Below are 72,089 nucleotides of genomic sequence, written 5' to 3'. Positions count from 1 at the left end.
TAGTGCCAGTGAGGAGGAGTAGCTGTTGAATCATGTCCTCAGCTGCCATGGTCATCAAGCTCATTGACAGAGATAAATGTTAGTTGGCAGCACTACTGGATCCATATTTTAAGTGAAAATTGAAGTCTTGCTTCTACAAAGTGCTGACCAGGCTATCTGGAAGGATGAACAATTAAGTGCAGGATCCGTCCTCCCTTACCTGTTTGATGGGTTGTCTGCAAGTTGGTATTTCACATACCAGGGGAAAGAGCCATCCAACACAGCTTAGAAAATCTTCTGAGTGGAAAAAATTAAAAGCAGTAATGGTTGAATGCTTAGTAAGAAACAGGCTGCCTAGGGCAAAGTTGTCTGGGGCTACCGCATGGCATGAGACACAGACTGGGCAAAACACAGCATCACTCCAACAGGAATCTAATCCAGTTGCCTGACGTGAAAGTCTGATGCTGTCTGGTATAGCCTAAGATGCCCTGCTTGGTCTATCACTGCTGGCCAAGATGAGTGCGCTTTTCTTGCACATCCAATGAGACATCTCTCAGCCCTGTGCTAATATCTTAGTGTACCACCTGGCACATGTGCTGGGAAATGAGTTGATTTCCTAATCCAATGGATGCCTAAATGTCACCTTCTCGATTTAACTGTCTTGCACAGAGGAGAGGAGAGGAGAGGAGAGGAGAGGAGAGGAGAGGAGAGGAGAGGAGAGGAGAGGAGAGGAGAGGAGAGGAGAGGAGAGGAGAGGAGAGGAGAGGAGAGGAGAGGAGAGGAGAGGAGAGGAGAGATCACCTCACTTGACCTGCTTGCCATGCTTCTTTTGTTGTGGCCCAGGATATGGCTAACTGTCTGGGATGCATGCACACATTACTGGCTCGTGCTGAAAGTAATCCCAAGTGCTTCTCCACAGGGATGCTCTCAGTTCTTTTGTCCCCATGAATGACAGCTGTTCATAGAGTCCCATCGTGGCTGAGGCCAGCAAGGACCTCTGGCTCCAACTGGTCCCACCCTGTTCCAGCAGTGGCACCCAGAGCAGTGCTCAGCACCACATCCACTCAGCTTTTGGTGGTCTCCAAGGAGGAGATCCCACAACCTCTCTGGGTATCTGTGCCAGTGCTCCATTACCTGCAGAACACAGAAGTGCCTCCTGATGTTCAGAGGGAACCTCATCTGTTCCAATTTATGTCTATTACCTTTTCTGGTGACACTGGACACCACTGCACAGAGCCAGGCACTGTGCTCTCTGCGCCTTTCCCTCAGGTATTTATAGACCTGGGTCTTTCCCATTCTTATTCTTAAAATTCATCTAGGCTGTGTTCCTATATTTTTTATCCTAAACCCATAATTTTCCATGAGATGTTGGCTGTGTTTCATGTGTGCCATGTGAAATTACCTATACAAACAGTAATGCTAGTATCAAATGATTTGGAAATGCTAAATGTATTCTGCTGCTAAATGTCACCTACAGGAGAGACCAGGAAAAATTTCCTGTGATGAATTCAAGAAAGAATCCTGACTGAAACATTGCATTGGATCTGAAGGAGGTGGACATATAGGGCTAATAGAGTTATGATTCTCTTATATTTCCCGAAGCTGGTGTCCCTTTATGCTGCTTGCTAGGTGATACTTCGGTATTATGTATTGTTTTCAGCTATATTCAATTTATTCCCACACGACCAGTGTCTGATAACAACAAAAATGTGTGCTCTTAACAGCTTAAACATTATGGTATCTTCAGTTGTTGTCTGGTACTTGCAGTGTGCTCTGTTGCATTACATGAAAAATAGAGTCTGTCTCTTCTGTGATTAGATAGAGAGGAAAGATGTGTGCTGTATTTTGTCAGAATTTACAACAGCTGATAGGGGTAAATGAATAAAGTGTTCCAAGTCAGTGTGTTTACCTTTTTCCTCCCTTTGCTGACTGTTGAGATCGCTTCATATTCTTTCTTTCATTTTATATAACAGACTTGGTGAAAAGCACATTTTTCATACTATTAATCATCATATTTAGCAAATGGTGGAACTTATGACAGTGAATCCAAATCTTGCAGTAAATGGCTGCTTTCTGAGATGGCTGGAAGGGGGACATTTTTCTTGCACTCTTTGAAATGAGTCATTTAAGTAAAAGAGCTACAACAAATGACTAGTGTTGACCCTAAAAATCCTACAAAGTCATCATTGTTAGAGGAGTGTTTACTTTGCTGCTTTATTTATCTGTATGAAAATGGAGAATTTCTGTAGTGGAATAAATATAAAGCCAAAAAGCAAAAGTAAAGATTTTTCTTCTCAGAGGTTTATCCCTTAATGAACATGTTGGTTTCCTATATCCAAGAAGACTTTGAAGATCTTTCACATGAAAACTGCCATAGAAAAGCACCACAGGAAGAATGGAGTGAAAGGTTCCTGGTATCTATTACGAGCTCTATCAGACACCAACCCAATGGAAGGATGACATGGCCTACATATCCAGAGGAGTCTGGTCGTTTTGGGTGAGCCCAATTTTCAAAGCAGTTTAGTATACAAAAATGTAACAGCTCCCCTAGAACCATTCCTGACACCAAGTCCTCTGTCTTATTTTGGACGTGACACATATTTTGGTGATCCTGAAAAACAGAGACTTTTTTGGAAATGTAAGACCTTAGGTGACGTTCAATATCATAGAATCATAGAATCCCAGAACGGCCTGGGTTGCAAAGGCCCACAGCGCTCATCCAGTCCCAACCCCCTGCTGTGTGCAGGTCGCCAACCAGCAGCCCAGGCTGCCCAGAGCCACATCCAGCCTGGCCTTGAATGCCTGCAGGGATGGGGCATCCACAGCCTCCTTGGGCCAACAGAGAAACAATTCTCTTCATGCAAGGCAAAGAAAAATGAAACAAAGTTTTCTATAAAAGAGTCATAATCTATCTCCCACGTCCAATTAAGATGTTAGTCTACCTCTAGTCTGACATTTGTCTGTTCAAACTCAACATCGCTAAAACAACTTTTGCAATCACCACCCCTTCCCTGTATTTGTATTCTCTCTTTCCCAGTCGTTCTGAAAAATAGCAGCACCATCATCCTTGTCAATCAAACTTATCATTTGTTCATGATATTCTCTCAGGCTTTTCTTTCCATCACATTGGGCTCTTTCTAAATCTCGCAGACATTTCCTGAAATAGAAGTACTTCTGCTCGTCCAGCCAGCCAGATGAATTGCATCCAGGCTCTGACATCTGATGTCTCAAGAGTCAGTAGCATTATTTTCTTAATGTTTCTCCAGAATTTGGGTGAAAATGTAATTTTCCTAACATTGTTTTGAGCATATAGCTTATTTCTACTTCTTTAAATATGCCGTGTCTTTGATCTTGCACCAAATATAAGAAAGTTCTTTTCTTCCTCATGGTGTTGCTTAGCTCCCTATATCTTAACTCATTCCCTCTCACTAAACAACGAAAGATCTGTTTTCCTTCCTCTGCTTCAAACAACGTCTACTATAGCATTGTATTTTCCCCTTGATTAAACCCAAATGGTTGGAGAAAGCTCCACATAAACAACCTTCAGTTTAACATGGATCTGGATATGCATAAACATCCAGAAAACCAATCTGATGCAAGTCAGTGAGTTTACTGACCACTACTGGGAAGGCTGTGACACATCAGTAGCAGAGATGAACGATCTGGCACACGCTGCAGTGACTGAAAACAAAGACCTGTTTAACAGATGTTCTTGGATGGAAATATTTTTTTATCTTCTTTATGGCACTGAATTCAGTAGAGTGATCCAATCTCCATCTATTTACATTAAGAGGAAAAGTAAAATGGACAAGGGTAGTGGGCATTCGAGCTGTAGGTCTGCTATGCAACAAAAAGCATTGCTCAGTAATGTTCATCTGGCTGAGCATGGTAACAAGCTTTGGGAAGGTTAAGCTGATCCCTTAATATGACTTACAACATAATGCTGTAGAGACTATCTGCTGGTAAGCATAGAATCTAAAATAAAATACCCAAGCAGCAATGTCTGCCAGTGGTTTGCAAGGTCATGTTTTCTGCCTGGCTCCTATTATTTCTTGACTCTTTTTTTTAACTCTGATATCTATAAAACTTGGTGGCATTCAGATCAGTTGTGTTCTGCAAACCTCTGCCTATTATATCAGGGTTTTTATGAGTGTCTTATTCACTTCTCTATTAGAAATTACCTGTCTCGGGATTTTTGGAAAGGAATTGCTTTTTCCTTAATGTTGGTATAGTAGCTGCAGGAACTATAGCAAGATTTAAAAAAATCATAGTTAGTGTATTTAAATCCAATTACTTGAACTGTTTCTGGAAGTGAACACCTTTTTAAGAAATGCTTTTAAACATCTAGCTCAATTCCAGCCAAGTGTCACAGCAATCCTGTGCAAGCAGTTCCCATCTTTATTGAAGATAATGACCTTCAAACAAAGGAAAATCTGAGAACATTTGGAGTCATCTTTCTCTGCAAGACTTCAGGGCGCAAATTTTAAATGGGATCGGTGTTTACTCTCGTCTTTACTGAACTGATCATTTGCTTTAATCCAGCTTGGTTACTCTACAAAATGACACTAATGTCTCCTAATAACAGCTGGCACAGAATGCTCTGCTGCTTGGCCATGTTTGCATGAATTTTACATAAATGAATAAGTAACCTAACGTTGGCTGTCTGTGCAATATTTATCATTACGTGCTGAATTGTGACTTCATGGTTTAAAAGGACATAGCATACCAGCAATGAGAATTTTCACAGGTTGCTCTAGCAAATGTCAGGGTTTTTTTGGCTTTAGCTTCAGCTGCAGCTAGTGGCAAGCTTTATTAGCTGTAATTCGATTGTCAGTAATAGAGCTGTGGTGGAAAAAAACATCTGCAGCCTCACTGCTCCTCCAAGTCATCATAGAATCCCAGAACGGCCTGGGTTGCAAAGGCCCACAGCGCTCATCCAGTCCCAACCCCTTGCTGTGTGCAGGTCGCCAACCAGCAGCCCAGGTTGCCCAGAGCCACATCCAGCCTGGCCTTGAATGCCTGCAGGGATGGGGCATCCACAGCCTCCTTGGGCAACCTGTTCCAGTGCGAACAGTCGTATCATTGTGCATGCCCCAGCTGGATGGGCAATCCTCTGGAGCTCTCCCAGAACAGAGGTGCAAGGATGCACTGGTGTTCATGGGACTTCTGTCACATCTGCAGTTTTCTGTGGATGTTTCACATCCTGTACATCTGTAAAGGAGTTAAAGCCTGATGTGTTAACTGCTGAGTTGAGTCCCAGGGACGTGTGTATACATCTGTAATTTGAAGACATTTAGGTGAGATGTTACCATGCAGTGACTGGCAGACAGAAAGAAAGGCATTCCCTGAAAATGAATCAGTCCTTCTTAAGACACAGGGACTAAAATTAAATGATGTATGTACATGCCCTGAAGGCTTTTGTGTCCAGTTGACCAGAAGCTGTGGTATAACAGATAGGCAGTGAAGTCCTTCTTATTCTTGTCCCTCAACAGGACCGAGTGGGGCTAAAAAACGAGATGGAGGAGATGCAGATATCCATTACATGATGGCCAGTACCAGACTGAACGACCTGTTGCCTCTATATAGGAACTCTCAGCAGAGTTGAGAGGCTGGATGTGGTTCTGGGCAGCCTGGGCTGCTGGCTGGTGGCCCTGCACACATCAGGGGGTTGGGACTGGATGAGCACTGTGGGCCTTTGCAACTCAGGCCATTCTATGGTTCTGCAATTCTATAAAAAGCCTGCATCTCCACCCAAAGTACCTAGCTAGAGTTAGGAAGTGTCAGGTTATGATGGATCCATAGCCACAAGCTGTCCCTCAGCACACCTTCTGCACGGCACAGAGTGATGCATGATCCCCATCTTCAGATAGAAAAAAGTTCCTCTTTTCTTTTACCTTTCTCATCACCTTTTTCCCAGTACCCTGTACAACACAACACTACTTCATCTGCATTCAACTTTATTTCTCAGGCTTAAAATGGCTTAATTAGTGGCATTGATTTGAAGTGAGAATCATGGTGGTGAAGGGATTGTACTTAATAATTTTTCAAGACTTTTTGCTAATTAAACTGTGAGTTGCCAAACACTGGGAGGACAGTTGTGGATCTCTAGGCAAAGCACGATGAATATCGTGTTGGAGCATTTCCCAGGTTCCATTCCACCTCAAGTTATTTCTATCATTACCTCAGGCAGTTAATAAAACAAGCTGCTTTAATACATCCTTATGTGAGCAGCGTCTTGTGATGCACGAGGGCAGTTTCTTTAACCTGCATCCACTGTGCGCTCTGGCTGGAAGCTGGTGGCACTCATCCCCAGCTCCTCCCAGCTGCCACTGGGATCTCATCCCATTGAACACAGCTCCTCTTCTCCAGAAGGACTGTAATGACTCGTTCAGATTTCAGTCGACGCTTCCCTCAAATCAATGGACTTCACAGCGTTGCTTCTTAGCAGTGAACAAAATGGTCACAATATTTAGCATGTGAACAATTAGGTTTCCAGTTTCAGATCACACAGGAGATGTGTGTGGGGAAGGAATTAAACTTGTCACTATTCTTGGAGAGAAGAGAGGATGCTGAAGAGGGCTGATTCATCAGCATGCTCTCTCTGATTTTCCTTGCATGCAAAACATTCTGTTCTGCATTGCTTTCTTTAGCTGAGATCGCATTCAACATGCAGAACGGATGTTTGATTACACAGTTCATCACACCCCTGAGTTTAAATCAGGAGTAACACTCCCCAGTGCTTACCACAGCCTCTGTGCTGCATGTTAAGCCTGCTGAAGCTCCTCCCCAGTGACGTGAAGGAAATCCACATAGCATCAGCAGTCAAGGTGGCAGGTCTGGTGGTGCCAAAGCTCCATGGTACTGCACAGCTTGTTCCCCAAAATGCCTGCCTGAGTACTAAATCAGATCTTGCTATACTTCTAGATAAATGCAAAGAGCATCATCACTTTTCTGCTGACTTACCTGTGGACTTGCCATGTGCTCTGTTGCTGTAGGGCAGCCCTTTGTGTTGGGGTATGGTTTGCACGGGGTCTGTAGCACGCATTGCTGTGTGCAGCTACTCTTTTCCATAGGGAATGAATTGTAGTTATGATTTTTCCCTCTAGGTAACACAGAAAACAACCTTTCTGAGGTACTCTGACTTGCTTGCACACGAAGCAGTATCTCAGTCCCTGTATTTTTCTCACTGTTCCTTCTAGCAGCAGCAATCCTGTTGCACCTGGATGTTCCACACAATGCAGAGTTCTTAGAGAAATGGCGAGCACAAGTTATGAGATTCAGCCGCTGGGGAAGTCGCCTAATCAGCATACAAGGTCACATTCAAAAGCTCCAAAGTCACTTCCCAATTAGAGCAGTGTATCAGGCAGAAGGCTAAGTGTCGCCGACTCCCTCACCAGTGATCTGTCCTGTCAGGGATGCAGTTACAGTTCCTCTGCAGGTTTCTGAAGATACGTTTTTCTACTGTGCATTTTTTCTTATCTTAAGTCAGTAAAACAAATCTCAAAGAAGTTTTGTAAAAGTACCATGCAGTGGACACAAACTCAGGGGTGGTGGTTTTTTTCCCACTGTTCACATTATTAATTGAAATTGCAAAGATAATTGGCTGCATTCTGTTTCCAATTACCTCTATTTCTACTCCGCTGATATCATTAGGGATTGCGTAGGTGCTGCAGAACAGAATTACCTTCACGTCTCTTTAAACAGTAGGCACCTTTGTGTGGTGAGCAGGTTATTTGGTAGGAAAGGCTTCTGGATGGCAGGGATCAACAGGCTTTGAAGGCAGCTGGATCTGACATGACTGAATCTTGGACCGAATCTGAGCACTGTTGAGAGGTGTTTGATACAAGGATGATGGATTGCACTGGGAGCAGGGAAGTGTCCTCCAGTGCTGAACTGACTTTCTTCTCCTTATTTCCACAGTGAAGAGGGCTTTCTTTCAGCTGCCTATAAAGAGTGATGTGGCAGGGCATTTGATTGACTAGTGGAGATTTTCAAGCTGGATCTTTTATAACATGCTTTTGGGCTGTGCAGCCACCCATCCTGTGCAGTTGTGTGCTGGTTGTTTGCTGTTCTGGCTCCTGATGTCATTCATTGGCACCATAGAACCAGATGACATTTTTCAGAAAGGCTCCAGAAGTATTTGAAGGTTTGGAGGCTCCCACTGTTTTCCTAGACTCTTCATATTTGTAGACTGTTGGGTTTTCTTGCTGCAGTCACTACTCCATTATGTAATCAATTTTATTGCAGAATTCATTTGCACAGATATTCTTTTACATTATTCAATAATTAATTCCCTGTAAGCAGACTTGTGGTTTTTTGCATATTTCCCGCATTATTCCCAAACTGACTTTCCCTCATTAAAGTAATGGCAAGCACTCACTCCCTTTGCAGTCCTTCTCAGCCCCCCAGCAGACTCCAATGAGGACTCATGACAGAGTAAAGATGGTTTTCATTCCTTGTATCACTGACAAAAGCAGCCGGTTTCAGGACCAAAAAAAAAAAAAAAAAAAAAAAAGGAGATGGAAGAAACAGGGGATGTGACCACTCAGAGGGCTTCTTTGGAGGCTGTTGGTAGAACAAGGTCTTTTATTTCTACTCATTCTGAAAGATCTCCCGATAAATACAAGTTTGGCAAGCTCACTTCTCCTGGGAGCTTCAGCACACAACCTTTGTTGTGTTTTTTTTTTTGTGGATCAAAAAATTCAAGTCTTTTGCCTCGTTGTGCATTTGCTTTGAATTTTGATATTCACAAACCTCACACTTTTTTCACAGGTTGGTTTATCTGTTAATTAGTTTCTCATGATTTTCTGCACTGTTACATTGTTTATTACTTGGTTTTATCTCATTTTTAGTGCTTGGTCAAGAAAATGAATACTAGAGTAACTGTTTTTCTTTGATATTTTATACTACTATTACCTGTTCATATGGAAATGTGAGTTTTTTGATTTCTTTTCTTTTCTTTTTTTTTTTTTTTTGTAAAATCTTGGCTTTAAAAAGTTGAATGACGTCCTATACTTTTTGTCTTGGACAGAAGTTATGCCAACCTAATGTAGAGATGGATCCTCTGCATGGTATTTTAGATAATTTCTCAAGTGAATTTGCATGGTTACAGGTTTGTGGATTTGCTTTTGCAAGTACTTTCTATTTTCTGTTCAAGAATATTTCTCCAAGACAGTTTCTGCTACAAAGCTTGTTTGACCCAATATTCACCTGAAAGAGTTGGGGAAAAAATAAAACCAAAAAATTTTGAGCAGCATTACCAGTTGACTCTTCATTCCATCCAGTGGCCACAGGCCAAACATTCCTGATGACTTTTACTCTGAGTGCAAGGCTTGGTTTTCAGGCACATTTCAGAAGTAGAAGATGCTGTGTTCAAATCAACAGCTTCAAGGGGATTTGTGCTCCAGGGGGAAGCATGATTAAAAGTTGATGCCTGGATTTGCTGAGATTATTGAGACTTTTTGTGTCAGACTGGAATTCACATCTTAATATGTCAGGGCCCATCTACCTTAAATAGTCCATCATACTCCAAATATTAGATTCCAAGATTTTCATCTGAAATATGCTCAGTAACCACCATCAGAAAAGTAATACACTCTTTAGGGATTAATCCAAATATCACTGCAGTTGCTAGGAGCTTTACTTTAAATAGGTTGGATCGGAGATACACCCAATTAATATGCTTTTAATCTGTCTGTTTTGTAGCAGATTTCATGGCCTTTTGCAAGCTGGTATGAATTCATTCAACTCAAAACATTCAAAAGCTAGAAGTTATTAATAATGGCAGCATGACACTGACTTTGAAATACAACATCACATTTCTCAGTACAGCATTAGAAGTGGTGTCCCACTGATGGTGACTATGCAGCTTCTTGTCAGCTTGGAGCACAAAGTCAGCTCACATGTTCATGCAGAAGATGCTGGAGCTTTGTTCTCCATCATCACTGACCTCAGAAACAGAAGGAATGCAGCCACATCAACCTCAATCATGCAAACACCATCCTTTGAAAGACTCTGGAAGGACATCATTAATGGACAAAGGAAGAGCCACTGATGTCATCTATTTGGACTTCAGTAAGGCCTTTGACACAGTACCCCACAATATCCTTCTCTCCAATTTGGAAAGACATGGATTTGATGGGAGGGCTGTTCAATGGACAAAGAATTGGCTGCAGGATGGAGTCCAGAGAGTGGTGGTCAGTGGCTCCATGTCTGGAGGGAGGTCGGTGAGGGTGGTGTCCCACAGGGGTCGGTGCTGGGACTGATACTCTTTATTATCTTCATCAATGACATTTGAGCTGGAATCTATCCTCTCAGACCTTGAATCTACCCTCTTTGATCTTGAAATAGCTTTGAGCTTAGTAAAATAAGGGGAAATGTTTTCAAGCTTAAAGAGGGTACGTTTAGCTTTGATACAAGGAAAAATCTCTTACGATCAGGCTGGTGAGGCACTGGAACACATTCCCTAGTGTGGTTGATGCCCCGTCCCTGAAGTCTTTCAAGGTCAGGCTGGATCAGCCCCTGGGCAACCTGATCTATCTGTGGTGCCTGTTCATTGCAGGGGAGTTTTATGATTCCATGATTTTATGACAGCCTTGTGTCGGTCCCAGAGCACAAGTGATCTGATCTCTGGCCCAACAGGAGGCAAAAAAATGTGATTGTTGAAGTTATTTATGCAGGCATGGCACGTGCAAGATCAACATATTAGGTGGACTTGGGATGCTTAGACAGTTTGCCCTTGATTATCCTTCATTACAACAAGATTTAATATGAACTTTATTTGAATGCATTAGCATATATATATTACCATTATTCCTTAATATTTTATCATGACAACACATTAAGATAGCTACAAATGGTGACTGAGCCCCTGCTTGATGACATTTACATGTATAATACGCTTGTATAGGACTCAAGTTTCCTTCATCTTTGCCAGCACAAGGTGCTGTTAATAACATTAAAAGAACAAAAAATCGATCAAAGACAGAGTTGTAGTGGCTCATGAGTCTATGGAAACAGAAACGATATTTACAGTTCATGAAAGTTTAAAAAGAAGAAAAAGGAGAAAGCAATTTAGGTTTGACATTTCTCAATGAAGTAACGATTCCCAATTTGAAAATGTAATGAGTTACATGACATTTTGCTTTCAATTTTCATCCTACTTTAAGGATAAAAACCTTCTGGAAAACATTTTATAGATGTGGAAATTTCACTATTTCCCTCCAGACGAAACCTCAAGATTTCATTTGAGTTGCAGACTCGACAAATGCTATGTTTAAATGTCTGCAAAGACAGTGTCCTCCATCCAATATTCCTTCCTTCTCCTTCAAGGGAAAATGTTCTCACTCGGCTAAGGGTTTTGTCCCAGGCTTAGTAAATAGTTGCACCAGATCTCCAGTTCCCTCTCACTTCTTCCTCCTTGCTCCTACAAAGGCCTGTTGTCTACGTTCCATGGTCTCAACCCAAATATCTATTGAAGGTATCTACCATGAGCTTACCCCATTCTGTGTGCCAGTAATGAGGTTAATTTCTATCATTAAAGCCTAACCTTGGCATGGTTTCATCCTAATCGTGAAGGTTAAAGATGAGAAAATTGTGTTCTTCTGGTGTTTCAGAGAGAACTTTCAATGAAGTTTGAAACTACAGAACAACTGCAAGTGAGAAGCTCATAGACTGTCAAGCTTTATTCTGAGACGTCCAGAGTTTTTATGCTTGGTCCTCTTCATCAGCAGAGCTATTATATTCCACTGCTGCTGTCTGTGAGCTCTATAGTTTCATTTTTTAGGATTCATTTTTTAGAATGAATCTGTAGAGATCACTGTCTTTGCATCAAGATTCCACCAATAGAGGAAAGTGCAATTATCCACAGAACCTTTGGAGCCATGTAAGTTTTTCAAGAGAACACAATTTTCCGTAAAGAATTGGTTTCCTTACTGAAATAGATTCCTGTGACACTCTTATTAACACTGATTGCATTTGATTATATGTTGATTTTAACAAAAGATCGCATTTCAGAGGAAAAAATATTACCAGTGAAAAAAAAATGTTAACCAGCTTTGGCAGTAGGCAGAGAAATCTATTTTCTTGTAGCTTCTGGCTGCCTTTCAGGCTATATTGTGCATTCTTCCTACCACTTGAACACAGTAAATTTTAGAAAAGTACCTGTGTTCTACAAAAATATCAAAGCACAGAGCACATAAAAGAAATAACATAAAATGATTTGAAAGAAATAAAATAAAAATTACCTCTCACTTAAATAGTTTTTTATTTTAATAGCAGATTATAAAGCTAATTTTTAAAAGTGCAAGGAAAAGAAAAAAGCCTTTCAACCTCTCTCTGCCTGTCCCCAACTTCTTTCAATCACTGATGTTCTCTTCCCTCAGTTTTATTTCTCTCGTGCATCTGCCTGCTATAGTGAGGAGCACAACAAGACAGATGTAATTTGTTACAGCTATGCTCTCTATTAACGTACTGTAACGTGCCATGCTTTGCATCTTTTGGTTAAAATACCCACATATTTTTGCATTTGATGATTTTTGACATCTGTTGATCTGTCAGAGTTGGTGTTATAGTATGGTATGACAATTATAGTTTGGCAAGGCAGTCTGTCAGACTGTCATACCAACAAAGATTTAGAAGAAAGCAGAGATTGGTGGCCTACAGCTAAATTGCCTTCTCCCCATCCTGCTCCACCAGCTCTGCTTTAAATTACGTATTCGGCTTTCTATTTTAATGCACATAATATTTAATGTCACTGGAAAGTTTAAGAGGAAGAAAAGGGAACGTGTTTCAACACTGCATGGCTGCCAAATTTTTTGGCAGGTAAGAGTGAAGATTTCAGAACATCCTTTTGAAGACAGAAGCTTACCAATAGATAAATAAATAAATACTCAGATTGCCTCAGCGTATTGCAAAGTGACATAACTTTCAGAAGGAAGGACCTGACTCCATTGAAATCCCTGGCAAAATCATCTCAACTTGCTTCAATGAGGAAAAGGCTTTTTTTTTTTTTTTTTTTTTTTTGGTAAGCTCTCTGATCCTGGAGGATTTTGGCTGATGGTAGCAGTTGCAGATGTTAATCTGGACAAAGAGCAATCAATTAAAGTTGAGGGATTGCATAATGTTCTGCAGCCCACTGGAAAACAAGCAAACAAAACAAGACAAAAAAACAGCTTTGCCTGAAAAAGTTCAAATAGCAAGTCATGCAGGGTAAGCCGTGCAGATGATTAGCCTCACCCAACCTTTGCTCTTTCAAAACTCGGCCTCTTCTTTGAACTTATCATACGTCCTGGGAGTCAGCTCCAGCTTCAAACATTTCCGTGGTGACATCCATGTAAAGGTGAATCCATGAAGGTGTTTGGATTACCTTTATGCTCAGTGGGAATCCAGCCAGTGCTGCCAAGCAACCTGCAAAGCAGTTCAGCTCATGCTGCACTAAATGCCACAGTGACATTCCATCACTGGGAGGAAAGTGGTACCCGTGGGGGGAAAGGTTTCCCACCGACCTTGAAACAAAGCAGACCACAAACCCTCAGGGACCATTTTTGTATGGACTGACCACAAGGCAGCCCAGAAGGTCAATCGAGATAGAACTCTGGTTTCTTGTGCAAAATAAAAATACCTTGAGACAGGAAGGCACTTGCAAAAATTTGTCACAGTCAATGAAATTAATCCCTAATTACCACCAATGTGCTATTTTATTCCAGTAGCTCCTTGGCAGACAGAGGGATGTGCTGGGGTGATTGCTCAAGGCAAACTTTCAGGCTGGTATAAAAGACATCACTGGCACTGAAACACTGAGATTAATAAAGTGCTTGAGATTTTTGGATTAGATACATGTGAATGTGTGCACCAGCCTTGAGCACACGATCTGGTAGCATTGTACCTTCTCCAAAGAAGCATGGTCTTTCTCATGTTTGCTACAATTTCGTTTTTGAGCATTTTTCTCCCTTGGCACAGGACTTTATTTGAACATCTGACATCCAACTAAGAGTGACTCCCCAGTGTTCTTGAGAAGAGAAGATGGCTGAAAATAGAAGAAGTACTGTCTTAAAAAACAGGAAAGCTACTAAAAATAGGGCACTGACTCTGGAAAGAAGGAACACTCTTATGATTAATAGCTGTGGAAAGGTGTTTCCATGAGTCTAACATTCACAAACTCTTCCAATGCCAAACTTAGCGAATGACACTTATTCTGTGTAGGAATGTTATATTCTATCAACTGAAGGTAAGGCAAGCCATGGAAATTAGAAAATTCTTATCTTGCTATTGGAAGACAGGATGACTTTCACATCTGTTATGAAAGCTATGCGTTGGGGTTGTGTTGAGAACTGTGCGCATTGGTCACAGTTAGATGGTACCACATAGGACTCGGTGGCAAACTGACAATTTCTGAAGCTGCAGACAGGCAGTTTTGAGGGGCATAAACAGGGCATTGAAAACTACAGAATGATGGACACAAGCAAGGCAACATTGCCATCTTAGCAAGTAGGAAAGAGCATGAAACTCCAAAAAGAACAGATAGTAAATCTGTCAAACTAACACCCATAGCCTCTTTACCATGGTTGCATGTCACACATTTAAAATGCTGTTCCTCAGCAGGAAAAGAAGCCTTCTTAATGAAACAAAAAAAATATTGTCTCTACTTCTAACAAAAATCAATATCCTATTGGTAGAATTTATATTCCCTGGCTGAAGGCTCATAGCTGGCCTCTATGCATGGATTATGAAGGGTAATGGAAGCAGGAAACTTGGGTTGCAGGTAAAGCATAAATAAAAATGTCAAAACTCAAGTAGGAACAGCTTTTCAAAGCTTGATGTAGAATTACAATGGAGGTAGGAGCCATTGTCTAGGAGCATCTCATGAAATTGAACTAGATGGTCGATACGCTCCTGTAGACCCTTAGCATGGGAAAAATTTTCTTAGTTCTCTAGTCACTGTGCTAAGTCTCTGAATTTTATTAGTTGAAAAAGTCTGTGGGGAGTAGTTTTCATGGATTTTGTTTTATTACAGCGCGAGAAATCATTAGTTAGGCTAATATAAGAAGGATAGATCTTATGGGATAGAGGAGTATCAGTTCCCTAAAAAAATACATCTTCGGGATATTGAGAATTTGTCTCTGCAGTTTCTTTCGGGAAGCAGATATTTCTTCATGCATTAGCAAACTGGAAACACTGGCTTTTCACAGGATGCATGTCTTAATGTGTGCATACAAAGGGTTTTGTTTGCTTGGCACTGGAAACACTACAAAAGCCTATGGCAGGGTGAAAATAATTTTCAAATTGCACTGGGTTAGTTTGGCCAGTAACTGTGTCTGGCCAATCTCAGAATCCTTTATCTTCACATAGAAGTAAATGGATGCAAATTAACTCTGAGTTTTGATTACATCCTATTTAAAATTTAATTACTGGACATATGCTTAGAATAAGAATGCCCCCTAAGATGAATGATATTAGCTGAGTGCTCCCCTCCTTTGTTACCCAGCACAATATAAGTATTATTAGCATTCACTGAGATGTTTGATTCTACAGTGGAAGCTTGTCCCAAGCTGTTCATGCGCAGAGATGCAGTATAGCAGGCCCTTCTGTTGTGCAAGGAAGGAAATAGTTTTCCTGTCTACCCAGTTCCCAGGAGCTTCCCCACTGGCACCCATCCCTCATTACCAGGCACCTGACTGGTGTATCCCACGTACCTTGGTGCAGTTCCATCAGCTGTGTGTTCCGGGACTCGCCCTGCCTTGCTTTCTGCCTTGAGCACTGTAGGGCTGAAAATAAACACCGAACTGTAAATTCAACACCAAAATTTGCTTAAGAGATAATGTCAGTGCTGTGCAGTGTTGTGACAGGATAATAGTCTCCTGACACAATAAAGCTGCCAAAAAGAAGCCAAGTCGTTTATAGATAATAAACGTCAAGACAGAGGTAGATGCTTATTTTCAGAGCATCACAAGCCTATTACACTGTCAGACCCTCCCGTTTCAATTTCTTTATTTCCATTATGCTAAATGAATAAGGGACAGAAAGGAATGAAATATCCTGCAGGCCAATCACAGGCCAGTTCAGCCTGACAGCTGCAGCAAGGCATTACCCCATGTCAACACACATCTCTGCTGGGGAGCTGCACTGCTCTAAACTGCAGGCAAGAGCTTCAGATGAACAGAAATTCTTTTGTCTCTTCCACGAGGTGTTTAACTGCCAAGAAAAATGTTCTCGGTGCAGTTACACCTTCGGCATTTCAGAGAAGAGGAACACACGTGGAGCAACCGAGGAGCCAATGGTTCTCATCACACTATCTGTGAGCTTAGAAGAGGTGAGCATTAAATAGAAGTTTGGAAGTGTTAGATGAGGGCCATGGCCAGTCTGACTTACGGATTTGCATAGGCTCAATGGCCAGGAGCTTCTGGATAGCAGTCATTTTCTTTTATATCTGTACTGCTGGTAGAGATGGTTTTAGTAAATCCAACATCATCTCAACAGGAACAAAAGGGAAGGGAAGAAGGAGCTGTCTGTGTTTATTTGCTGTTACACATTACAAATAAAATTTGGAGCAGCTGCAGTGGGCAAGATACCATAAGCAGGACATGCCAGCACAGGTTTTGAGAATGCATCCAAAGGAAAGCAAGTAGGAGTATATGAAATGGGGCAAAAAGTGTATTTTCAAAGCAAAATACACTGAGGAGAGACCAGTATATAAGAAGAAAGCTGTGGTGATATTTGGACTGACAAATCTCATCTATTTCATGTGCAACTTTCCATTCACCTATTAAGTGAAGTGAAAAGGCCTCCAGAATAAGCAGCTTGACAAAGGAAACTCTTGGCAGATTTCCTATGCAGAGAACACCAAGGGCATGGCATTAACCTTCAGACTTCCTGCTGGTTCATTCCTCTGCCTTTGCTGGTTTTCCTGAGGCTGCTTCTCCTTCCCCCTCAGGAGAATGGCATTGCATTATTATTACTTTTTATTACATTCTCTTTATTTCTGAAAGACAAACGCCCAGGATAACCCTCCATAGAGGAGTGCTCATCTGGAGACGAGCCCTACTCTTCTTTGGACAGCAGCCTAGGCTCCAGCTGGTGCAGGAATGCCTGAATATCTGATGGCCACTGTGTGAAAAAATTTTCTTCCAGGGAGAAGACTGATGCAGTCACAAGGAATAAGTGCCAGCCATGATGAGGCCATTTCAGGATTTCATGATAAATAAGTGCAATCCTTTGTGTTTGTAATCTGTCCATAGCTCCGTGTTGATAGTACAAATGAGAGATAAACTAACTGAAATATTCCTCAATTTCTACCCAAAGGGAAACTTTTGTGCTCTTCCTGACAGAGTACTTAATCCCCATTGCAACAGGTGATTTATTCAGAAAACCGTTTGGATGAATGATGGTAGCTGAAACGCTGAGACCCCTACAGTCTCTAAAAGTAAGTTCATTTTGCCACCCAGCCACATGAAGGTTAGGCGTATGGTCTGAACTTACTATCCAGGAGACAGCAGTAGTCACAAGAGACAGACAATCACTTCTAAAGGCATTTTCATCCCATGCTAAGAAGAAGATCTAGTGTAAGTCTAAGATGAACCACCTGGTGAAGATTTTGCTTTGTTGATTATTGAACACTCACCTAACCACATGGGACTGGGCACACTGTACAGATGAGTTGCATCCCATCCCATGCATGAGCTTCATGACTACTGATTGCATAATAATTCAGCACTGCAATACAAAACACATTGTGTACATTGAAAAAAGAGGTAAAACTAATAGCGAATAAAATGCTAAAAATCAATTATACAATATAAGATTATGGATTTTTCTATTACGCTTTTGCTTCAGCAATACATATTCTTAATATGAAATTATGACACATCTGTTAATCTACTTAGAACAGCCTGGAAATGAGATGTATAGTTACTGCTATTTATATAAATCATGTAAACTAAAACAACTTCAAGCATTTCAGAGTTCTTTCTAAAGTTATAAAAGCATGACACCCATGAAAAGCCTGGAGCAAGTAGCAGGAAGGAAAATTTAAGACCTGAATTGTTGCCAGTGGCACTACACCTGTTTCAATGCAAAGTGTTTATTCCAGTGATACAATCAACTTGTTGAGATGCCAGTTCATTCAAATTAAGGAAACCAATTGGGATCCCAAGAAGTTGGAATATTCCTTATTGCAGTCTGGAAGGATGAATTCTGCTATGGTAGAAGGTTAGATAAGGAGTTCTGAAGCAATCAGTGCAAATTATTCATACAGATTATAATTCAAATTCATCCCAGATGCAAAACATCTTTAAAATCTCTCCTGCCTTGCTTGTTCATCTAGGACATTCAAGATAATTTTATTTAACTAATAAAAATGATTTTTAAAATGCTTGATTTCTGTGTTCTAATTAAATACCAGAATCCACGCAAAAGTTATTTGGCGCTTACTGTGGGGGGAAAGGGAAGTTAATTAACTCTTTAGTAAATAAGCAATTTGTCATTCACACTTTTGTAATAAAATAGAAATGAAAAAAGTAAGTAACATAAATGTAGGTTATTCTGGGTTATTCTGTGTATTTGCTTAAGTAAATGCATGTATAGAGACAATATTTGCAAAAGACTGTCCCAGATTTTGCCAACCACTGAATGTATGCATAAGAACATACATATTACAATGTTTTTTTCATTTTCTTATTTTGCTAAAGAAAAAAAAATACAATGCAGGTTTTCTTTTTAATGCTACAATTTGCATATTCTTGAGGAGAGTGAGGCAGAAGAAATGTGTTCTGCTTCATAAACGATGAATTCCATGAGAAGCACTCTTCCACTAGAAGGAACTTCAAGAGAGGCACCACCTGGAAACTCATAGCAAACTCATAAAGTCTTCCAGTGCTGGAGAACACAGCCCTTCTCTGTGCAGTCAGTGCTGTGCTCATCTGTTCCTCGTGATAGAGGTTCTTCTTAGAAGATTTTGGTGCAATATCTAACAGCCTTCTTGCTGAAGTTTATTAGATGTTATTCTGTTCACCAAGGACATAAAACATTAATTCTTTCTTTTTTTTTTAATATCTAATCTCCAAGTATTTGAGGGTAAAAAAAAAAAAAAGATTATCTGGGCCCCGTTGTTCTTCACCTTAGCAAATGCAAACTGCAAGGAATATTTTTTTAAAGTTTGCAGCACCGGCTCAAGGTGAAAGTAAAGAAGTAAAGCATGAAAAACTGTGAATTTTGCAGAGAGAAGAAGGTTTAGGAAGAAATTCATTAAGTCTTTGGAAGAGTAAAGGGTGTGATATTTTTCAGTATCATGTCATATTTGATATGTTGGTCCTAATATGGAAAGCACTTCATGATCTTGTGATGGCATTCCTAGAATCATAGTTGCACAATCACAGAATGGTTTGGGTTGGAAGGGACCTCAAGAATCATGAAGCTCCAACCCCCCTGTGCCATGCAGGGCCACCAACCTCCACATGTCACAGCAGCCCAGGCTGCCCAGGGCCCCATCCAACCTGGCCTTGAACACCTCCAGGGATGGACGGGGATCCACAGCCTCTCTGGGCAGCTGTTCCAGCACCTCACCTCTCTGTCAAGAACCCAGTTCCTATTAGGCAACCTAAATTCTCCTTTTGGAAGGTGCAGGCATTCACATAAAAGGGAAGGCAACTAGATTATCTCGTAGTAGAGTTCTGTGCTGATTGTTTGCTGAAGCTCTGTGTCAGAGTCCCTTGCCTCAGCACCCACAGTGTAACTGGAATCAGCAGAGCAAAAGTTGGAGAAGCACCCAACACCATTCATAATTACAGATGCTCCAGCTGGGCAACTTGACTTCGTAAGAGATAGAAGGAGAAATGTTTAAACAGAAATGAATTTGCTTTTGAAAAGTTTTGTTTATCTTTTATTGCAATTTAATTAAAAGCCATTGATATCAACTGATGAGGTTTCTGCTGTGGTAGTTACTCAGGCGATCACTTTCATGCTGATGATGAAGAATCTTGAAGTCAAACCCAATAATTAAATTCAGCAGAGAACATCAGAGGGAAAATATTGACTGAAGCATCAATTCATGTTTTTTTCAGGAGGTTAAACATCTCATGCACTGCAGTGGAACCTGTTTGCAATGAAGTCAGTCTGATGTGCACTGTGACTGTTTCTTGAGTAAAAAGTATGATAGAAGTGGGTGCTGGTTCCTGAAGCTTCCTATCGTAAAGACATGAACTTGCAAGGGAGAGAGGAGGAGGTCAGTACTGCAGAGCTGGGGATTTCAGCAGCTTGAGGTAAGTAAGGGCACTGCAATGCTGTTTGTCCTCTTCAGAAAGGGAGAAGAGAGACAGTCACATAGTTTAAAGGCCCAACTTAGTTTCTCTTCTTATGTTTTCGTATGTATAAAGAACAGAAAAGATGATTCAACACACTACTGAGAGATGGCCTTTTGTGGTCAGCAGGTAGGAATCACAGCTCAGAGAAGACAGAATATCACAAACTGCACTAAGACAGGATTTTTCAAGTGGGACCGGTCCTTGCTTTGGACTAAAGTCCAATCCTGGACAAACTTGCACACTGGTAGAAGGAAACGTACTTATGTTTCATCTCTTCATGACTTCCAACAACATCAGGGCTAAGCCATATCAAGCCTTAAAACATTAGCACGAGTGACATGACATGGAGACTAATTGCATGTGAGATATCTCTCTGCAAATGTTCAGTTCTGTTGAAATAAGACCAGATTGTGATGCAGTAAAAAACAAAACAAACAACCTTTTATTCAAAAATGCCTATTAATTCAGATATTCTCTACCCTATCCTGAACGTCGTTTGAGTGTACAAACATGCATTCAGCTTAACTGAATGCATTTCTTCCACCCCATTTCAATTTCTATCCCCCTCTCCATTCCTTTCAGCTCCCACTCCATTTTGTTCCATTTGCATAACTGCAGATTGTCACTACAAGCTGACCAAAGAAAGTCCTGAGAAACCTTTCACAGCACATCCATTTGGAAAATGAAGCAATCATGGTTACTCTCAGGCTGTCAATTTGTAACCAGTTTTTCACTCATCTTCATTTGGTTTTTCCCAGGCCAGTCTCTGCAGTCCTTTTGTAAGGAAATAATATGGAACACTGACAAAAGACATCCTAAAATTACATATCTTACTACCTCAACTTCCCTATTTTGAAGTCTCCTATAAAAGGAAAATAAATTCATTTGACAATTTTTTCTTACAAAAACAGAACAAAACCCTAAAACAAAACCTATGTTACTACTCACTTCTCCCTGTGTCTTTTCATGTAGTTGTTGTTGCTCAATTTTGCCTTTTTTTTCCTTTTTCTTCTTTTTTTTTCTATTGTTTTTCCAACGAAAGTTCAGCTGGCTGGTGATATTCTTTGGCTTTTTCTTCCTCTTTTGCCTTTTAAGAACATTCACTGCATTTGGTTTTCCTATCTTATGGAACCTCATCTGACTTCATGGATGTCTGACAATAACACAGATATTTTTCCATAAAACATCATAGAATCACAGAATGGCCCGGGTTGGAAGAGACCTTGAGGATCACGAAGCTCCAACCCCCCTGTGCCATGCAGGGCCACCAACCTCCACATCTCACAGCAGCCCAGGCTGCCCAGGGCCCCATCCAACCTGGCCTTGAACACCTCCAGGGATGGACGGGGATCCACAGCCTCTCTGGGCAGCTGTTCCAGCACCTTACCGCTCTCACAGCAAACAACTTCCCCCTCACATCCAACTGAAATCTGCCCTCCCTCAACTTCAAGCCATTTCCCCTTGTCCTGCTGTTAGCTCCCCTTTCCAAGAGTTGACTCCCCTCCTGTTTGTAGGCTCCCTTTAGGTACTGAATATCTAAGAATACAATTTGAATGCATCTCAGAGTTCTCTACAATCCCTTCTATTTTTGGTCCACTTTGATTTTCAGCCCTTTATTTCTGACATTCGTGTTTTAGCCATCTGACGGGATTGCAGTTGACCTTCTTGCTGAAATGGTATCAATTATTTAAACCCTCTTAAGGCTTCTAGCAAGTAAGGAAGAAAAGCTTCTTCTTAAAATACCCATCTTGCTTAAGGATCAAGACGACCCAAGCTAAGAAAATGTTAATGAGTTTGGTGCACAGCAGTGTCCATTCCCTCAAGGGACGATCTAAATCAGCAGAGATTTCCTTCTCTGAGCACAGAATAGTAGTGGACTCTTGCAATAGAGAATGAGGGCTGAGAGGAAGGACTCTGTTTTGTATGCAACCACTCGCAGAAACTTGAAGTCTTCAGTGAAAGCTGGGAACCAGAAAGGACAGAAGCTGTATTCCTACAAAGACAGAATAAACTGCATATGCAAAAGAGAGAGGATGAAATGGAGGGACGCAGTGTTTGTCTAGCTGGGTAGGTTGTGACTGATGTGCTATATTAAATTTTCAGTGTGGAGAGGTGCAGTCACATCAGGACATAACTGCCCGTTGATCTTTTCCCTGTTCTAGCTCTCTGTACTAATTCCCATATTCCAAAGCTACTTATTTTGGATTGAGCTACTTTACTGACATTGGAACCCTCTTCCTTCCTTTGTATCAATTCCTCATCCCCCATAGGAGTTCACTGAAATGACACCTCTGGTGCTGATACAGGTACTCAACAGTCGTGAGAAACTAGAGAGGCTGTGTGAGGAAACAATGCAGAACTCAGAGGCTGAGACCACTTTAATGTCCAAGAGTTTCTAGAAAAGCATTTTTCAAAAGATAGAATTTAGGGGATCTTCCAAACATGGGAAATTTGCTGATGTACATCAATAATAACAAATGATGAATGAGTCTTCCTGTCAAAGCCAGTGTGACATCAATCACAGAACCAAAAGAGGGAAAAAAGACACAATTAAAACAGAATTAATAATGTGTAAATAATTAATAGGGAATATAATTAATTAATACTTGTCTCCAAATTTTTTACAGAAGGCATGTCTCATAAAACAAATGCAATTTAAATATTTGATGATTTTCCAAGGCTGGCTAATTAAGGTAACAACAAAGATGTAATATATTTTGACTCCCATGTGGTGTTTGACTTTTTGCTGCACAACATTTTGACTAAAAAATTAGCACCTCCTTGTGTCAATAAATCATATGTCTAATAACTAATTCGCGAACCCAAAGAAGGGTGAATCAATGGGAAGTCATGATGGTCAAAGGATGTTGTTAGTGGGGCTCTACAGACAGTTGCTAGGTCTGTTGCTATCCCATATTTCTGGATGGCAATTTGCAATCACTGCTGGTAATATTTGCAGATAACAGAAAGACTGTCAGCATGCTAAATAATGCAGGGAATGGAGCAACAGTGCACAGCAACACACATCACTCTGCGAGCTGATCCCAGACAAGGTTATGCAGCTAACGGCGAGCAGGAGTGGGGAGAAAGCTTCTCAGCTTAGCATGTGAGCTGTTCCACATGAGTGGTGGTGGGTCAGGAATGGGACTGCAACCTTGGTAGAAAGCAGTCCAGGAAACAGGGCAGGGAGGTGACTCGTGGCTGAAGGACACACTTTTCTCCTCTCACTGCCACCTATTTGCGTGCATGGGATTTTCCTAATTAAACTTTTCCTTAGAAGAGATCTAGTTTGCCTGGTTTGACTCATGAAGAAATACCTGCTTCTTTTTTTTTTTCTTTTTTTTTTTTTTGTCTCCTAATGGCTCCTACTGAGCTATATAAAGATATATTGTCTCTGTTGATGGGGGATTCTGCATTGTTCATTCACAGGTATTGACTAAACAGCTTCTCTCAGCATTTAGCCCATTAAATTAGTCCAGTGCAACAAAAACCTCATATTTTTTCACCCAGAGTGTGGTGAGGCACTGGAACAGGTTGCCAAGGAGGCTGTGGATGCCCCATCCCTGCAGGCATTCAAGGCCAGGCTGGATGTGGCTCTGGGCAGCCTGGGCTGCTGGTTGGCGACCTGCACACAGCAGGGGGTTGGGACTGGATGAGCGCTGTGGGCCTTTGCAACCCAGGCCGTTCTGGGATTCTATGATTCCATGATCCCAGAAGAAAATTGTCTTCACTGGTGCATATAGTGCATATACTGTGGCAGAAGCTATGAGAACTCAGTTTCCATTAAGGTCAAAATGAACCCCAAATCAAATTCTTGCTTTGCTAGGAATTTGGGCCATTAAAACTGAATTTCCAACTTATGTAAAAGTAGACAAGATCACCGACTTACTGGTTTTATGGAGAAGTAATGATCCTTCCTTTTCTTAACAATATGCTTTTCTTTCCTCTTTGTCTATTTCTCAGTTCCAGTAATTCATAATCCACTCTTCTATTTTTCTATTTTATAGCTATCCTGCAGGAGTAGTGTGAAATATAATCAATCAGTATTTGTAAAGCACTCAGAGGCTATCAGCTGGAAGGAAGTGTATAAATGCAAATGGTTACGATGGCTGTTACACTGCTGCCAAGGGACACACAGACAGAATCAGGCCCCGCTGCATTCAGGGATGCACAGACTCAGTCACACCATGAGAAAGTGACCAGAAGATAAATACTGAGGAAGGGCAGAAAAACAGAAATTTCATGAAGTATAAGAAAGAATGGTCCTGGGGTTGTTTTCTAGTTTAAGACCAAATATTTTGTTCTGCTACAGACTTCTGCCCAGTTTGTTTATTCCAACGATTACAACACCTTTGATTTTGATTTGGAATATATTTACCCTGGGTCATCTACATAGATCTAAAGATGGTGACCCTTCCGGACTCCTCTTGCAGTCACTGTTACCTAATGCAGTTTTTGTAGTGCAGTGCATATGGCCATTACTGGACACTTAAAACGATGAGTAGATTTCACATAGGGAGAGAAATTATGCTCAAGTGCTTCTTCTGGTGACAACAAGGTAGGCCCAGAAAACTGTCTCATGTGTGAAAATATTCATATTTGATTAAGCAAATCCCACCAGAGAACATTCTCAACCACTGGAATACAGTCATCTAAATTCTTCAGTTTGTAGAATGGTCCCAGGAATGATTTTGGCCCTGGACAACCACCACTTTCCCATGGTTCGAGGTTCAGCACCATTCTGAGCTGTCGGTTTGGACGCAGCTCAGCCTGTTCCAGATGCTGAGATAATCGAGTGTTACAGACATGGCATTGCTGTGCCAAGTGGCCCAGAGCTGGAAAATGAGCCCTGGCACTGCTTCGGTGACTAGGACAGTCGTATTCTCCACTTAACACCCATCATAGCTGCAACTGGGAACGTTCAGCCCAGATAGACCCAGTGATCCCAAGCTGGTACTTACAGCCTGGATGGAACTAGGCCATTTGGGTAGCATTCCATTGGAAGCGTGTGGCAGGAACAGGACCAGATCTCCTCCAAGCACTATTCAATTGCTGCACATTTCCCCAGCCACCTTCAGTGCCTTTTTGTTTGGTTTTGCATTCTACATTACTCTTTTAAAAAATTAAACAGAAATAAAAAAGCTAGACTTGGACATTTTGCCTGGACTCATGACCATGTAGGCTCAATCTTTATGGACCATGATTATAAATAACTTAAGGCAGTATAGCTTTTGGTAATAGTAAAGTGCTTCCTCTTGAAAATCTTCTTCTAGGTAATACATTTGTTAGTCTTCATGCTCCTTTTTAACCTTTGTTGAAGGTGCCCTTTGTACCACTAAACAGCAAACAGCACTAGATCAGACTTATTGCATATATGCTGATTTCATGTCAGACTAAGTAAATAGATTCCTTAAGCTCGCTGCACTCAAATGGTACCTTTGCTCCTTCCCACTGTTTTCTGCATCAGTTTCTCTACCTGCATTTCAGTCCTGTCTTCACAGCACTCACGACAAAGGCCATCTCCGGCTAGAGAGAGTTTGCTCTCAAAATTAGCAGAGGTACCCTGTAATAGAGCAGAGACCACTGAAGTCTCTTAGGAGATTTTATGAAGATGATCTCTTCTACAATACCAATAGTACTTATAGTACTGCCTTTCCTTTTTAAACGCACCTTTGTAAACAGAAAACAACATTGACATCTGGCACCACCCTCTGATCTGGGGCTAAATGACAAGGAGAAAGTGAAATAATGCAAGGTACGTAACCAAAACATTCTTAAAACAAGGATTAATGCCATCTTTATCTTACTGTACTTAGGAGTGTATTTTTCTGCTTCCTTCAGATCCTGCATTAAAAATAGATTGCGGGAGCTTCAATGGGTCAGTTTGAAAACCCACAGGATAGATATCATCTCTTTATAAAGCCCTCAAGGAGGACACTGATAGCAGGTTTAATTTACCCTTCCACAGATCTCCTTCTAGAGATGGATTGTAAGAGACACTTTTGTTTTCAAAGTACTTTTCCAAATAGGCAGGAGCATGAAAATAAAGACATATGGTGCCTGAAGAAATGAATATTCATTGTTAGCTTTTATGGCTGTAGGAAGCACAGTAACAAGAGCTGAAAATACGAGTTTTAATTTTTGCAGTAGTGATAAGGAGAAGCGTGTGTGGGAATGTCGTTTGATTTTTCACTCATCCGAGGTTGCTTCCTCAGTCATTTCCTTTTTCTCCAGCTGAATCAATGTTTTCTCTCTCACAAAAGAAAACAAAACCACAGCAAATCACAGATGAATATCCCCACCCACGTAAAGATATTACTTAACCGTGTGCTGCCCACAAACAAACAAACAACAAACAAACAAAAAACACTAAATAGGAGAAAAACGTGATTACAAAAACCCTTTAGATAATTCATCATCAAAAAAAAAGTATTTAAACTCAGTACTCAATAGCTTGATATTTGAATTGACTGTTTTCATAGAATCATAGAATCACAGAACGGCCTGGGTTGCAAAGGCCCACAGCGCTCATCCAGTCCCAACCCCCTGCTGTGTGCAGGTCGCCAACCAGCAGCCCAGGCTGCCCAGAGCCACGTCCAGCCTGGCCTTGAATGCCTGCAGGGATGGGGCATCCACAGCCTCCTTGGGCAACCTGTTCCACTGCCTCACCACCCTCTGCATGAAAAACTTCCTCCTCACATCCAATCTAAACCTCCCCTGTCACGGCTTTTGCTTTTCAAAACTACAGCTATATTCTAGGAGAGACAAAACAATCCAATCTATATATAGAATGAAGCAGTTTTAAGCACAATATTTTTCAAAATAATTTTCGTATGTGAAAGTGCTGTGTAACTTTATTCAACCAATATTAACACTTGAAATCCCTGGGTTGGCATCGTTCTTTTTGCTGTTCCATTGCTGTTGTTATTTCAGCAGTTTCACCACCTGCCCTGTAGCCACCCACCTAAGGAAATTATACTTGACTGGGGGAACGAAACTTTTGTAATAAAGCTGAAATAGAAAATCATGTAAGTGTATGGACACAAAACCAGCAGTCTGTCTCAAGCTTCTTTTACCCACTCATATATAGACAGTCTTTGTGGTTATTGTAATTAAGGACATTACTTAATGTCTTATAGTACCTTAAACTGTTCCTGTATTCACCCTGCTATTAAACCACAACAACTTAAAATCACTGTCAATAGGGCTGTTTGTGTATTTCCTTGCTTGTGAATAAACATACATACTGCCATCTGGCTCTTGGGTGTCTGACCCTTCTTCTGTATCTATCAGCACAGCTATGCTATAGAGTACATTTGCAAGTAAATTTGTATTGTGTTGCCTTTCTGCTACATAATGTTTTTTCCAACTCATGCCTCTCTGTCCCTGTACTGCCACATCTTTTTATTGTTATTGTTATTATATGTACAGAATGATCTGTTCCTACAGTTGCATCCTTTCTGCGAGTAGGCATCTCCAATTATTTTCCCTAGCAAGAACTGAAGTTTTCCAAGCTGAGCCTTGTTTCAAATATTTCTGAGAGTATTCAGGTGGGACGTTAGGAAAAATTTCTTCTCCCAGAGAATGGTCAGGTGCTGGAACGGGCTGCTCCGGGAGGTGGTGGAGTCATCATCATCCCTGGAGGTGTTCCAGAAGCATGTAGATGTGGTACTATGGGACATGGTTTGGTGAGGAAATATTGGTGGTAGGCGGACGGTTGGACTGGATGACCTTGGAGGTCTTTTCCAACCTTGGGTATGATTCTGATCTCTGGGCTCCTGATTCTGCCCAATGCTCAGCTCCCCAGCTAGCATCCTGACATATCAGGTATTCCTCATTTACAGAGGATTCAAAGGATGACACTCAGGTAGGTATAAATATCAGCATATCCCAATGCAGCTCTCAGAATAGGCGTTGATGCCCTACTTCTTTCTGAGACATACTTCAAACTGACTTTTTAGATCCTCTATGGATTTTGCCATTTTAGATGGCCAGCACAACGCAATGGTCACTTCATCATCCATATTACCTGTGGGGTACAGATGCCAGATCAGACTTTGTTGCTGTCCAAGGGATGGGCTAGACTAATAGTGTTTTCAATAGCACTTTGCTTTCCTGCCCAGGAAGGAACCAGCATGCACTCAGTCACACCTCTCACCACACATCTTCCTCTGCCCTCCCTTTGTATGATCAGCAATTCAGTGCTGCCCCATCAGGGTGTTCCTGCAGGGCAGTGTCCTGACAAGCACCCTCATAAAAAACATATCTTTGTGATATCTTATTTGGATACCAGAAGGCCCTTCTCCTCCCAGGGTGATCTGGATTGCTTGTGTTGGGCTCCTGCACTCCCCCTGTGGTTAACAGGAAGATCTGGCCAACATCCCGAGAAGTAATGAGTGCTGAGGAGAGCTTACCAGGCAAGGCTGTGGCAATCAGATGTGAGTGCAGCTGAGCCAGCTGCCAACACCACACAGGCCACAAGCACAGAGCTCATCAGGAGGATTTCCCTGCCAGTAGCACCCACGCAAAGATATTCGTAGATACATTTTTTAGAAACATTTTAGCACTTCAAGCTGGTTAAAGAAAGGGGTTATCCCATTCTGCTCTGTGCTGTGCAGCCTCACTTCCAGCACTGGATGCAGATTTGGGCACCACGGTTTTATGAGGGCAGAAACTATCAGAGAGCATCCAAAGGAGGGCTGCAGAGATGGGGAAGGGCCTGTAGGACAAGGGGTGCGAGGGGCGGCTGAGAGCCCTCGGGCCGCTGGGCCCAGAGCAGAGCAGGCTGAGGGGAGGCCTGATGGCGGCTGCAGCTCCTCACAGGGAGCGGAGGGCAACGCTGAGCGAGGGGCTGAGGGACTGACAGCGAGGGGCTGAGGGACGGCACCGAGCTGCGGCAGGGAAGAGCCGGGGGGTGAGGGTGAGGCTGTGCCCCAGAGGGCGGTGGGCATGGCACAGCTCCCCAGAGGGGGGCACGGCCCCCAGCTGTCAGAGGGAGCGCTGGGACACTGCTGGGAAGCGGGGCTGGGGGTGCCGTGTGGGGCTGGGGTTGGATTCCATGATCTTTGGGGTCCCTTCCAGCCCGGGATGTGCTGTGATACGATGCCATACTCTGTCCAAGGCTCTCATAATCAGGTTCCAAGTTCCCACTCAAGGTCTCGCTCATGTGTGTAAGTACAAAGGCTCAATAAAGCCTTTACATTCAGACTTTATTCACTGGGAGCACTCAACCATTGGCATAAGTGCATCATAAAATAGACAGAGAGCTGTAATTTGTACCAATGGAGCTTAGCATTTCCTGGGGCAGATTTCCATCACGGGCAGTGCCTCAAGCTGAGGAAGCAGGAGGCTGAGAGGGCCTTTTATATGGATTTTCCCTCCTTCAGCTTCTCCTTCCTGCTCTCTGTAAGAACTCCAGCCAGAGCCTCCAGATCAGCAGTATCTAGGCCACTAAATAAAAGCAGCCTGAATTGGAAAGGCATGATGTGCTAGCAGAAGCCATTCAAATCTTTAAAAAATTAAACCAGTTTTACCAAGGCAGTTGTGAAACACCAACTTGAGTAAGGAGAGTTTCCAAACCATTGCTCCCAGCCTCACTACTGCATTCATGTGGAAGAATGTCATCATTCATGGCTTCTGCAGGACCTCAGGTTCCCAGAGTTACTGGATTGCTGTCTCTGACTGAATGCAAGCCCTGCAGCCCTCAAAGATGAGCTGTTCTGTGTATGTTCTGTCCATTTGCACAGAAGTGTGGGAGGTGTCAGGATGAAAGGGATTGCTGAAATAAGTTGTTTTTTTTCTCCACAACACTGATAATTACTTGAAAGCTGAGCTCAGTCTGCTACTTTTCTTGGGCAGTGTGCTGTGACAAGCTCTAGTTCTCTAGTTCCCCTGTTTTCACTCTTCCTGTCCTTGTTACAATTGGGGTTTATTATGGCAAAACCTTGCTCTCTGAGGCTTTGCACATCTTTGGTCCAATCTCCTAAAGAAATAAATTCCTGCTTGACAATACTACCTAAAATATAGCAAGAATTGGATGGGAGGGATGCACCAAGCAGAGATTCCATACTGAAGAGCGTTGTTTTGGATTATATTCCTACAACTTAGTTTTATGATATAGATACAAAGCTCCTGCATTCGATCCTGCCTTTTCTCCTGCCTTTCCTGCTGGGCTGTCAGGGCTGCCAGGGCTGGATCTGCTGTCCCAGGCAGCTTTGGCCGTAGCTCCTGGAGAAGCAGAGCTTCCTGCCTGGAGAGTTGGTGGGCAGCCCTCCTACTGCAAACACATACATTTCTCTGCTGCTCTCCCTCGGTCCTGGGAGCTGCAGAATTTCTCTGCTGTTATGTAATGAGCTGCTGGTGGCTTTGCTTGAAAAACGTCTTTTCCAGCTGGAGGGGGATCAGGAACCCTGTCCTGGAGCTGCTAGGTCACTACTCGCAGGGCTGCTGGCCAGGGCAGAGGTGCCAGGCAGTCGGGCTGCAGAAGGGAGCAGCTGGGCACCTCGTACCCTTTACCCCACACCTCTCCCGGAGTCCCCGTCCCCCTCACAGCACCATGGGGCGGCTCCACGCGGGCGACCTCGGGCTGCAAACGAGGGCTGAAAGGGGAGAGGTGGCGATGCGGGGCTGTGCATCTCGGGGCAGTGCCGCGGGGGAATGCAGCAGCCGTGGGACCGGGGCTCGGGGAGGCTGCTGCTCCGCAAAATCCCCGCTCAAAGCCTTCCCCAGGGGAAGGGGAGCGGGGGGTGCCCGGGGCAGCCGGTAGGGATGGACCGGAGGGGGGGACGAGGGAGGGATCGGGGTATGTTAAAATGCAGCATCATCCTCCCGCCCCAGCCAATTCCCCACGCGTGTGTGTGCGGAAGGAGGGAAGGAGGGAAGGGAAGGAGGGAGGAGGGCAGCGGCGCTTTGCGGGGGGGGGGGGCCGCTCGCCTCCAGCCCGCCCGGGGAAGCGGGGATCGGCTCGGAGCGGGCACTGCGGAGCCGGCAGCGCTCCCGGTGCAATGCCCGAGCAGCGGCGGCGAGAGGGGGGCCCCCGGCGGGCGGGGGGAGCTGCTCGTTGGCTACGGGGAGGGAGGAGGGGAAAAAGAGCGAGGGAAAAAAAAGGAGAAAAGCAAGGACCCCCCTCCTCCCTGCTCTGCCCGGTCCCTTCCACACACACACCGCACGCTCGCACACACACACCCCATTGATCAATATTTGGCTGTCTTGCTGCAACTTGCTGCAGTCTTTTAAAGGAGTAGTAGAGAGAGGGAGAGGGAGAGAGAAAAGGAAACTGACAGGAAGGGGTAAGGAGCTACACATGTCACATGTGCTTTCTAAGACGGCCAGGAGCATCTGCAGGCTGGATCTGGTGGAGGATGCTGCGGCAGGTGATACACAGAGGGCTCCAGTCGTTTTTCTACAAGCTGGGCTTATTCGTGAGCAGGCATCCGGTGTTTTTCCTCACTGTGCCCGCAGTCCTGACCATCATCTTCGGCTTCAGCCTGCTCAACCGCTTCCAGCCTGACACTGACCTGGAGAGCCTGGTAGCCCCCAGCCACAGCCTGGCCAAGATCGAGAGGAGCTTAGCCAGCAGCCTGTTCTCCCTCGATCAATCCAAAAGCCAGCTGTATTCGGACTTGCACACCCCGGGGAGGTATGGCAGGGTGATTCTCCTCTCCAAACCCGGAGGCAATATTTTGCATCAGGCTGATGTGATCCTGCAGATCCACCGAGCCGTGCTGGAAATGAAGGTGAACTACAAAGGCTATAATTATACTTTTTCCCATCTGTGTGTGTTGAGAAATCAGGATAAGAAATGCGTGCTGGATGATATTATTTCAGTACTAGAGGATCTGAGGCAGGCTGCCCTCTCCAATAAGACAACAGCCAGGGTGCAAGTGAGCTATCCCAACACTAAATTAAAGGTATGCTCTTACTGCATGCTTTTGCCAATTAAAGAGGCAGCACTTCATTTCTTGTCCTAAACAGCAAGAGGAATATAATCATATCTCTCTCTTTCTGTCTAAATGTGTTTGATCTGGGCTTTCCTCGGGAAGCAGCCGAAGCTGATGCCTTGCTATTGTTCTCTGCGAGGAGGGAGGGTGGGGGACGCACGGTACTGAGCCAGGAGGAGCAGGGAGCGGAGAGCAGCCGGGAGACCTTGCTGTGCCTCGAGGGGTTAATGCATCGGGAAAGGGGACAGGAGGTCGGAACCGGGTGTGGGGAGGAGAGCTGGGGTCTCGCTGGGGTCTCAACGGGGTTTTGCTGTCACCTATTCCAGCCCCAGTGACGTGGTAGGGTAACTGATCTTTGGTATGGCCAGAAAAAGGCTTTCCTTTAAGGCACGATGGGCTGCTGTATCTCCCTGACCCTGCGAGTGCCATAGGAGAAGGAGGAGGTTTGGGTGAGGAGTGATTTCAGGTGTTCTGCCTGCTCTTTCTTTACCTGCATGCATAGAAGGGGACGGGAGGTGGATTTTTTTTTTTCCTCTCAGTATGAAAATAATTAGCTTGGTGCTGATGGATGGGCTGGAGTTCTGGGACAGATCCCATCAGCTAGTGGCTTCCAGCGAAGGCGAAACAAGGTAAAAGGGGACAGAAGCTTCAGCCCTTCCAATTAAAAAAATAAACATTTTGGCACAAGTATCTCAGGAATATTCCCCTGGCACACACGCACCCTTTTCCCTCTCGCAAGGAGCAGTCTGTCTCACTAACCTGCTGTGAGCAAATAAGGCAGAAAGTTTAAAGGTGGATGGTAGAAGTTTCTGCAAATTGTGACATATCTGCATGCTCCCCAGGCATTGCACCAGAGGCAGGGATTACTTAACAGAGTTGAACAGAATCCCTAGGTTGCTGGTCCCTCAGAACTCAGGTCATAGGGAAAAGAATACTTCTTGTTGCCCCTCAGAGATGAGTGCTGTTGCAATTACTGGCCAGGTCCTGAAGTTATCTTTTGTTACTCTTTATTTACCAGGGAAAAAAAAGTAAAGCCAGTCGCTGCCCAAAAAACTAGAGCAGAAATATTGATTGATTTTACTGGTCTTTTTCCTTCAGCAAAAGGGCCAAGTGGGATTTGGTCCCATTGCTGTAGATGTGACAGTATTTGTCTTATGCAGAGTTGTGGCTGTTTGAGCTGGTGGAGATGGAAAGGTGTCCTTGGTGCTGTTGGAAAGTCCTGAGTGCAAGCAGTGCTTGAGAACACTACAAGTGACTGGATTAAATACTCTTGAACAACTGTTGCGGTTTAATTTGTTATGGAGACAATCCTGCTATAACACAAAATAAAAGCATTTTCCTTCTATTTTGCTTATTTTTAAAATTGAAATTAAACTAATTCAGTGGAGACACCAATAATCTAGATTAACATCGCTATAACCTATCCTCATACAGAGATGGTGATTCTACTCCCTCTGTCCAGATTAATTTCCACATGTCTTAATACCTCAGCTGAGCCTGTTGCAATCAGGATGGGATCATTTACAATGTGGTTTTTGACCATTTCTACTTTTTTTTGGTAAAGATAAAGTGAAAAAAAGTTGACTGGGATTGGAGACGCAATGGACTAACAGTGGCTGGGAGAAAAATCATACACACAAAGTTTTTCTCAAAACGTGGTTCTAAGTGTTGCCAAATATTTGCCCAGCACCTCCAATCCCTCATTAGTTGCGCATCATCATCCAGGCGAAGGAACAGATGCCCTTACGTGTCTGGTTTTAACATGGACAAAGCTGGGTGCCTTCCAGCCACTTCTCTGCAGAGGGATGTAGGGCCACCAAAAGCTGTGGCTGTACTTCAGAGAAAGGCTAAAAATGGCAATCTGCACCTGTGGTAAGGAAAAGAGTCTCTGTTACTGCTAGGAAAGAGGGGTTTTCTTTTCCTCGTAGCACAAGGAATGGCCAAAAGCACAGTTTAGTAAGGGCTCCTGGGTTTATTTATTGGCTTCCCTGTCTAACCTCTGAACAAAAGCTGTGGAAGCCCAGATCTGTGCCACATGCTCCTGGGTTGTCCAGATGTAGTTAACTGTGAATGTCTTGGATGGGACACCACAAGAGCAGATCAGTGGCTGGATGTTCACCAAAGGGAACCACTCCTGTGGTCATAGCTATTAGGTTTCTATTTCTCTCCTCTTGAGTCGTGACATGAGAGAGCAGTTGTGGCAGGACCTAATGGGAATCCAAACCAGACAGCCAAGGCTGCCAGACATACATGGTGTGGACCAGTGCTCACCACATGACTGGTCCATGTCCTTGGGAGCTTTCTCAGCTAAACTTTCCTGTAGACAATAGGGACCCATCAGGGTCTTCTAAGATTGCCTCACTTTCTCCAATGACTTGTGGCTTGGTTAATACCAGTAGAGTTTCTCATCTTCCTTTAAGAATGACCATAGCTTGAAGAAAATTCTTCTAAGAACAACACTTTGGATTTACAAGCCATGAAGGTGCCCCAGCTGTGTTAGTCTGCAGCTGACAAAGGGCAAGACCTGTACTTTTTTGGGAACCACAATGACAATCTTGAGCCTCTCCAATCCCCTCTCCTGCTCAACCTGGGACCTGCAAAACCTCTTGTAGTTTTCCCTGCCCTCAAATCTCATGAGCAGCTCTCACTTTGTCTCTCTTCTTGTCTCCCAGTTGGATAAGATGGGCTGGAGGTTGGCTGTGGGTGAGCTCTTGCCATGTCTTTCACAGGAGCATTCTGTGCACCAAATTTCAACAAACTGCTCTGATTTCAAAAGGGCTGGATGGGGCCATAGAGTCTAACAACATTGCCTGTCCTTTTCTAAGAAAATCTGTCTGTGTAAGGTAACGATTACTCATTATTCAGAGCTGGAAGAGATTAGAGCCTTGAGTACATCTATTTTCACTGCCCTTCCCTAAGGAGGGAAATCTTGGTCTCCCTATGTGACAGAGGAGGAGCAGAGAGATGGCACTTACTTGCACTGTGCAGATTGCAGCATTGTTCTAAATGCTTAAAATGCATTCAAAATCCACTCTGGCAATGTAGGGATCACTGTAGTTTGTTTTTCTGAGTTGCTAGGTGAAGCAGGCTTTATCCCTCCTGCCATCGCAGTCGGGACCGTGGTCAGTGCAGTTACAGCGGCTGCTCCACCACGCTGCAGTCTGCAGCCCAGCCAGAAAGTGACTTGCCCAAGGTCATGCAGACAGAGCGTGGCAGAGCAGGAAATCAGAGCTGGATGAATGGAGTCTGGATGAAGACTTTTGGGATAAGTCATGGAGCAAGACTGCTCATGCTCGCCCTACCACAGGCACAGAGCAATGTTCCTGTGCGTGGGGTCTGGATTGAGCTCCTGCCATGTAGAGCAGGCAAGGTTACAAGGAGCACGGACTTGCACAAAGCTGTTAACTCACAGGTGTGCTCCCAGGCGTGACTTTTGTCTGTTCATCTTCCCAAACAGTGCCGGAGCATGGCTTCAGGGATAGGATGAGTCAGAGTCCATTCTCAGTGCATGTATTGCCTCCCTTCTGGGGACAGCAGTGTGTATCTGCTTGGATACGTTGTGCCTCTGCCCTGTGGCTACAGCACAGGCTGAGGTTCATATTATTTATTAATATGGACAGACCTATTGATTACTTGGGGATATTTCTTGTGCAGTATCAGATATGAGAAAGGAGATTATGGTCTTCTGACCCCTCACTGTCAGTAAGCCCCTCAAACGTCCTGTCTTTATCGGGTTAAAAAGAAAAGAACATTACTAAGAATTATTTCTAAATACAGGTCTAACCTGGAAAAGAGTACATGCACAAAAGCATTTTGTTCCAAGTATTTCATTTTTACTGTTTGTTTTCATATTTATTTGCTAGTTTGTCTGAGAAAAGACAAAACTTATTTCTTTGAGATCACAACTGCTGGTTAACAGGAGTCTTTGTGGGCAGACTGTTTTCTGTAACACTGTCTTCAATTAATTATCAGTCGTTTATGGCACGAAACAGCAGCCAATAGAAGAGACATCTCTATTTTCACAACTACGATAAGCATACGGATACGGGATCTTTTATTGCTTAAGCAGAAAAGTTGCGTGCATTCACTTTGCATCTTAAAACCGGTAATTGCAGGTTTGCTACCAGCCAAGTGTTCTCCAGAGGCTTCCTTGGAGGCAGTGCAGCTCTGCACCATCCCGATCCCACCCGCCCCAAGCCAAGCCCGTGGCTCAGCATCCTGCTAAGTGCTCTGTGGTTGGCAGTGGCAGCGAAGTCAAATCAAACTAATAAAATATGAGCAGGGAGAGGATCAGAAGAGGAAGGCTGGAGGCAGTGGATAGTTCTCATTTGAGCCTCTCGGATCAAGGCAGGATTGGGGGCTGAGCTCAGAGCAGCTGCTCGTAGCATGAAAGCAAGGCAGAAAAATGTGTGAAGGCAAGTAGCTCCTCCGGGCTCAGAGGCTGGGAGAACTTCCTTGAAAGTGAATCAAAACAGAACAAGGACCCTCTTGTGCTCACACCTGTGCTTGCACACTCTCAGCAGGATGAGGCAGAGCTCCTCACCTGATGCCTGATCCTGGAGCTGTGCCTGTGTCCTTGCTGCAGGATGTCCCTGCAGCCTTCAGCTTCAAAGGACATGGTCAGACTGCTTGCTTACCCACTGTGGACAAGAAATGAAGCATTTCTTGCATATTTAGGAACATTCTCGACTACTTTCTGCACTTAATACATTCAGAAGGGTCTCTTCCCTAGTTCTGCAAGACCAGCTTTGAAGTTGATTTATCAAAAAGGGAGAGCAGACCATCCTGGCAGGGCCAGGGACATGAAACTGAATTAACTTGGACCAGGACAAGCTGTCCCGTGGTAAACTAGCAGCAAAAACAAAGAAATGTATAAATCAGTGATAGGATTTAGTGTGCTTTTTTGCTCTGCTGTTCTCCAGGGCAACAAATCACAAACTGAACTTTCTTCATCAGCCTCCAAAATAAAATCCACCTTCATCCCATCAGGGCTGTGGACAATCTGCATGCCATGCAGATCTGCAGAGAGGCAAAGACACAACATCAGGTGCTGTGAGACGCTGTGGCACAGGCAGGATAGCAGGCAGAGGACAATCAGCATCTACCATGGCAGATGCTGATTTTAATTTGGGCTTTGCCCGTCATCTCGGGATGACCCTGGTCATCCTTTTCATGCCTTTCATCCCAAGCTATTATACTCCTTAATATTGTCAGCATTTGAGGAGAGGGATGGCCTATTATGCAATGCCAGGCTCTTTGGAGGCCTTGCCATGATAGGATCAATTACAAAGAAGCATTTGGATGTTTGTTTGGGTGGAGAGAAAAAGGAGACATACGTCTAAGTTCATTTGGTTGTAGCAACTGCTCACCTCTTTGGGACTTTGGAGGGTGACAACCAGTTGCCACAGGCAGAAAGTTCAGCAGCAATGTTTGCTATCTCTCTACAAAAGGTGTTCCTCTGTGGATAGAAAACTATTTTATATTATATATAAAATAAAAATATTATATATTATATGTATTATATCATATGTTCATTTTAATATCTACTAAATATTCCGACTTAAACTTATCTCTTGGTTTTATCATGTGCAGGACACTTTAAATCCCTCATTTGCTCAAGGAATCCTCAACCACTGCTTCGACACTGACAGAAAAACTTCTAATCTCCACCATCCCTGTGCCCATTTTTTCAAAATGCCTTGGTGAGGAGAGGAAATCTTAAAAATTAACTAATAAATAGACAGATAAATGTATGTTCTTCTGTAAATTGGGAGGCACATTGTAAGGAGAGTATGTCCAGAAAGTTATTGTATTATTTATATTCTTTATGTATATGGGCCCATGCATGTTGCATACGTATCTTTCTTAGTAAGCCAAAACAAACAAAAAAAAAAAGATGCAGGTGAGGCTGTGCTGTATATTTTGAAAATATTCATCTAGCAACAAAAACTGTGTTAAACTTTATCAGACGTTAAGAGAAGGAAAAAAAAGCTCTTTACAGTTATCATAAAAATGTAATGGCACTCAGGGCAATGATTTAGCAGAGGGCTGTTAGAATTCGGGTAGGATGGTTGGGTTGTGACTTGATGATCTTTAAGGTCTTTTCTAACCTGAGCTATTCTATGGTTCCATGATTCTATGAAAAGCAATGGTGAAGAAAGCATGCTGACTGGTTTTCTGAGATGGGCGATGTGTTTTTAGAACCACGATCATGCATTTGTACAGAAAGCCTTTAACTGATGCAAACCCCACATCCATTGCACACTGGTGGTACAGACATCCATGCGTGCTGTGGGTGTTGGGGCTGCAGCTGGAAAGCAGCTCTAGATACAGATGAAACAAAGCTTTCAACTGCTTCGCAAAGCAGGTGTTGTCTGAGAAGGGAAGGAAAGGGGAAAGCAAGAGGCAAAAAGCGCAAGCTATAAAGTCTTTACAACTCAGTTGCTCACTGCTTTAGTCATGCTCTCTATTTTTGTACCTACCAAGGAAGAGTTTCATGTAGAGAACAGATAGCAAAGGAATTGCTTGGTAGAGCAAAGGGAGAGAGAAGTGAAAGCACTCCTGGCACTGCAGAGATCATCACGTGCAGTGGTGCACATCAATGCCCTGACCCCAGCTCGGGTGTGCATCAGTCCCACTTCTACAGTGGTTGGGCCACTAAAGAGTGGGGGCTTTAGGTGGTGTGCTTTGGGGCCTTCACGTGCAAGTGTGAGCTGGTGGCAGCAGGAAGATTTCCAGCTGTAAGGAACTTCTGCGTAAGAAACTCAAGGACAAAGGGAGTAGTTTGTCAGTGGGCAGGTCCAGCATGCCACGGAGATCTCACTGCAGATTTTGTTCTCTTTGAACCCACTCACTCACTGATGGGCAGTTCCTGCACGAGGTCAGCTCCACTTGTCTGGAGCAGCTCTAGGAGATCTTAGATTTCTCATGGCCCTGAGATGGCCAGATCATTTTTTCTGTCCCTAGAAGAAGCCTCCCCCACTGCACTCTGCTGGCAAACTGGTCCCACAGCAGAGCAGACAGCAGAAAACCCTCTGGCTTTTGGTGCAAAATGGTTTTGCTGTGGTAATAGGCTACAACTAAGGTGTAAAAAGTCATTCAGTGCCATAGGTGTATACTTTCCTAAATTCATATGATGGCAGATGTTAGGGCATCTGTCCAAATATACTTTCTTTACAAATACCTGTTGCACCAGCCCTAAAACCAGAATGCTTTTCTGCTCTTGGAGTGTCTTGCGTGTCTGCCCCTTGGAAAGCAATGTGGCATCCCAGAGGCTTATCACAGAACCATAGAACCACAGAATCATTAATGTTGAAAACGGCCTCCAAGGTCATTGAAACCAAATGTTGACCCATTCCATACAGAGCACCTAACTCTTATCCTCTCACAACGTACGGGGAACATAAAGGTCATCTTTAGAACCAGTTCAGCCTAAAACTTGCACCCAAGTCAGCAGTCTAAGCAAGACAGAAAAGCTGTCCATGTGTAAGACAGGATCCCACTTCTCTTGCACCTTGTGTAGCTGTTTCCAGCAGTGTTACGCAAGTGTTGTCATTCTGACTGGGAAGTGTCATTCTTTCCTTATACGTGGTGTGAATGTGCACATGTGTAAACAGCTACATAAATGCACTCTGAATCAGAAATTGACACAGATTGCTTTGCTAATTCTGTGCTAAATCATGTGTTATTTAATGCTGCTTGTAGGACGAGCCCATAACATTTCAACTGAATCTTTTTGTGTGAGAGTTACAGCACTTATGAAAATAGCAACTTTTGTGAAGCAGTGCCTACCTTGTCCTTAGCTTCTGTATTGGAGGAAGGAAAGAGAAGACCCCAGTAGATTTGCTGCACGGCCAAGGACACAACCAACTCCCTGTGGACAAGGATGTGTCCCCAGCAACACTCTGGATTTCATTGGAGACCAAGGCAGTATACTGGATGGACCAAGTGATCTTCACTCCCAGCTTTCCAAGTGGGTTTAGTTTGTGAAATAATTTGCAGTTTGTTAAGAAAAAAGATGCTGTTAGCAGTGCTTCATCATGCAATGACAGGGCCTGAGACTTAGCTACAAATCCCCCATTTCTAGCCGTTTTCTTAAATGGTTTCTTAGAACAGATCTTGATTCATTAACTCAGTACGTGAACAACTTCAATGATGAGCAGATGGCAACATGATTCTCATTTTTTCTGCCTAAAATGTACACTTTTTCTCCTTAAAATCCACTTCTGCTTTTCTTGACGCTGACTTTTGTTCTACCAAGTGAGGCTTTATTCATAGATCAGTACAAAACTTTCCCCTGAAGAGACAGTACCACACACCCTTTGGATCCAACTGACAAATTCACTTCTCTTCAGAAGCAGTTGGAAAGTGTGACATTCAATCATAGAATCATAGAATCCAGACTGGCCTGGGTTGCAAAGGCCCCAGCGCTCACCAGTCCCAACCCCCTGCTGTGTGCAGGTCGCCAACCAGCAGCCCAGGCTGCCCAGAGCCACATCCAGCCTGGCCTTGAATGCCTGCAGGGATGGGGCATCCACAGCCTCCTTGGGCAACCTGTTCCACTGCCTCACCACCCTCTGCATGAAAAACTTCCTCCTCACATCCAACCTAAACCTCCCCTGGCTCACTTTAAAACCATTCCCCTTGTCCTGTCACCACCCACCCTCACAAACAGCCGTTCCCCCTCCTGTTTATCTGCTCCCTCCAAGCACTGAAGGCCACACTGAGGTCTCCCTGCAGCCTGCTCTACCTGTGGTGTTTCTTCATTAACAAACATTAATTATCCAATAGATGACTTATTTTCTGCCTGCACATAAAACCTGCGGATCTCACAGCTGATACACACACAATTATCATTGCAAATTGCAAAGGAAGCTGAGACAGCAATAAACATGAACATTTCTGGATATGTTTCTCCAACCCAGGCTTCAAGATTAGGCTGTCGGTAGCTACCCCAAAATAAATTCAAAAGCTTGAAAAACTGAAGATTTTCCTGCTCTCTTGAAATTTGTTACAATGTTTTGTTGTGTTTTTTTTTGTTTGTTTGTTTGCTTTTAGATATATTTTTAATTTAGTTTAGTTTTTGAGAAAATGTTGGGCTCTCCCTTTTTTATTTTTGTTTTTGTTTATTTTTCCATCAAATAAAATTAAGCTTTAATCATTGCAAATTTTACCATTTCCATAGTTGTAGTGTAAGAGGAATGCATTCTTGAAGGGAAAATGGGTTACATAAATGCAAATACTCTAGTAGCATATGTTCAGTGATCTTTTCATCAGAATATTCATCTCAAGTGGAAAGTTAAAAATGGGGTCATTTGTCACTGCTTAACAGATCTTAACAAAGCTCAATTAGGAATGATTCTGATGCTTTTTTTTCTTTTTTTCTATTTTTTTTTTTCTTGTGGAAAACCCAAATAATCTTTGGAGAAGCAAAAAATGACCAGAAAAAAATAAAGACAAAAGGGAAGATGATTTCTTTTTTTTTTCCACTTCTTTTAAATCAGCAAAATAAAAGACAACCAGTATAGAGAATAGCACAGAATAGAACTCTATGAATCAAATGATTCAAGAATTTGTGCTATGGTCCTCCTCACACTTGCCATGATTTCCCCATTGCACAGGAGTGCATCTGGAAAAATTTAGTCAGAGGTGTTGGAGCTCTGTGGGCAATTTCGTTCTTCTGTGTAACACTGGAAGGCCAAAGATGTACAAGATTTATAAGGCCAGACAGGCCTATTTCCTGGTTAGTATGAGGAAATGCTAATAGAAAAATTACTTCAGATTGGCTTAGATGGGAAATGAGTCATGTGAGCTGGAAACTGGCTGAAAGGCTGCAAATGAAGAATCATGATAAATGAAAACAGAACAAGTTTATGGAAGGCACCTTGCTAGGGTATCTTGAGAATTCTTGTTAGATCTGGTCTCATCTAACATCTCTATTAATTACTGAGAAGTACAATTGAATTGCATGGAAATGGAATTCACAGATAATATTAAACAAAGAGTTATATGTAGCAGCTGAATTTACAGACAGAACTGGAGCAGTTATGGATCTGAACAGAAAATAGAAAAACATTCTGAAGAGCTTTAGTTACGTTCTGTCCCCACAGGGCAACCTGTGTCCCTTGAAACAGATTCCTATTAGCTGAGTTTCACAAATGTTGTATTGAAGACACAGTGCTCAAGTGATATGACCAAGGTCAAGGACAGAATTGATGTTAAAGATTTTGCATTCCCTATGGAAAGGGCACAGGGTTTTATTTCTGATTCTGAGACTTCTTGGCACGTATGGAAATTTCACTGCTCAGTGTTGTCGTTCACCATTCCTCTTATTAGAGACCAAGTTCTGCAGGACAAATTTCACTTCGTACTTTGAAGTTTTTAAACGAAACCAATTTTCTACTGGATTTTTCTGCTGACTGTGGATTTTTGGTGGGCCAGCCTTCTAGCTGTTTTGCCGTGTTACGCATTTTTCCCCACCATTTAAAATCTTCATAAGCCTGATGTTACAAACTGACTCTATGTTGTTCCTGTTGAACTTTGTCATTCATTAATGAGATTCTGGTTGTGCTGAGAAAAGTTCTTGTAGCAGACAGTCTTAAACTCATCTGAACAGGATAGTTCAAAAATATCTAGCTGGATCCCTTCTGCTGCTTTTAGACCAAACTGAGCATCACTGCAGAACCAGAAGTGCCACGAGACTTCTGGAGTATGTCAGTAACATCGTAAAATAGGTTATAAAGTCAGAGCATTCCTCCTTCTCTTCATGAATGTTCACAACTTCATGTCTACAGTGGATGGTGAAGTCTACACAGACAGTTTGGGCCATGCCCTACCACTAAGAGTACATGATGACTATTGGGTTGTGACACATACGAAGACCCATGGTAGGGAAACTCATCCTAAATACCAAGACAGGAGTTTTTTCTTCTACTTCGAGTCCTTTTTTGTTCATCATCTAATCTAACTGGTCCCAGCATGGCCACTGAGAGAAGGGAATGATGAATCTCCAGAAGCAATGCATTTCACTTTTTTCAACCAATACAGCAGGAAGAAATGAACATGCTCTCAGGAGACGTCATAGATGAAGAGAATGTTTCAATTATGCATTTACCTTTCAGCTGGTGAAAATTAGATAGCTGAATTCCACTATACAATTCATCATTTGAAATAAAAAAAATCACATCAAATTTCCATAAGTATGTGAATTTACTAAATCAGGAGAACATTACAGCAAAGATTCATGTCAGGTGAAGTGCTTCTGAATAGTTGAGGGAGTAATCTACATTTGCACTGACTTGAGAGAAAAGTTCCCAGCATCATTTCATGGGGAAATCCAAGGTCTCTTCTCGTGCCCGTTGCAGCTTTGTCTCATGCCAAATATCTGACAAGACTTAGGAAGATTCCTATGGAATTTATTATCAGACGGCTGCAAAAGATCTAAAATCTGAGTAAGGAATTATCTTCCACCAGAAGGACTTGAATTAATTGCCAGCCTCCTGCACAATCTGTTGCCAGATAACGGTGGTTTATTGCATAAGTGAGACTATGATTTTGTAGAGCACTCTGAAGATAAAAGCTGAGATTCTATCTCTGGAAGTACTTTTCCCTCTGATTATACTTTGGCTTACTTTACTGGATTTTCCCCTAAATATTTATTTCATTAAAATCCAATGGTGTCAAGATTACCACAAAATGGTGTCGAGATTACCACGAAGTCCCATCATCTAAAGCATTTTTCTTTTAAATTATAAGGCCAAATCTGACTTTTCTTGCCAGAACACAAATCTTTTCAAATAGATTGTATTAATATAAATTGTAAAATCACTTTACACTCCAGGGACTTTTTTTTTAACATGTATTGTATTAACTTAGCTTTAAAATGCCTTTGAGGTCTATGTGGGGAAAATGATTTGTTACCTTAGAATCAGAAAATCCTTAGAGTTGGAAGGGAGCTCTGATGGCCATCCAGTCCAACTCCCTGCACTGCACAGGGACAACAGCTCCATCAAGTTGCTCAGGCCTGATCCAGCCTGGCTTTGACAGTCTCCAGGGATGGGGCATCCACCACATCATTGGGCAACCTGTTCCAGTGCCTCACCACCCTGACTGAAAGCAATTTTTTCCTTATATCTAACCTAAATCGACCCTCTTTAATTTGAAGCCATTTCCCTTGTTCTATCCCCACACACCCTGCTGAAGATTCTGTCCCCTTCCTTCCTCTCATTGGGTACCAAAAGGCCCATGTTTCTGCCCCAGCTCAGCAGGCAGCCCAGGGGCCCTGCTGTTTCTGATCTGGCAGGTTTCTTTGACTTTTCATGTGTTGAGTCTTGTTCTGGTTGAAAAGACACATCCAAATCAGAAACCTTGCTTGGAATGAATAGCAGCTGTGAGCGCACATGGAAGGACAAACACTCTGCCATGAAATGCAGCCACCTTGAGAACCATTCATGTGTTGCAGAGCTGACACTGCCACAAAACTGTGGGCTTTGAGCACAAGAATTACAGAAATCCCAAGCCAGCCGGCAGCAAGGAGGGAATTAAAGCTTTTTGAAATTGTTTTCTTTGTGTTTTATTTTAGATCTCATTTAGTTTACATAAACACAGATCTGTTTTCTAGTTCAGTTCACAAAATGCCACAGAAATCTGCTGCTCCTATACTTGGAAAGGCTCAGGAAGGAGGGGCACGGGACCCTTCACCACCCATTCATACCACAAAATACAGCAGCTAAGGAAACTCCAGCGCCAGCCAAGAAGACAGATGTGCATCTGCCTAGCGCCCTGCACAGCAAGGTCTGCAGCCATGCCAGAACCTCATGGTCACCAGTCATTGTGGTCTGCACTGAGACCTCGTGTGCATCCTCTCAGGCCTCAGCAATGCATATGCTGCAGCAAAATGATGCAAAATGTTCAGCTTGCTAATGCTCCTTCTCTGTGCAAATATTCTCTGTGCCATCTGAGGCAGTGTGAGTGGCACCTCATCCACAGAGCATGGCTGGAAAAGATAAAGAGCTGCTGGCCCTGTAATCATAGAATCACAGAACCATAGAGTAGCTCAGGTAGGAAAAGACCTTAAAGATCACCGAGTCCAACCACAGCCCAGCCATCCTACCCCAACTCTAACAGCCCTCCGCTACATCACGGCCCTGAGCACCACATCCAAACGCTTTTAAACACAGCCAGGGATGGTGACTCAACCACCTCCCTGGCAGCCCATTGCAGTGCTCAACAACCCTTTCTGTAAAGAAGTGTTTCCTGATGTCCAACCTAAACCTCCCCTGGCACAACTGGAGGCCATTTCCCCTCGTCCTGTCAGCAGTGAGCAGAGACCAACCCCGCTCTGCTGCAATCCCCTTTCAGGTACTGGCAGAGAGCCATAAGGTCTCCCCTCAGCCTCCTCTCCCCAGACCCAACAGCCCCACTTCCTTCAGTCTCTCCTCACAGGCCATGTTCTCCAAGTCCTTCCCAGCCTTGTTGAAGCCTTGTTGTAATGTCAGCTAACATGCCACGAGGGACATCCGCAGTTATGGGAGGCGAGGAGAAACCCAAATGGCAGATCATGCCATGAGCTTATTTTCTTTTTTGTATAGGAATAAGAATTAAGGAAGGCATATTAGAGGATCATCAGACACTACTTCCAGTGTTATGAACTGCTATAAACAAAAGATTTTATCTAGAAGGGCATTCTTTACCAGGTGATCTTGAGGAAGATTTTCAAATATAAGAGCTACCTGCTGATACTCATATGTGGGAGTGAAGAACCTTGAACACACTGAATTCCAAAATACATTGGGTGGGAGTCAGCTATCTCCTATGCAGTCCCAAAATCACAGCAGAAGTTATATTTTAGTGCATGAATACCAGCCTACTGGAACGCCTTCTGCCCACTATCCCTTTCCAGATTCTGGTCCAACCTCAGGAAAAGAAAGACCTAAAGCCATATGAAATGAGGTATTTTTTGGCTCTGTCCACCTTCCAAATGGTCAAACTCGTTAAAAGACTGTGTGCTGGAGGGAAGGAGGAGTGCTTCAAGTAGAGAAATGGTTCACAATGTCAAATTTGAGACAATATAATAATAAAAAAAAAAGAGGTGAAACTGATGATATGCCACATAAAAGGGAGGAATTTTCAGCAGAGCATGATGTTGAGCATAGCTGCTCTGTGCAGTGCTGCAAGAGTGGCAGCTGCTGGATGGGCTTTGGATGGGAGCAAACTGTGCCCTGCCTCAGAGCTGGGCTGAACTGAGGCACGCTACAGATGGCAGCTAACCCCGGAATCGTGCTGGCCTCCAGATCTTGCTGCACCACACTTAGCTCTGTGATTTCCAGCTCTTCTTTCTGCCTCGCCTTTGATAAAACATTATCACAGCCTTTCAGTACTTCGGCTGCCGGCCCCCAGAGGAAAGGGGTAGAGCAGAGACAAGAGAAAATTAAAGAGATGTTTGCCAACATAAAACATAATTTAAAAAGAAAAAAAGAACTCTTTTCTGAGTCATTATTGAATCTTCAGATTGTAAGAGCTTAAGAGATTCCTGAAGATCTATACTTTACTCCCCACTTCTTTTTCTCCACTGTTTATTTTTTCATATTTCCATCAGATGAAGAAATAAAACCAGACAGCGCAAATCCTTTCGCCCCGTCAGCTTTTCTCCCTGTTTCTTGTGTATGTTGGGCAAAGCAATGTGGGGAGAACACCTAGGAGAGGTGCACAGCGGGATGCTCACAAAGCCCAGGGACCCACAAACCTTCCAGCACAACCCATGACCTCATCCTGGGTTTCCTTTTGGGACAATTATTGCCCCCAAAAACCCTTCTGCTTGGTTATAAGTGTGTGGCAAAGTTGTACAGATTTGTTCCTTTCTGCTTTTGTTGATAGATAAAGAAGGGAGGAAAGGAGGTATTATTGATTTTCAGTGTTTTCTGCTGTCTTTTTGCTTTTTTACTTTAGGAATTGGTTTCTTGTTTAGACTCCAACTCTATGGACTTCAGGAAAGCTTTAAGATCTAGTCAATATCAGAAGCTGAAAGCATTCTGTGGAATACTGCCCTGTTTACATCCATGTGGACAAAGCCATGACACTCCTGAAATCACAAAATTCTCCTGGCTGTCACTGGGGACAGGACGGCTTTAATTCATTAATCTTAATTACACTTAGTTGCCAATTCCATTCAAATCCCTGCATTTGGGAGAAAGACCTCTTTGTTAAGAACCGGACAGCTCTGCTCTTTCTCTTCCTTCCCACAGCTCATTTCACACTTCTATTAAGTGCAGGAGGAGATCCACAATATCCACGGGGCCCTCAAGGACATCTTCCAGCCATATTATAGAAGACTCAATCTTGGTGTACCATGCCTTAAACATGACCACTGGACTAGATGGACCATTGGCCTGCACCAAAAAAGAAGCGTTTCTTGTCTTCTTACACAATTTGCCATTTTCTTGCTTTTGTTCGAATATTTTTAGTATTGACTTTAAGCTGCAGATGAAATCAGAATTTATATGAGGTGTTCTTTTATATAAAATATTCATGCTCTAGATTCCTGGAGTTTGCCAAATATGGAAGATGGAAAATATGTTCTCCCTAGACATGCCTGCATATGTGTGATAAGTTAGTGGTATGTATCCAAACACTTGTTTTGCACATCTCCCTCGGGCCAGTGCTCCCTCCCTCATGATTCATTCCTACATTTCTCTTGACGTAAAGAAAATCCTTTGGAATGAACAGTAGCTATGTGCAAGACAAGGGGAAAAGGCTCAGTTCTTAAAATGAGATCTGGCTAGCCAAGTTCTTCATGGTTTAGCTCCTGACAGAGGCTTAGAAATGGTCCCAGTTTGTACAACTAGAAGGCTGCAACTGTGCCACAAAATGCAGAACTCCTAAAGCTACATGGCACCTCATTGCAAACTCTATCATAAAGCAGAGTTTGAATATATGAAAAATATGAATACTGTTCTGTTTGGTGGTATGAAGAAGCATGGTGGTCCTTGGATAGAAATTTTGAAGGAAATTCCTGTATCTGTTCCAGGCCATTGGGGGACCCCTAGAGGTGGGCATGGGGCTGGAAACCTCCCCACGCAGCTCCACACACAAAGCCATCAATGGACAGGAATCCATTCGTGGATGGGCTGGGGAAACTGCTGGTCTGAAGTGGCTCTTTTTTCAGTCATCCTTCATCACGGAGGATTTAGGAGCCCGACATTTTGCACTTTTTAGCAGAGAAGCTGCACTGATAGGTAGAAGCTGTTAAATGCAGAGTGCTGAGCCTGGGGTGACTGCTGTCAGGGCTTGCCAACCTGAAGAGGACAGAGTACAAACTCAAAGGACAGTAGACCCATGTGGAGGGATCTGTGGCTCTGCGCCTGCTGGAGACAAGAGGATAGCAGCACTTTAAGACTGACATCCACATCCAGGCATGATCTCAGAGGTCTTTGTAACACAAGGCCCCTGGGGAAGGCAAACTTCTGTCACCGACAGCAAGTTGTTCAGACCCAGCCCCCACCAGTCTTCTCCTAAAAAGCAAACCACTGCACACCCAAAGCCAGCATCCAACCCACATCCCTTCATCCACCCCACAGGGTTGGGGTGCAGCATCTCCTCCTGCTGCCTGCACTGCCAGTGCCACAGCTGTTTTCCTCCTGTGCCTGCTCCTGGCGGAGGGGAGAACTGAAAGGCAGATAGGTCAGCCGTGCCCCAAAACTATTTCCCAGTGTCTGCAGTCCTCTTTGTGCTGCCTGTAACGCCTGTGTTCCAGCAATACCCTTTCCTGTGTGGGGTGGCATGTAGTCACAGGCAGCATGGATATTGTTGCAAGGACCCCGCTGTGTGCTTAGCACTGGTTGAATCAACCAGGGACAAAACCAAGCCAGAACTGAGCTGGGCACTAGTTCCAAGAGGAACTGAGTGTGATCTGACATGGAGCAAGCAGAAGCTTAACCTTGAGAGTAAAGGAGTATCGAATCTCCTGCACATAAAAGGTGATCTCTAATAGCAATCATGTTTTGCCATTACACCCGTATCAATTCATTCATAATCTGATTTACTTGAAAGGAAAGGATCTGGGTTAGGATTCTCATTCTCTGTTGTTAATCCTAGGATACATCAATCTCTTGAAATACTTTTCTCCTGTTCTTGTCTCTTTCCAAATGATGACTGAAAGCTAGAAAACCCAAAGCAGTAAGAGAAAGGAGCACGAGCCTAGACCCATCAGAGGGAGGTGCAGGCATTCCTGGTAGTCATTTGGGTACATGTCACGCTCCTAAAAACCACACCAGGGATGACAATACAGATCAGTTAAGGTGCTTTGTCCACCGCTGTCTTCTTAGCTTGTGGCTCTACAGGAAATGGAGAGAAACCTGCAGGGGGAAAGTTTGCTTTCAACTCAAACCTTAGAATGGCGCGGGTACTGCCCTGAATGTGCCAGCCTCTTCCCCCTGCTGCAGAATTAATCTGGTTGACTAACTAATGAGCTGAACGTCACGGTTTCTGAATGACTGGAAATACTGTCGTAGAGACCTGCAGGATTGTTTCCTGGATATCTTCTCATCATCATTCTATTACATTTTGTTTTTGCTGAGTCAATGTGGCCCTCGCTGCACTCCTGCCCCCACTCAGCTGGGGTGTGGATGTTCCTCCCATCTGTTGCCTTTGTGGATTGCTGGTTCTGAAAGTTGTTTGGAAGAGCAGCACTCAGAGACAAGCAGAGCAGCAGTCACATTGTTGTGCAACAGCACTGACACAGCTCACAGCAGGAAAATGGCCACACTGGAATGCTCCATGAATTGGTGGCAATCGGTGGCTTCACAACTGAGATCAGCTCACATAAGGTCTGCACAGATGACCATAATAGGGGCAGAGGCAGAGAAAATACTGCCTCCAAGGCTTTACAGTGAGTTTAGAGAAGAACCCAATACCTTAGGTCATATTTCAGAGGAAGGATTATGTGTTTTTCTTTATGTTGTTGGTGGTCTGTTGTTTGTTTTTGTTTTACTTTGAAAACCTTAGTTGAACTACAGAAACCAACTTCATCCTTACCTGCGTGGGTTCTGGCATAATACTTCCTATGGTGGAGTAGGAATGTCCTTATCATGGCAAGCATCCGCTGCACTGATCTCATTAGGAAGTTTATCACACAGTATGCTTCAACAGACAACTCTGATTGCCTTCTGTTGAGTATTTTTTAGATTTTGAGGTCAAACAGAGCTTAACTTGCATGGTCTATTCTAGCATTACTCTGAATCACAATCACAGATTTATTTACGTTGGAGTCAGCATAACACTCTCAAGTCCACCAGCAAATCGTGTCCTTAAGAATCATGTCTGCTATAAAGCAGCTTGGTAATTATCTATCACTCCGTCTGATAGAGGTACCAGCTGATTAGAGTACCAGTTAAAGCAGAAAAAATAAGCATAGGAGACACTGGCGGCCAAGGCACTGTGAAGCTGCTTAGAATGGGAGTGACCCGGCAGTAGGGTGCGAGGACTGCTCTCCACCTCACTGGGAATCTGGAACAAATTTTGAATCTTTTTCCAGGCCTGGGCTCCACTAAGCAGGCTGGTGAGAGGAAATAACACTGTTTTCACCACTTAAAAATACTTGATATCTCCCATTTTTCCCTGGAAGAGAGAAGCTGGTGGAAGTCAGTGTCCTTCAAGTAGATGTTTTGTGCAAGATGGGCACAACAGTGGGCAGAGATCATGTAGAATCAGGGATGGGAGTCTGGGAAAAGGGTTGCACTGCAGTTTAGTAGGAAGGGACCATTGCTGGTGCCCTCTGGGCTGAATTTACAGGAGGTCTGTGCCTGTTTTAGCACTCAAAAAAGATATCTCGCTCAGTAGTAGCAGCTGTTTTCAACCTGTAAAATCCTATCAAATGGCTTCAGGGTATCCAGAAAGATAAAAGGGAGTGAGCAAAGCCATTAGTCTCCACTGAAGCAAAGACGGTTGCTTGGCCCTGTTGAAGACCAAATATTGCATGTCTTAGCAAGTCATTTATATTTTATACCATTTTTAAACATGCTCAGATCTGAAAAGAATTGTCTGCCATCTGGATGGTCTTTTTTACCTTCTGGAAGAAGAGAGACATTAGACATAAAAATATGTAAATAAATAAATAAAATGAAAGAAAATGAAGACACATGGGGAACCTGAAATTCAGGCTCCAGTCGTGCTATGACCTTGCTGAAGACAGTTATGTTGTTTTGCAGCTGATCTGGAAGTACAAGGATATAAAATGTTCCACAGCCAATAAGCATCATTAGTGCTCTATTTGTGGTGTCTGCTTTCCTGTGTGTCTGCCCTTGGGGCTCCTGGAAAGGTTACGGTGCCCGTCCTGGGTCATCATTTTCCCATACTTCGGTCCCTATCTGCAAAATAGGACGAGTGACAGTATATTTTCACGCCTTTATTTCTTGCTGGGCTTGTCACCATTGATGTGTCAGGGCTGTCCAAACCTTTATTTCTCTAGGAGCTTTTGAGAAAGCCAGCATGTGAGCTGTGTTAGAAAAGGGTCTGTTCTCCAAGTGCCACGGTGGCAGACACGTGTCTACATGCTATAAAAGTATCAAAGGCAAAGCACTCATATAGGATACCTTCGGAAGGAAGGAGATGGGCAAAATGACCTCCAAGCAATTCAGCATCTGTGAATTCCTCAGCTCCCTCTGAAACTCTCTACCTTGCTGCCATAGGAGCCAGGTGCCCTATCGCACATCAGCGTAACAAATAGCCGTAATCTTCTGCCTCGTGGGAAATACAGCAGAATGTGATTTATTGGTGCCTGCTCTGATGCCTCTTTCGAAGCTGTGCCGTCACTGGGTGCTCTTCTCACAGAGGAAGGCAGATGGTCAGCGCTAAGTTTCCCATAACCTTGTGGTGCGTGCTGCATAGCCAATCAATGAGACCTGACTTGCAGCCCGCTGTCTGAGGTGGGAACAGTGCTGCTGAGGTATCCTGCAGTGGCTGAAATCATCTGAATGTCGACACTGCATATATGCTGAGGAAATATGGCATTTCTTCCTAAAATTTCTAAGCAGTGCCAAAGGGGATTTTCAGCTGTGGAGCTGCATCTGATGTTAGCAGGGACTGCATTGCTCAAGCCAGAACTGCCAGCTTGGAAAGAAACCCTTTGTGAGTGAGTGTCAGTGTGACTCTCCTTAGGAAAAAAGAAAGAAGTAGGAATAATGAATTAAAATAGGTTTCTAGCACGAAAAAGGCAGAGAGGAGGTTTTTTGATCCTGAAGAGCACCAGCTGCCCCTCCACACTAGCAGCTTCTGCCTAGATGATGATTTTAATGAGGCTTCAGGTGATTTGAGAAGTTGGCATCAGACTGCAAATCACCTTGTCTGTTGGCTGGTGCCAGAATATCTCGCCAGAAGCCATTATTTCAATAGGAAATAACAAGTGGGAATAGGGAAAAAATGGACTTCTGAAAAGCACTTTGTCACGTTCCCTGGGCACATGCTGGAAGCAGCATAAGCTCCTGCCTTCAAGCAGGCATAGTCAGGAAATTCAGGGGGAGAACTGCCTCCTTTGTGTACCAGAAACAAGGCGAGGTGGGTTTGTTATGCATTTTGAGCACTGTCTCTCAGTTTCTGATATTCACGGGCTCTGTGAACAGATGTGCCACAAGACAACTGTGTTTCATGAAACCTGGCACCATGCTTCATTGCTTCTTCCTTGGGATGAAAAACGCAGCAATGAGAGAAAGTTGTCTCTAGAAATGGTTAATGTTGGGCATGGTCAATGTTTGACACCTTCCTCAAGTGCTTCTGGGGTTGCAGGTGGTTCCTTCCGTGTGTGTCTGTAGGGTGGAGCATTTCCCAAGTTGAAGCTCATTCCCATATTGCATCTAGGCAGAGTATTGTCTCACATGACCTCACTGCTGCATGATGTTTGGCATATTTTGAGAATTTTAGACGTGTTTTCATTAAGTACAAAAGTAAACTCAGAACTTTTAATCCAATTTAGAGGGAGAAAAACCATGAAATGTTGTTATTTGGTGCTCAGCAGGCATTTAATCTCAGGCTTTTGGGTTATTTTGCTCAAAGAGACTACTTGTGCTAGGACATTTTTATCCAATCTACTGGGTTCTGTTCCTCAGTTTGCAATGAGGTTTGATAGTCTAAATCCACATGAGTTTCCCCTGATTGAAAGGGGCAGCTCACAGTTATTCTAACAAACCAGAATAACCAGTGGCTAACAAATCTTATTGTTTCTATAAAAAAAAAAATCCAACCAAAACCAAAAAAACAAAAAACAAGCAAACAAAGAGACAAAAAAAAATTAAAGGCAAGTCAACAAAAGAAAGGTCTGATCTGACAAATAGATGGGGGCTGATTCTGTGTACATCACATGTGACCTTCATTGATTTTCATGGAGTCTTTATGTCCTAGCATGCATTGAAATAAGTAAGACCAGGTGTGTTTTATGTTCTTGTAAGATGCATGTATATAATTATAGCTCAGTTGAGGATTAAGGTCCTTTCTACTTCTGTCTCTCCAATAGAAATCCATGAAATCTCAAACAAGCAGTTCAAAGAGTCTGATTTTAATGATATTGTTTTAGAGACAGAGTAACCATCAAACTTTGTGGGTCCACCTACATTTTCATCTGTGTACTGAGGACCTACGGCCTCATTTTCTGTACATTTCCAACTTGTCTGAGACAGTTTTCTGAGTGTCAGGAAATTGCGAATCTTCCAGAAACTGATCTTTATAGCAAACTTCTGTTGTTTTCTGTCACAGTTAAAATGTGGAAAAATGATTTTCTCCCTTGGGGTGAGGAGCTTGCATGCAACATTTTGGTCCCCGAGCATCTGGGATGCAGCGAGTATCTGGCAGTCCCTGAACTGCAGCACAGAATTGCAAGTGAGAATGTAATGAGTGAGAAACAGAGAGAGAGATGTGGCAGGCACAGGGACGTGACCAAAAGCCCACTGAAGTGAAAGGCATGGCTCCTATTGAATGCAGTGGCCTTTGTGTCAAGCTCTCAGCCTGTCTGTGACAGAAAGGCAGAGCCAGTCAGTATCGCTGTGATACCTCTTGCGCAGGATAACCACATGCTCATCTTTTTACTTTCCCTCCCAGGATGGAAGGAGCAGTTTTATTGGCCACCAGCTTGGAGGGGTCATGGAAGTGCCCAACAGCAAGGACCAGAGAGTCAAATCAGCCAGAGCCATCCAAATCACTTACTACCTCCAAACGTATGGCTCTGTCACCCAGGACCTCATTGGGGAGAAGTGGGAGAGTGAATTCTGTAAACTGATGCACAAGATGCAGCTGGATCACCAAGATCTGCAGCTCTACTCGCTGGCGTCCTTCAGCCTCTGGAAGGACTTCCACCAGACCAGTCTCTTGGCCAGGGGCAAGATTTTGGTGAGCCTGATGCTGATCCTCCTGACTGCTACCCTCTCGAGCTCCATGAAGGACTGCCTGCGTAGCAAACCTTTCCTGGGACTCTTGGGAGTACTCACTATCTGTATTTCCAGTGTCACTGCGGCAGGGATATTTTTCATTACTGATGGAAAATATAATTCTACTCTGTTGGGAATCCCTTTCTTCGCTATGGGTAATTATTTATCTTCATAATAATAGGATTAACAGAGCTTAATGACAGGATTGTAAATTACATCCTGGGTTATAAAGTGCAGATTTTACCTTGAGTGAAACTCTAAGTCGTTTTCATCTTGTTAAATTGATCTGTGCCTTGCCAAACAAAAAAAAAAAACAAAAAACAAAAAACAAACAAACAACAAAAAAAAATGGGGGATGGGGGGAATAAAAATGAAGCAGTAGCAACAATAAGAAGCGAATGATGTTGCTGGAATCTTGGCCAGTATGAGAGAGGGGCAGTTTTATTGATCTCGGTTACAAAACAAAGGAGAAATTGTTATTGAAAACTAGTCAGCTCAGCACAGCAAGCGGATGCGTGTTGACCTGACTTTGATGGGAGGCTAGCCAAAAGGGTCGGTTAAAATGGGAGGACAAGGAGGAGGAAGGATTTCAGCATCCTTCCCAAGGAAGGTTTCTGTTCCAGCTCGTTCTGGGGGCAAAGGGGAATGGGCTGGTGTGTGAATAAGATTGATGGACTTTATTGCAGAGAGATGATGAAAGCTGTAGTGTTTGCCAGGCTGTGAGCAAAGTTGTCAGTATCTGTAGAGCATAATCCCTCCATTTGTGAAGTTTGAGATCAGCTGCAGAGATTTCCTCTGTGCTGCACCCAGGCAGGGGAAGGTGCAGTCAAAGAACAGATGTAGAAAGCAGTTCTTTTAGCAGGAGAATTGTTCTCATTACTCCCATTCTCATTTCTGTTCCAGCACATTGAGCGCATCTGTGTGGTTAATGAGTTTGCTAGGAAGGGACGCTGGCAAGCAGAGCAGCGTGTAGCAGATGGCTCGCTGAGGCAGCAGTGCTCAGTGCAATCACAGCCATGTGTGCAAGGGGTGCCCCACACCGCGAGGCTGAATGTCCCGCATGGCTCTGTGCAGAGTCCCAGCAGAGACAGCCATAACTCCGAGCTTCCTGCTGGCTTTTGGGTGTCAGAGAATCTTATCTGTGGGAATTAACTCTGCTTCTTTGCGGTTCATTTTTGAAGTCAGTTCATACTTTGGGAGCTCTGCTGCACTGAGAGGTAACTAAGCATGCAAAGATGGAGTCAAGGTTTGGAGTGTCCTATATTTTTCTTAAAATGCTCACTATCTAAAATAACCTACTCTTGCTCTTTCTCTAAAGAAAAGCCCTGCAGGTACGTGCATCCCTCACCTTCTGCCGCTTCCTTAATTATTTAATGCATCCCCCTCCCTACCAGCAGAGCAGGCCGCTGCTTATGTGCTGCACCCAAGGTAGATGCAGCCAGCTAAGGTAGGAGGGAGCAGGATGCAGTGGATGACCAGTAGCCCAGCTGCAAAAGGGAAGAACAAAGCAAAAGGCACCAAGGAATTGTTTGATTGGTTCAGATATACAAAGCCATGCTAAAGGCTCTAATTCAATCATCTGGTCTGTTGAATTATGACAATGGCTTCAGGAAGTTTGATCGGTGCCAATTCTCACTCTTTTGTGCATATTCTAGGTATGTTTTGGTGGTTTGCTGAGGTGGTGTGATTTGAATGCAACTTCTGGTCTGGGGGAAAATGGAGTTTATGGAGTATGAATTGATCTGGATCATGTTTACTGTCTTCAAGACTGGAGAAGGGGCCTGACTCTGCTCTGTCTGTTCCCAGTTTCTGACCTGAGTGAAGTTAGAAAAAAGAGATTTGTGTGCCAGGAAGGGGGAAAGGTGGACGGTGGCAAAGGGAAGACTCACGCTCATTATCAGAACATGGCAAGTTTTTGTTGGTGTCAGGAGTTGAGTGTCAGTGAACGGAGCCAAATGGCACTGCCTTGCTCGTGCTGCAAATAGAACTGAAGGCCAAAAAAGAATTGTGAAGTAGTGAAAAGTACCTTCCTTCAGGTATTTGTTCTTCTGCTGGTGGCTCTTCAGATGGCTGTGGTGATCAGGATGCATAATCTGGGGATCTTTGCTTGACCGACCCCCAGGTTGTCACTCCTGTGTAGCACCAAACAGAGCCTGCAGGCGAAGCTCCTGACCTCACAGGATGCCAGAACCATAGAATGCTTAAGGTTGGAAGGCATCATTTGGGATCATCCAGTCCAACTCCTGTGCTTCAAGCTGGGTCACCTGGAGCACACTGCCCAGGATCACATGCCTGGCACAACAGGAAACAACCCAACCCCATCCTACTGACATACCTCAAAAGCATCAGCAGCCCTACACCCCACGTGCATTGCTGGAACAGCAGCAGCATTATGCTTAATTTGTGCAGGCGCTGCAACCCCAGGGTTAGGCAAGGACCAGAGCTTATGAAAGCAGAGTGGCTTGGCTCCCCATTTAGGCGGAAATTTAGGAGCTCTCTGTCTAAAGAAAAAAAATGTTTACAACTTTCTGTTGTGTTTTGTGCTGTCACTCTTGTCACAACCATTGCCGAGAGCAAAAGAAAAACAAGTCTCTTGAAATGAATTATTTGCAAGAATTGCTTCTATAGCATTATATTGAACAAACTTCAAGTTGAAAAAGAATACACTTAAGAAACTTTCTAGAGAAATTTCATTCTGAAAGCCAGACTGAATTGGAAATGTACTGGGAAAGAGCTGCTTACCAAGTGCTGTTAGAAAATATTAGGGAAGAGTTTTACAGTTTGATCAACTAAAATATGGGATGCACGGCTTATCAAAGTCCTACAGCATTACATCCTGCAAAGATACATGTGCCTTTGGTCCCGTGAATTAATGCCAGGTGGTGACATCTTGCACAGCCCACGGTGTGCCCAAGGCCTCACAGAAATTGGTTCCCTCTGAGACAGAGTTTTCTATTGAACCTGCTTTACTGTGAAGTGATCTGATAGCTTAGAGAAGATCCATTGAAGACTCCAGAGCTATTAATTCTACAGAACGATACATAACTATAGTCCATGTCGTACCAGAGTCCAATGCTGATAGAACCACAGAATTAAAAGAATACATCAAATAATTAATCTGTGAATCTAAATGAAAAAGTTTGTAAAGTTTCCCAGAACTACAAATGTCAGATTTACAAGTCAGGCTTTCAAAGCCAAGTTACTTAGATGATAATGATAATGATAATAATAACAACCTGGAATACAGCCACTAAGCACCTGGCACTGCAAACCAGAATACACACATACCTGAATGCTGGCAGCTTTAGAAAGATTCAATCTGACATTTGTAAAATGTGCAACTGAAGTGTATTTTTTTGTTTTAAAACGTCTTTTGACATTCACCCTTAAGGGACAAATTATAATGGAAATTCTGTGTTGTTCATCTACACTTGTTCTTCTCATGCAGAGCAAGATGCTGCCATCTGGATGACAGGAATAGAACCATAGGATCATGTGGGTTGGAAAGACCTTCAGTACCAACAAATACAACCATCAACCTGCCCTACAAGTCCCATCATTAAACGGCATCCCTTAATGCCACTTCCACACATCTCCTAAATGCCTCCAGGGATGGTAACTCCAATAGTTCCCTGGGAAGCTCTTCCTTATTCTTGACCATTCGCTTTACAAAGAAATTCTTAACACCCAATCTAAACCTCCCATAGTGGAACTGGAGACTCTCTCCTCATGCCATTAACTATCTATTGAGGTCTTACCTGTGAGATATCTCAGACTTATCTCAGAGATACTGGGATAGAAGCATTAGCTGAGATTGGCTTTACTTTGTTCTTCATGGTGAGAAACTTAAGCCTTAAATAAGACAAGAGGACAGTGTTAGGGAGTTCTACTTGCTCTGAGTCCTCCTTCCTGATATCGTTTCCTCAGATGCCTCAGGAAAACAGTCTCTCCAGTACAGTGCCTACACTGCTTGGTTGAGTCACGGCTCTTTGAGAGACCTGAGAAATGCACCAGATGAGGTGCTCACCTTGCCTTTTGTGTTCAGATACACAATACAATTTCAAAGGGTTGTTACGTACGTGACATAATTATGATTCCCCTTGTCTAATCATCACTAATTAATATAACCAGAAGGTTAACTACGTAATTGAGATATTATTGCTCCCATGATTTTCTTTTAAATGCACAGGAACCAGACTGATATCATCATGGAGATAATGATTAAACTCAGCTGAGGATCTCAGTGTATGTTTTTAAATGCAGGTTATATCAATTATGTCATTTTATACATAATTATGTTTGGCCACTCAGTTACGTGCCTCACTGTATATCTTAGTGGAAATCTTACCTCAAAAAATATAAAGCTACGATGTAATAGAGTGTAAAAATGTTTTTTTCTTTAAAAAATTAATGCATTTCTTGGCTGAATTCATGGTGATTGAATATAGGAAATATCTCCTGCCCTTTCTAATCCAGACTGTGAAGGCTTTAAGGTCTTCACAGGAAGAGTTTTTCACTGAATCTGTAGAAGGCATTAAGCTCAACAACCTTGCAACACCTTGTAACACTGTTTCTACAACTAATAGCAATAATTGTACAGCTAATAATACACTGGCAAGGTAGTAAAGAGGAACAAACTCTATAGAAAGCAGTAGATTACCTGTCTCCAGCCATAACATTATTCCCAATGTGAGAACTCAAAATGACAAGCATAGATTGTAGCCATGATGCAGACTTCATAGAATCATAGAAGAGCTCAGGTAGGAAAAGACCTTAAAGATCATCAAGTCCAAACACAACACAACCATCCTACCCTAACTCTAACAGCCCTCTGCTAAATCATGGCCCTGAACAAATATTCTCTGCTATAATTCCCAGGAATTCCCTCCCCTGACTGAGAAACTCACATGGAAGGAGGGAACAAGGCAGCAGCAGGCAAGGCTCCAGGCAGAGTTACCAATATTCCAGGCAGAAGTCATCTAGCCTCTTTCAGAGGATGACTATAGCAGTTGTTACAGTCAGGGCTGATGACCACCTTTGAGTAAATGTGAGATGTGATGGTATTACCCTTAGGGGCAGTTCATGGGAAATGACAGCAAAAGTGGGCGTAGCACAAATGAGGAAAGTACTTTTTGAAATGTGACAGGAAAAATGTGAGGGCCAACGTACATGCTATCTCTATGGAAGGGCCACAGCATTTCTAACCCTTGCTTTAATCATTGGATTTTCTGATTACAGCTGCAACTTAGAAATAATATTTCAGGAGTCAGTCTGGTTTTGTTGTTTGATTCACAGTAAAACAAACTGCATGTGAATTTCATATCATCATCTGATCATCTCCTGCCTGTGTAAGGAGCAGGATAATGACTCCTTAGAGCAGAGAGCACTACAGTAAATCTCACCATCCCGTGTCTTACAAGCCAGCAAATCTGCTGTTTTATCTTACAGAAGTGCATGTCCCCACCCACTTAGCAAATCAGTCAAGGATTTGAAATACCTTGTCCTTAATTGGAAAATGTCCATTCTTGATTCTTAAAGTTGGAAATGAGAGTAAGAACAACACAGGAGAGCAGAAAGGAAAAAAAGAGGAGGATAAAACAAAGTTTTAAATCACCTTTTTGGATGTCCCATACATTCCTCCCTTAACTGAAGTGACACATTCTCAATTTCTTTCCTAGTCAGTGGAGAGAAATTAGCAACTCCAAAGTTATTTGGGTTATCCTTTAGGAGATATTTGGGATGAGCTGAGTTAATCTCTGGATGGTCCATTTATAAAAGCCAGAGTGAATGCTTATACATCAACCCCTCATGTTACTTACATGGGAAGATAGTTATTGGACAGTGGGGAATGGTTTTACACCAAAAAGTGAGATCTAGGTCAGGTATTCAGAGGAAATCCTTCACTCAGAGGGGCGTGAGGCGCTGGCACTTCCCAGAGCTGTGGTGTTCCATCCCTGGAGGTACCTGAGGCCACGGATGGGCCCTGGGCAGCCTGAGCTGGGGGCACCCAGCCCATGGCAGGGGGAGGGTGATGGGGGCTGTCAGAATCCCTCCAACCTGAGCCATTCCATGATTTTATGATTCTTTGATTGTATAAGATATAAGCTATGTGTATATTTTCACGTATACATACATAGCATGCACGTATCAATGGACTTTAATTCATTACAGATGGCAGACTAAATCTCCTTTTCTTTTAGAGACTTAGAGAAAAGTCTCTTCTCCTCCTATCAGCTCAAAAACTCATCACCCCTTAGGACAATTGCCCCAGTCCAGCAGGTCTGCAGGTCAGTTCCTCTGAAGCTCAGCTCAGGTTAAAACATTTGACCTTGGACATGGCCCAAGCACAGTGCATTGCTGCTGGATCCTCCATATGGGTTTCTTACTTGAGAACAGACAGTTAAACTCTTCTTCCTATTGATTCCAATGTGAACTGCACTAACCCGACTTGTCCAAGACGCAGACTCCAAATACTGTTGTCTCTTTCTTTAAAAAAGAAATATCTTCTATCAAAACAACTTCCACAGCTCTCTGTCCACAGCTGACAGCCTAGTAACAATCTACCGAAATGGAATTGCTTCCAATTTGCTGCAAACATTTCTGCAAGTTCTTTAAAAAAGTTGTTTGGTAAAGGAAGAGAGATGTTTTGAGTTAAGTGTCAAAGGCTGAAGGGAATATTTTTCTTTTGCAGTTGAAAATGTATGTTTAGTAATCTTAATATACAAACTCTGTTCAGATTGTAAGGGATGCTTCCTTTTCAGATGCCTCCCACATTTGTCTGAACACCTCTTCCTTTCATTTTTCTACCTTTTCATGGCAATGCTCACTCCTGCAAGCGGGTTATTTAAGGTTCTCTATTGGATGGACCTTTTCTGTCCGTTGATCTCATTTAACAGGAGTTTCATTCCTTGTACTTAGCATGTATCGATGCACGTCTCATTTACATTTGGTTCATTTGGGCTGGAAAGGAGCTGCATCATGGCAGAAATGATTTAGCTCTACGTATATCATCCCTAATAGGGCAATGTCGAATACAGCCTTGAATAGCATGAACGGTAGCAATTCCATAACTGGTCTCGACAGCTTGTTCCAGTGCTTAAATAGCTATACATTTGTAAAGGTATTTCTTGATATTTTCCTTGCTGTGGTTTATGCCTATAATTTCAGAGTCTGTCCAGCCAAACCGTGCAGTGTAATTTTTCATAGTATCTGCTTTGAGGGTATTTTATATGTGGGGCCATTCTTACTTCAGCTTGGATATAATTTCATACCAGATTTTTATTTCCTGGATATTTTACAGTAGCTCCTGCGTTCTTGTGAACTCTGTGATGGTTTCTGATCTCTGCTGGAGCATAGTGGGTCTGCAGGAAAAAGCAGAAGTGGGATGAGATGAGCTTCAGAAGGATATATCCTGTGCTCTTTGGTGTGTGGAGGAAAGATGAAACCTTACATTGTCCTTTCTTCCCTGCTGGGCAGGAAGGATGGGCTGTGCTGCCCGGAGGAGCAAACAACGATCCTGTGCTCTATCAAGCACACTGTCTGCTCTCCATAGGCACATAGGGAAGCACAAAGTTGTGCCTCCGGTTTTTAAGTGAAAGCGAAGGGCAGCAAGAGTACTGACCTTCTCCAGAAATATCTTTTGTGCACAATCAGCCCCTGGAACTCACTGCTGCCAGGTATGGCTGTGGCCCAAATGCAGCCTGACTCAGAAAGGATTGGAATGTTAGGCAGCTGGCTGCAGCATCTTTGTTATTTCGAATAATAATGCAGCACTCGAAGTCGGTGGTAAGGAAGAACAACAAAAAGTAACAACCAAGTTGAAAAGCGCAGTTCAAAACCAGTCATAGGGAAACATCACTTGTGAAAAATTTTCCCATAGTTGCTCTCTTCTGTCTGATCGTCTTCCCCTAAAGAGTCAGGAACAGGACACAGAGCAGGATGAAGCCAAGCTACACCAGGTTCATTCTGTGAAATAACCAAATAATGGAAGCAGACGATGTACAGCAGCACCCTGCTGTAATGCTGGCATGATTCGGTGTTTCTGGCCATCAGACAGAGGCATATGGAGAAGACGGGACACTCCACACGCTCACCTTGCTGGCTGTGCTGAAGCAGGCAGTGTTCCATCCACATGGGGCTAACTGCTCAGAGGAGGGACACGCTGTTTCAAATGCCTGACCTGGTCCTGGGTGCGGTACCAGAGATGGCTGTCAGCATGGGAATGCTTGTGCTACCAAGTGGAGGAGACAAAAACCTCAGGTTTTGCAGTTTTGGATCAATAGAAATGCCCTTTAATTGTTGTTCTACTAGAATGGACATACTGTTATCAGTGTCTCGGCCAAATTTCAGTGTGAATAATTGCATTTAGATCCCCCCTGCTGTGAGGCTGGGTCCAGTAGTGGTGAGCACCACCAGGATCACAGCACCATGCAGGTGGTGCTCTGTGCAGCACTGCCAGCAGCTGCCACATGCATTCAGACGTGGCTGTATTTCACTGGAGAATACAATGAGCATATTTTATGGCTTGGCAGTATCTAAACCAGTCTTCCCTGAGAGCAGGTAACTGCATCCTGGCACGTGGTCATCACACTGTCCTGCGGTCAGCTGCAGTATTTCAGCAGTTGGGAATCTTTTGCTCATTTTCTGCTCCTAAAGCCCAGTGCACAGAAGCTTTTCCTTACAGCCTGATATGCATTTGGACAAACCCAACCTACACTTCCCAACTCACATTTAAACACTGAGATTTTAAGTGCTGTATCTCATCTTGGCATTTGAACTCGGTTGCTGTGTGTGGAGAAAATTATTTTGCTAGCACAGCACAATTAGTACTGTATAATTTGATGAACTTCACATAAATTTGGAAGCCGTAGGTATAACCTACTAGAGGGAGCACTTGCATTGCTTTATGAGGAGCACCAAGGAGCAGATTGCTGCACGCTCTGCCAAACCCCGGCAGGTGAATTTTTCTCTGTTTCTTTACAATTCTTGTCGATAGATTTATTATTACTTTGGAGAAACTATTATCCTGGAGGGAGGATGCAGTGTTAAAGGAGAAGAATGCAGAGGGGTGTTGTGCATACCGAGTGCACAGCACCGAAACCTTCCGTCCTGCCACAGTAACATTAAAAACAAGCTGGCATGGAGTTTTCAGCTGAGGCAATTTAAACCTTCTAGAAGTGGTCCCAGAGCCCTGGGGGCAAAAAGGCTTTGTGTGCTTAGAGTAGATACCACAGTAAAAAACGCAACTACAGAAAGAGCAAAACCAAAACCATTCCAGCGCACAGCCTGCTTGTGGGAGCAGCTGAAAGAGAAGACCCCAGAGGAGAGCTGCTAGATGAAAGCCCTGCCAGAAAGCGTGGTGTTGGGGCTAGTGAGATTATATCAGACAAAAACAGCGATTGCCCCTGGCGCTGCCAGGCAGCCTCAAGGTACAGCTTTGAGGATCAAGAACTGCTGGGCTGACCTGGTCCTTTTCTCTGTGCCTTCTGCAGTTCCTTCTCTGGGCTTTCAGGGTCTCCCCCACCAGAGCCATTAGTCAGCTTTTAAATGTATAACCATGGTTGGATATTGAGGGAGAGAAGGCTTTACTAATCATAGCTACGTGTGCTACCTCTTCCTTAGGTTACTTGAATTCAAACTCTAAACAATGCAACCAATGGAGGAAGCCTCAAAAGATCTCTCTTGTTTGGGTTTTGGCCTCTAATCTATTTATTCTTTCCCTGACGGGAAAATAATAGGATCTCTTTTCAGACTACTTAAAAAAGTAGAAACTTATTATGATTAAAATCTCTTATCCTCTGCCACAATTTTTGAAATTGTTGGGAGGTACAAAAGTAACGGATGGTCATGGATAGACAACTAAACCCAGATGCACAAAATCATCGAATCATAGAATCACAGGGTTGGGAGGACCTACAAGATCCTCCAGTCCAACCATCCTCCCATCACCATTACCACCCACTAGGCTACTAAGCCATACCTCACAGCACCTCATCCAGACACCATCCGTACACTCACATAAAGCATCAGACAAAAAGAAAAAGGCAGAAATATTCATCTCCTTTCCAGACTTGCAGAATCAAAGTACCACCACCACCAAAGTGTAATTGTATATTCCACAAACAGTTATGATTCAGCTTTCACAGCAATGAAACCATTAAAACTTCATACACCTGAGACTTTTGCTTACAAGTTTTGTCAGCTTTGAGACTATTTTTGGTGTTTTGGGAGACCTTGGCTTTTGTGGCCTCTTTCACCAGTTCTGTCATGTTTGCATTCCAGCTCCCTGGGACCTGACGCTATTACCAACACACATCAAACAATACATTTTCTACAGTACTTTTTATTTTAGCTAGTAATCAACATTTCTTTGTCCTTATTCAAAATTTATTTGGAAATAAAGGAGTATCTTTAGTTTCATTAGTCACTAACACAACTAAGGACTTTATTGCATTTTTACAATAACACACAACAAGTTTTTTCATGCTTAGAGATCATTACTTGGCCTGGTATTAACACAGAGAAGTGAACACATCTCAAAAGCAGTTGAAAAACAGAGATTTTTCACTTACATATCACATTCTTCCATGGATTTGTCTTAATGGTATCTGTGGCTGGGTCAGTAGCACACTGACTACTTGCATAAACTAGAAGTTTCTTATCAATCGACAAAGTTACTCTGAATTTGTTAGGGATGATCTCATGATTCTCCCATGGAGATCATTTGTTTTAACCTTACATGACGAAACAAATAAGACACATCTCAAGATGATAAGTTTTTGTCTACTGAGTTTGATATATGGCACGATGAGTGAAATTCAAAGGCAGCTCTAGCTCACTGAATCCAGCTTCTTGTGATTGGAAAATCTTCATCTTACAACGTCTTCTTAGATCTAATGCTCAGAGAATTATTATTGTCCCAGATAATGTCAGTCTTCTAAAACTTGGATATCTGCTCTAAACTCAACGGTCATTTCTCCTGCAATAAGGACATCATAGAATCTAAGAATGACTGTCAGGCCAGGCCACAGGCTCCCCTAACTGAACATCTTACTTCTGGAGATGGCTAGTAACTCTGAACAAAACAGCAAGACAGGGCAAGCACACAGTTCCTAGAGTGTTCCTCTGCTTCAAGGAGCCACAGATAATAACTCTGCTGCTGACAGCTCTCAACAGATTTTCATCCTAGGATTTTGTCGCTTTTCTTGCCATGTGAACTTGTAACATCCACAAGTTCATCTTAGCTCTGTAAAGCATTACGTCTTTGAGCTTGTCATTTCAATGGTTATTGTCACTGATGAGCTGAGTTCTGGCACTGGAAGATGTGGGAAACAGTTCTTCCATAGAGATCTTCCCCACATAAGTCACAATTTTATACCCCTCTCCTCCGTATGAGTGGTGAAGTACACTCAGCTTAAATGTGCCATGTGAGAGCACTGCATGTGGGTTTGAACTTTTAATAAAAATAGAATCCATGTTCTCTGCAAACTCCTTGAGAAGTCAAACCCAAATATTTTTAGGAATACGAAGTTCATAAAGAAGAACTACTGTCTTGAAGACTTAACTGCTTAGAGAAAGATAAATCTGCTCAAGATTATGCACAGCTTGGTATCCAAAACAGAAAATTATCAATTTCTCTCTCAGAATTTGGAAAAAAAAAAGCCAAAAACCTGGTTCACAGAATAAACAAATTGACCCTGTAATCTAGAAATACACCTGAAAGATATAAATATTTCCAATTAAAACATAGTTGCTATTTAGGGAGCCAAAGGCGTAATAGGCCATCATCACAAGGCACTTGTACAAATTGGCGAGGTGGAGGTCAGCCTCTTCTCCCATGTAACTAGTGACAGGATGAGAGGGAATGGCCTCAAACTGCACCAGGAGAGGTTCAGGTTGTGTGTCAGGAAAAACTTTTTCTCTGAAAGAGTGGTCAGGAGCAGGAATGAGCTGCTCAGGGAGGTGGTGGAGTCACCATCTCTGGAGGAGATCAAGAAAAATGTAGATGTAGTAGATGTAGCACTGAGGGACATGGTTTAGTGGGAAATATTGGTGGTAGGTGGATGGTTGGAATGGATGATTTTGGAGGCCCCTCCCGACCTCAGTGATTCGAGGACTATGTGATTCGAGGTCTGTATGATTCTCTGTAAGATTTTAGCAGTTCTGTAGTCCCTCCTTAAGTCTGCAGTCAATCCAAACTGACTCTTGTTATCGGTACCTGAATTAGCATGAAGTTATTGAGACTTACCTGAGCTTTATCACAGAATTGCAGGGGTTGGAAGGGATCTCAGGAGATCATAGTCCAACCCTCTGCTATAGCAGTTCCCTACAGCAGGTCGCAGAGGTGGGTGTGCAGATGGGTCTTGAATATCTCCATAGGATACTGCACCACTGCTCGGCGCAGCCTGTGCCCGCGCTCCGTCACATGCCTGTACTGCAGAAAGACTGTCAAAAATGATACAGTTCATCCAAGTGTAAGAAACTTGGATTTTCCTGGGGAAAAAAAAAAAAAAAATTAAAAAAATCTGTGTACACTTTTCATAATTTTTAAGTTCTTTGCATCCCACTCTAAAACCTTCTCCCTTTTTTTTAATTTCTTTCTCCTCTTTTCTCCACTGGGAGAAAATGGAAATAATGACAAAGTGGAAGAAAATATAAACAGTGTATGAGGAAATGAAGTATTAAACACTTCCAGGAGTTGATTTTGATTTTTAAACTGCAAAATTACAGGAAAGAAGGTGACACATTTAATATATAAAAGATTTCATTTAAAAGAATCCAAAATTTTATGTCCTAAAATCTTAATATTAAATAAAACAACAGAAATGGTAAGTTTTAACCCACTGATCTAAGATACATCTGGAAAAATCAGTAAATGTTATGACATAAAATAGGTTTGTAAGTGGTGAAGATATTACTCCTGTGATATTACTGACAACTCTCAAAAACGGATCTAAAACTCTGCATATGAAAAGAAACTGTGCTGCTGCAGTATTTTCAATTAATGGCAGTTTGATTCATTCTGCACAGCTTTTTGGTACATTTGTGTGTTTGTACTATATTAAATCATCTTAGCTTCTATTAAATGTAATCATGAAATATTAATTTATAATTGTGCACTCTTCCTCCTGTGAGGACATTATTAATCAGGCCAAAAGGCATTTCTTTTCTGCTATTCAATACCTTCCCCATGTTCTGGAGTGCAAAGGAAATCAATAGCAGCAGCATTCTCAGATAAGGCGAGTTTTGGCAGAGACAAATAATGAGAACACATTGCAAGAACATCATCGGGCTCGTCTCTTTTTGCTGACATGTGCTCCATCACAGCTGAGTGCTGGGTGCTGCACGGAGAAATAAAGATGGCATTCACGTTTGAGAGATGAGGAATTGCATCCCCGAAAGCAAAACCAAAGGCATCGTGGCAGAGAGTGCCCTGAGAGGGAATTCCCAGAGTGCTGCACGGGAGGGTGACATTGCAAACCTGTTGCAGGAGGCAGAGGAAAGTGGCAGCAGTTCAGTGAGCAGTGTTAGCACGATGCTATTGGCATTCTGGTTTCGACTCACTCGATCACATGTAGGTTTGTGTTGTGTACGGTAACTGTTGCTGAGCTGATCTCCACAATCTCCTTCAAGCAGGTGGTGAGAATGTGAAATCCATATGGCACTGTTTATCGCTTCCTTGATTATGTACCAAAACCAGACAGGGACGCAGGGGTCTGTCACTGGTGAGGTGATTCTTATGTCTTCCTCCTACTTCTGTGATCCCTCTGGACTTGTTTTTATGTGTTTGCTAAACACACTTGTACAACTCTGTGCTTTCTCCAGTGATCAGCAGTTCCCCATTGCACTCCACTTTACCTGATGCGTTGCCTTTCCATGTCTAAGACACTATTTCTCTCTTCTCCTGGTTACCCCAAGCACAGTTCCCTCCGGCCCCAGGTCTGCATTCCTTTTACTTGCAGCAGGTGAGCTCTTTGCAGCCCAATGTCCGCAGTGCTGGGCTGTGCCCCACATCCTGTCGCCCTATGGCAGTGCTCCTCCATTCCGTGTCCTACACTGCCACTTTTCAAGGTCTCTGTTGTTATAACAAGACTGTTTCCATATCCTACAGCATTCTTTTAGGAGCAAGCAATGCCTTAACAACTGATCTTGATACAAAAACGATAGGATACAGTTCTTTGCAATAATAGCTTTATCTAGTCTTAGAAACTCTGAAGTTTCAGTTATAGAGGGGCAGAATTTTGTCTTCCATACATGTAATAAGTCACTGCCTTGCTTACATTCATCCTAAACTTTCATCTTCTTAACTATTCCTACTTTATGGCCGCCTTTAGGGAACTTTGGATAATTGTCTTGACTCACCAGACTGCTGCAAGTATTCCTGCAGAGTGTCCTTATGTTTGTATCGCTGTGTTAGGTACTTTTTATTTTGCAAGACTTTTATAAGCAAAACATTCTGTTATTTAGCAGTATTTTTAAGGACTCTCCCTTAGAACCAATTTAACAAAACTCCAAAATCACTCATAAAACATTTCTTCTTAATACAGCCATATTGGTTAGCCCAGGCTCCAACTGGATATGAACAGAAGTTTTTAAGCTCTTTATTTTATTGTTGTCATGGTGGGGCATTTCTTGCAGTTTTTAATCTTTTCAGCACAGCTGTGACTCTGATCTGGAGAGTTCTTCTAAGCCTACATGTATTTGTACCCACTTCTGTCCAGCACCCCCAGAAGTATTGGAAGCGTATCAGAATTCACACGGCTCACACTTTGCTTGAGTTTGGCAGGAGTGCATGAGGTGGCACCTTACAGGGACTCTCTCAGATCAAGTCTTAACGCACCTCTTTCCTTATCACCTATTTCCCAGTTACTTCCAGCTGCACACTGGTCCCACTGTTTCTCTCTCACAAACCCATCCAGTGGTTACTACCTTGTGATTTGGGTGAAGTCCCAGCAAAGAGCCCATGAAGTTCTCATAAATCCATAAAATCATGTGTTACCTTTCAGCAGAGAGACTGATTTCACCTAGTACCCTTATCTGGTATCTTGTTAATGATATTTCTGCTTAATACTTATCTTCTTCTTGTCTAGATGTGAGGGCTAGTTTCAGTGGTAAGTAGTTGCTGCACTCTGTCTCTTCAGATGAACATCATGATTACTTTTTCACTCCCTTGGTCCTTTGACAACCCTTTTTGTGTCTTTGCAATGAAAACTGACAGAAATTACATGAAGCTGGTCACAGCCGTAATTCAGAAAATCATAGAATCCTTAGAGTTGGAAGGGAGCTCTGATGGCCATCCAGTCCAACTGCCCTGCACTGCAAAGGGACACCACAGCTCCATCAGGTTGCCCAGGGCCTGATCCAGCCTGGCCTTGGAGGTCTCCAGCGATGGGGCATCCACCACATCACATCTGGACAACCTGTTCCAGTGCCTCATCACCCTCACTGTAAAAGATGTTTTCATTATATCTAACTCAAATCTATCCTCTTTGAACTTGAAGCTTTCCCTTTTCACAATAGTTCAATTGTGTGTTTCTCTTGGTAGCTTGCCTTCCTCAAATCATTGCTGGATACTTCATTTCCAACTTTACAAGCTAAAGCTGTACCCAAATTGTTCGGAGCCTAGCACCTTCTGGGCATCAGAAAGTTCTGCTTTGCACAAAATATGCAGTTTAAGTCGCAGTTGAGGTTTTACCATATAATTTCTTCCCTTCCTCAGATTCATCTAATCATACACTTTTCTTCCAAGCTGTTTTTTGCCTCCTCTTCCATGCTTCCCGTGGTCCACGTAGTTCATCAGGTATTCTTCTTTTGGATGATCTTTCATGCCCTTGTTCAGCATCCAACTCTGGTCTGTTTGATTCCTATTTGGATTAAGTGTATGACTTGTGACCATGAGCTACGTCTAACAACTTTGCATATCTATCTCTATTTTGGTTCCTAAAAAACTCAGTATAACCATTTTTCACCGCTACCTTAGAGGTAGCATCCTTGCAAACCCCTCCGTGCCACCATGCTTGTATGGAAGTGATGGATGTGCTGATAATCCCTAGAAGTGACTTTGTCAGACTATAATCTGTATACAATCCTTGCTGCCTCTTCATGTTTGAGAACTGTTCTTTCAGCAGTCAGATACAATAATCTTCCGACAACAGCTGAGTCCTCATCTTCTCTGCAGAGAGCAGCAGGGGACCCAAGCAGCAAGTAAAGATAGAATGGGAAATTTTCTTCCAGCTCAATCCCACAAACCCTGCAATGCATGCTACCTGCTTAGACCAGTGAGCCTTTCCTGCTCTGGGGTGTCAGGAGGGACTTGCTGTTTTGGTGCTGGGATGAGAGAGGAGTACAATGTGAAATACGTATGTGGTTTTTCAGAGAAGGGGTTTCTCTACTTCACCCCCAGCATTATTCCCCATCCCCCCTCTCCCATAACTTTTCTCAGTTAATCAGTGTGGAAATGACAGACATCAAGCTCTTCTCTCCAAACCTTCTTACTATGAGTTCATCATACCAGTTTATCAAAGTTGCTGGAGTTGCCTCACAAATTAATTTGTCTGGGATAACTTCCAACAACTGTGCTTTTGGCTTCTGCTTTTATTACTTCTGAGCTCATAGCACAGCCCCAGTGTGTGAGATCCATTCCAAACCCTGAACCCTGCAACACAAATGTACTCCAGAGACTGAGAAGTTGAAGCAGAAAGATTTGACCAATGTGACAGAGCAGACCTGGCTCTGGAAGGTTGATGTGGCCTCCTGTGTCTTCCTTGCAAATTCTACTTTTGGAGCATGCCATTCTTCTGCTATAAAACAAGGGTGGGAGGAGGCCAGATGCCTTTTGGTTAGGTGCCCAAGGCTTGCCATCACCACGAAGAAATAAAGGACAGCAACCCAGTCAGACTGTTTTCTAAGGTGAGGCTTATGAGTGAAGTATTTTGGCTCACTAGAGAGCAGTTATTTCTGATAGGAGCACCTGAAGAGGGTAGGGGTCAGGCTGCCAGCTGCTTGGTTAAAGGGGTTCTTACTGCAGAGGTGAAGGTGCATTGTATCACTCAGGTATTGCTGTTTGCCATGACCATGAGCCCTCACCAAGACTCTGCCAAGTGGGCTGGAGCAGTCTCTGTAATGCTATATATGTCTATCCTATGCTTCTGGCAACTCCAGTCAGTATTTAAGTACTTAGTATTTAAGATGCAGGAGAGTAGAGAAGGGAAGGGCTTGCTCAGCTGCTGATCTGCACCCATACACGTCAGCCAGCAGGATGTGCAGGCATCAAGGAGTTGCCATATCCCTTTAGAAGAACCATCACGATGTTGGGAAGACCAGAGGCTTACTGGTAATTCATCTTCAAGGAGAAAATCTCTATTGCCCAATGAAAAGATAAATGAAAAAGCCACGTGTCAGTCAGGGTGCCACCAGCACTGCTATGGGCACCAGCTTTATGAGATATAGCAGCAGCAACAGCAAATAATAGC

At 43.1% G+C, this 72,089-nt stretch overlaps 1 protein-coding gene across 1 annotated transcript; it reads left to right on the top strand.

Annotated features, from left to right (window-relative positions):
• The first annotated feature begins 31,196 nt into the window (after positions 1–31,196).
• On the top strand, positions 31,197–55,248 carry LOC100550583 (patched domain-containing protein 4-like). The gene is made up of 2 exons (XM_085218413.1): positions 31,197–32,008; positions 54,293–55,248. Exons 1-2 carry the CDS (start codon positions 31,583–31,585, stop codon positions 54,791–54,793), a joined length of 927 nt encoding a protein of 308 aa, XP_085074539.1. The 5' UTR covers positions 31,197–31,582; the 3' UTR covers positions 54,794–55,248.
• The last annotated feature ends 16,841 nt before the right edge of the window (positions 55,249–72,089 follow it).

This window comes from Meleagris gallopavo, chromosome 2, assembly GCF_905368555.1.
Source record: "Meleagris gallopavo chromosome 2, MGAL_WU_HG_1.1, whole genome shotgun sequence".
In the NCBI taxonomy this organism is placed as follows: Eukaryota; Metazoa; Chordata; class Aves; order Galliformes; family Phasianidae; genus Meleagris; species Meleagris gallopavo.
The sequence above is the reverse complement of the archived record's forward strand: the minus strand, read 5'-3'. Positions and strand labels throughout refer to the sequence as shown.

Coding starts and splice junctions, on each gene's coding strand:
- LOC100550583 (XM_085218413.1), top strand. CDS start 31,583: ATGTGCTTTCTAAGACGGCCAGGAGCATCTGCAGGCTGGATCTGGTGG. Junction 32,009..54,292: donor GAGCCGTGCTGGAAATGAAG/GTGAACTACAAA, acceptor TTTCCCTCCCAG/GATGGAAGGAGCAGTTTTAT.